The 72,089-nt window shown below is 44.2% G+C and overlaps 2 protein-coding genes and 2 non-coding genes across 6 annotated transcripts; 1 reads left to right on the forward strand and 3 right to left on the reverse strand.

The window, feature by feature from the left end:
• Window positions 1-12,056: 12,056 nt before the first annotated feature.
• On the reverse strand, window positions 12,057-13,374 carry rprma (reprimo, TP53 dependent G2 arrest mediator candidate a). The gene has a single exon (XM_064311227.1). The coding sequence runs from the start codon at window positions 13,034-13,036 to the stop codon at window positions 12,722-12,724; it is 315 nt and encodes a 104-aa protein (XP_064167297.1). The 5' UTR covers window positions 13,037-13,374; the 3' UTR covers window positions 12,057-12,721.
• Window positions 13,375-14,707: 1,333 nt separating this feature from the next.
• trnar-ucg (transfer RNA arginine (anticodon UCG)) lies at window positions 14,708-14,780 on the reverse strand. The gene has a single exon. It is a non-coding gene; the product is annotated as a tRNA-Arg (tRNA).
• A 912-nt stretch (window positions 14,781-15,692) lies between these two features.
• trnar-ucg (transfer RNA arginine (anticodon UCG)) lies at window positions 15,693-15,765 on the reverse strand. The gene has a single exon. It is a non-coding gene; the product is annotated as a tRNA-Arg (tRNA).
• A 1,679-nt stretch (window positions 15,766-17,444) lies between these two features.
• On the forward strand, window positions 17,445-57,323 carry galnt13 (UDP-N-acetyl-alpha-D-galactosamine:polypeptide N-acetylgalactosaminyltransferase 13). Of its 3 annotated transcripts, XM_064310066.1 has the most exons (13): window positions 17,445-17,875; window positions 23,707-23,967; window positions 33,649-33,817; window positions 36,182-36,348; window positions 36,649-36,856; window positions 38,196-38,366; window positions 40,006-40,123; window positions 40,672-40,852; window positions 46,095-46,234; window positions 47,392-47,490; window positions 48,080-48,214; window positions 48,672-48,701; window positions 50,270-51,170. In XM_064310066.1, exons 2-13 carry the CDS (start codon window positions 23,826-23,828, stop codon window positions 50,453-50,455), a joined length of 1,746 nt encoding a protein of 581 aa, XP_064166136.1. In that variant the 5' UTR covers window positions 17,445-17,875; window positions 23,707-23,825; the 3' UTR covers window positions 50,456-51,170. The 3 variants fall into 3 exon arrangements, with proteins under 3 accessions (XP_064166136.1, XP_064166134.1, XP_064166135.1); XM_064310064.1 differs by lacking the exons at window positions 48,672-48,701; window positions 50,270-51,170 and adding an exon at window positions 54,350-57,323; XM_064310065.1 differs by lacking the exons at window positions 17,445-17,875; window positions 48,672-48,701; window positions 50,270-51,170 and adding exons at window positions 19,666-20,114; window positions 54,350-57,323.
• The last annotated feature ends 14,766 nt before the right edge of the window (window positions 57,324-72,089 follow it).

Below are 72,089 nucleotides of genomic sequence, written 5' to 3' on the forward strand. Positions count from 1 at the left end.
GGCATGATTCAAGAATGAACAGAAATCGCTTAAAATATACAGTCCTATTATTTTTCCAGTCAATCAATATGTGCTGCAAGACATATATTTATTTTGTTCAACTTTCTCGTTATTAACATAAAAATGGCTTATGGACTGTTCTGAGTTTGAAGTGTATGTAAATATTGGTTTTCTGCACAATGTTCAAAGCATGCTGTTTGTCGTGACAAATGGCTGGAAAAGCACACATTGATTATGGAGTAAATGATTGTGAGAGAATGATTATTTCTCCCTCTGCTCTCTCAGTTGCTAGCCTCTGATGTTTCAGCCAATAGGGGCAATCTCCTTTCTCTTTGAGCTCTGATGTTTTTTTGTTGTTGTTTTTTTTGTTTTTGCAGTTGCAACATAAAAAGAAACTTTTTTTGCAATCACATTTTGTTCCTGTTGTCCAGGTTCACGGAGCCTCGTATGCCATTGTTCAAGAACTTAATGAGCCTGCAACTGTTCTGTGGCTGTTTTTTTCAGCTCTTTTCAGTTGCAAAATAGTAACTTGTTGCAAAATAGAATCTGAAATTTAGAAATGACCACCTATAAGCAATTGGCTGAAATGTACTCAATTGTGTTTAAGTAGGAAGCACTGCCAAATGAAATCAGAAGAAATCATCGCTATACTAACCAAGCAATAATATCTTATATATTTATAAAAGGACAAGTCACTGTTCTTAAATGTGTACATGAAACAAAATGTTAATTTGGCAAATAAGAGGTGGAGTTTCATGTGCACTAAACAAACAAACAGGTACATTTTAGATCCGATTAAGAAAAAGTCCATTACAAATCGTTATTTCAATCAGCATCTTTGATTTATGTGAATATTTCATGCAGTGTCACCTGATATGAAAAGTCTGGGGTACACGCAGTTCTCAGCCTCCTCTATTTATAGCTCTTTGAATGCTAATGCTCTGAAATGGCGATGTCTTGCATCTTCAAAGCTAGCCTGAGGACAATGCGGCGTCGCTGTCGGCGTGTTAAGACAGTCGCTGTAAGACAGTAAGCTACGTGTGATTTTAAAGTGGCGCTGGGCGAGCGTCATCGCCTCGGAGCAGAGCGTCTCTCTCTCTCTGCCGGCTGGTAACAGCTGGAGGGGGAGAGGACTGTAGTCATGCGGACAGTGGCAGCATATGGCACCGCTGACCACCGTGGAGCACAGAAGGGCAAACAGGACTCTGTGCTCTCTGGCTCTTCCGACTCGTTCCTTCGTCCTGTCGATCGCGGGCATCAGGAGGTGCCCCCGGGGATGCAAATGGCAGCCTTATGAAAATAACTCCTTTAATGAGCATCAAAGGCTGCAGGCAAAAAAATAACAGTAACAATAGAAGGACCAGTTGCTCCGATACGCACTGTGTGACACCTTGTAGTAGAGTGTGTATGTACCGGTTTTCTATTAAAAAAAAAAAAAAAAAATGCAAAACCACCTTTTTGGACTTGCTCAAAACTAGTTAAAGATCACGAATTGTGCGAGCAGCAGCTACTTTCCAGCTTATTTTAGTGTTGTTTTTTTCCCTCTGAATATTCCACAGTGAATATCTGCGAGACAATCTTGCTCCACTTCATTACTGCAGACATCACCCTAATCAGCTCATTGTCTAGTGAATGGAAAAGCATGCATATTTAATTTACTTAAAATTCCCTGATTCCTGCTGAGTTTGAGCATGCTAATAACGAGGAATGGGCTGGGCATTGGGGGGTGGGGGGGGGGGGCACAGTACATTGTGAGCTTTCAGAGGGGCTGGAGGGTCGAATGGGGAAAAAAAGGACAGCAGAATGTTTACAGATCTGTAAAAGCTGCTTCAGCCATGAGATTAATTAAAGCCATTTTTGGAGTTTAAGATCAATGGAGTCCTTTTTATTATAGATCCATATACGCAATTTTAGCATTTTTTTTCCTCCTTGTCTTTTGTGATTGGGTAAAACATGTTCTTATGTAAGGCACAGTCAAAGGACATATATCTGTGCCAGACATGCAATCTCTGTTTCTGTATGGTGATGCATCTTTTGTAACTGTCATTGTAAACTAGAAAACGTGAAATGTTGGATTAACTTTAAAATTATTCTGAAATTGATCACATCTAAAAAAATTTATTTGACTCAGCTAAGTTAAACTTATTTAAACAAACCTATTTATTTTAATTGAATTTTGAAGAATTAAGTCCCAATGTTTCACTTTTTTCATTGTAACACATACACACACACACCCCCACACACATGTGCACGCACACACATATGCACACGAGTGCACAGACACGTGCACACACATGGACACACACATACGCACACGCGCACACACACACACACGCTAACGCAGAGTTGCGCTGTCAGATCCTAGCGATAATGAAGGCTGAACCGCTCCTGGCCCGAAGATTCGCAGAAGCTCAATAAGTCGTGACCCATAGATGCTTCATCATGGGGCACTCAGACAAATTCTCATTTGCTGTGACAGAGCAGGGCAGCAGACCATTAAAACTAAATTCCCAAGGTAGAGCTAGCGCCCCTGGGGCTTTTAAATAAGAGACGCATTGGTCAACTGGCAAATCAGATTAGAGTGTCTAGGATTCTGTGCCTTCCTCCGCATGGGGCAATTGAAGTCAAGCAGTGCCTGTCATTTACAAAATGCAGACAAGTTATTTCCCTCGAGCAACGTCCTCCTTTAAATGGCACCTAGTCTTTTCCTGTAAATACATAACAAAGAGAGAAGGCTGTGGTACCAAGTATTCACAAATCACTTGTGTGAGGGACTCTGGCTTTGTGTGTATTTCTAGCAATCAGCTACCTCCTTTTCCTGTCATTTTAATTTCACATGGACTGATATCCAGTGTTTTTAAATGACACAAAAAATTCCTAAAACACATGATCATTGAATTATTATAGTAAGGCAAACCACTGATACTGATAGAATGGTCTCAGTTGGATGGTTGTGTTTTAAGATTTTTCATTATATGGGTCTTGTTGTATCACTGTTGTCACATTTTTTGTCCAGCTTCTTGTTAAATGCAGACAAAATATGCGTTTGTCTATTAAGATTACCACTGATCAAAAACATTGCCTCTTTTGAGTTAGATGAACAAACTATTTAAGAAACAGATGGAAAACTCTTAGGAGGAAAAGACTTAATGAAGTATTGTATGAATGTCTCATTAAACAATGCATTAAATATGATAAATCAACGTGAAATTAAACAAATCTATCAGGTTAAAAGCTTTAAAAGGCTACAGTCTCTGTTGCATACATAATTCAGCTTTATGTAAATCTTCTGTAGAGAAACTCATGACAGTATTTCTGAACTTGTATGAATCCTATCATTGGTGATAGACTTTGATTTTAGACCCTGTTAAAGCCTGATCTACTCCCTGTAGTGTTCCTTGTAAAAGTGTATATGAGGTTATTTTGCAGAATTCAGTTACTGTAGGTTCAGTTAGACCTCTGTGAAATTTTCGGGGAACAGGAGTAGAGAAAATCCACTTCTGTGGCTGATTTTTTAACAAATAAACAATTTCATCAGTTATCTGATAAGCTTCAACAAATCAGCCTTACAAGTAAATACAATGCTCATCAGCTGATTTTTAAGCTTATAAGCTCATAAGCTTTACATTTGCATATTTCCATTTCCATTATTATGCTTGCTTTAAAATGTATTCAACCTTTCCTTCAAAACTTGTGATTTTCTGCCTCACAGTTAAGCTGAAGAGACCTTCGGAAGTTTTCATTTCACTATTGGATTCATACCTGTGAACAAAATCTGAGACGTACCACATACCAGTCTTGTCTGAGTGCTGTGTTTGCTGTGAAATAAATGAGTAGCCTACCCTTGGGACAACTCTTGAGCTCCAAAATTCAGCAGTTTTGGTAACCCCTGGAAAATCCATGTTCAAATCATTCATATGATGATGTTAAACAAGATTTTTTAAAAAGAAATACGTTTATCAGTGTAGTTCTAAAAACAGAGAAAAATACATGTAGCCAAGCAATGTGTCTGTAAAGGTGTTGATAAATAGATGCTTGCATCACCTCTCTATTTAATTATTTCATGATAACATCTTGACTAGCATGCTGGCAGTCATGCTGCATCCTATCTGGGACAACAACACTAATGTTGGCATAATTGCACTGTCCCAGGGCTGTAGCTATGACACAGAGAGGTTAATTGTCATAAAGTGGCCATCAACAGAAAATAGCCCATGTCCCCCATGGCTTGTGGCCATGAAGTAAGACAACCTTCCAGTCAGCCCAAATGTCCACATCTGCAGGAGTCATCCCCTTTACAGAACTACTCATATTTTTTAAAGCTTCAGTCCTGTCAAAAATGAAGAATGTATGAACATTAGCTAGCGTGCTAACTAGCTACAGCCAGAAGAGGAAAGTCCCGGGGGTCAGTAAGTAAAAGTCCTGCCATGTGTTTCTTCCACCCATTAATTCAGCCATCCGATATCACTAATTAGTTCTACCTCCTAGCTGAAGAATTGTGCTAATTAGCAAATCCAGGGGATTGGAACAAAATACTGGACTTTTAATTTCTCAATCTGGATTCTCTACCTCTGGCTACAGCAAACTGCAAGGATACAACAGCAGTCTTACAATTGCAATTCAGTAAGCATGCTCTAGTTTCTTAGTCCCCGCATTGCAATATAAACTCCATTTTGTAGTTTAGCTTCAGGGGGAAAAAAAGTCCAAAACTTTTCTGTCCGATAAACTGAAACATGAAACAATGCCCGCCTGTATAACACCAGTTACTTCTGAATCCCTTTGATTTTGGAAAAATATATTTGCGGCTCTGCATATTCGGTTTTAAGAATGCCTTTAAAACATGAAAGGCATTAATGAATTAATCTGGACAGCCTTGTGTATGACTAATGTCGTCACATATTCTAATTGAATAATTTTTCGCATTTGTATTCAGCTTCAGAAATCGCAGCCCTGACGCAGCGTGTTTGATGTGTTTTGAGGATCGCAGAATCCGCTCATCTTCTTCACAGTCGGTTTCTGCCAACGGTCCTTCGTTAGTCGAGCTTCGCCTGAGCGTAGCTGACAGCTGGGCTGCTCTGGCAACCCAGCTGGGCGATCACTGGTCGTCAGCCAGGTCCCGGCTGTCAGGGGGGATTTTAGGGCCTACGTTTGAGTGGAAATGCAGTTACAAAAGTATTTATAGAGTAGTCCTGGTGACATAATCTTATCGGGTCTATCACAATGGGCATATGGCATTTTCAACTGTGTGTTTCTGTCAAAGTGTATATTATTTGTGAGACTATTGTGCACTTGAGAACACTCAAACGTGTGGTGAAGTTAAGCAGTGTTTTATGAAAACAAAGCAATCATAAGTACCATTTCAAGCTGACGGACCACTTACAGTGCGAATACAGGCTCTCATTCTGCTGCTTTTTGTCATTCAATTTTCCAGTCCATGTCAGCCTAATGTTTTTATCATTCCCATTCCAAATATTGGACTGAACATTGTGTAAGCATGAACGCATGGATGAATAAAAACAAAAAACAATCAAAGAGTTTCATGGTACCACCTACCTGAGACAAGCAGTAAATCCATGATTTTATTATTTTCTTAACTAAACAGATTCACAAAAATCTTGATTCCCACACAAATTTTTCCAGCTTACATCTTTCACTGGCAGGTTCACAAAATAAATTAGTTCTACCGCATCATTTTCCTGGTCCATAATTTGTCTTTTTTTATGAACAGTTCAACACTTTTCAAGCTTAATGTTGATTAATGTATAACTATTATAATCCACATTGTATGCATGATTAATAGTAGCCTTGGTCTTGGGAAAATGCACACGCACACACACACACACACACACTAATACAGACACACAGACAGGACATACAGTAACTGTCCCTTATCTAATGCTCATTAAGTCCTATCGGTAGATAGATGTAACCTTGTGTGATTCATCTGACAAATAACACAGAACAGATTTTACTTTGTCATTATTTATTCAACCTAAAATAAGCCAGCATGCAGAAGCCTTCTGTGAATAAGTAAGCACACCCTCACTGCTTCCATATCAATTAAGAGGGTAATTAGATCCAGGTGCTGCTAATCAAGTGCACATGATTGGCTGGTTATCATGAAGTTCTACCAGCTGCATGAAAGAGCAGAAACTCAGGTTTGCCATGAACAAAAGAGATTTGTGATGACCTCAGAGAATTGATTGTTGCTGCCCATCAATCTCCTTAACATTTACGTGTAAGCAAATATAGTTTGGATGTATCTCGTACATCAAAACAAAAACAGATTTTCCTAGCCCCAAATATTGTGAAACATTTTACTACATTGATTATTTTTATTTTTCTCAGGAATTATCTCCCATGTGAAAGAAAAAAAATTCTATTATGGGAGAAGCTGAGCATCTTTTTATAGTCTGCTGCAATCCAGTAGAGACAGGGGGGCAGATTTTTTGAATAATCTTTTTTTTTTTACACCTGTTGATGAGTGTGGCCCCACGGGCCCCGCAGGCAGGGCGTGTCTAGCCGGGGGCCATGGCAACGAGAGCGTCAGGCTGTCGGGCGCTGAGCTGAAAAGAGATGAACCAGACGGGCTGCCGCAACCGTCTCAAAAGGAGATCTTTCAAAGCGTCTGACGCAGAACGCAGGCGTGGCCGCACTTCAGTCGAGACGCCGGCGCTGGAGGACGAGGAGGACGAGGAGGACGAAGTGCCGAGAGGGGAGAACGGAAGTGTTCGGGCGTCTCTGCCGAACCTCAGCAGAGCGTTCCCTTTGTTCTCTGGAGCTGCCGCCGTGACTCGAGTGCTCAGCGTGCTCTCCCCGCATTACCAAACATTATTACCCGGCTTAGTTAGAGTACAATACACGGTTCTCATCAGACATTCTCACATTGCCGTCGCACGTGGTTTCTGATGGATTTCACATCCATACGTTCTTATTTTGTCTGCATTAGTATACATGTTAACACTTAAACAAAATATAATTTAAAAAATCCATGTCTGTATTCGTTGAATTAAGTTTAGTATTTTGGTTTGGCTTTTGCAGTTGATTATGCAAATGAAACCAATATAGCCATTACACTTGGGTACATTCTGTAGTTAGCACTGGGGATCGTACTGAAATCACTAAAACGTCCTGGATTTTCTTTTCTTTTTTTTTAAGTGGAAGCCCTTAAATGACATGACCTGCTCTGGCACAGTCTGTCTCTTTAATAGCACATTCCATAGGAGGGACTGTGTATACGCTTGGAGCAATCTTACGCACGCCTGTGCCTTAATGTGTAAACACAAGGATGGCTTCAAACTGCATTCTGGCTCTAACTTGGCCTTCGACGTCTTAAAAATTTATGACTACAGTGTTAATGTGAGGAACAGCAGGTGTTGCTGCTTTGAACAGACCTAAACAAAACGTGGCTCTCAAAAACCGCAGAGGTTTCATGATAAATATTTAAAATAGAAAGAAATGTTTCCCACTCAGCTCATTGAGGGTATCTATCCGAGAATTAAACAGTATACACCCAGTTAGGAAATAGTTGAATGCTCCTGGTGTCATAAGTTCACCAATGGGCTTTTAAACAGACTGAAGTTAATGACCAGCAGTGTATCTGTATCATAATTTTAAGTAGAGTATTTTGAGCACATATTGACCAAACTATTCGCACAGCATGCAACTCAGATATACACGAGCCGGGACATTTCTTTTTTATAGAAAAAATTATTTACGGGGTCTAGAGACCTTCAAAAATATACGGTGAAATGTGGGAGAAATATATGAATGCAATCAAATGTGATTTAGACCACAACATGCCTGAAGGAGGAAAGAAAATAAAAAATCAGTCTTCCTTTTTCAGGGTAGAAAAACGAATGTCTACAGGGTATTAGTGTTGTATAACAGTGAAGATGTATTGCTTTTCACAGAAAAGTATAATTTTGCTTACAATTCCCCTGTCACCAAAGTCAAGTTCTGAAGATTTAAGAACTGAACACTTGTAATTATGCTAGGCTGAAATATCACATGGCACCACGCTTTAGAATCTATCCAAAGTACATGAGTCCATTTTTTAACGTACCATATTTCAAATGTATTTTCAGTTACAGAAAGATTTGAAATGTAAATCTAATCCCTCATTCATTTGGACGTATCTTATCGCTGAAATGCAGGTGAACCTGGAGAGGATGTCCTCTCTATCTGACTGGTGTCTGAGAGATGTTTTTCATTACTCGCTTTGCGGAGGCATTAGGCTGCTGGATTACAGGGCCGCGGAGGTTGCGGTAGCGAGCGGCGGAGAGGGGACCGTGTCCGTCAGGCAGCTATTTGGAGCTGTCAGTCGCAATTCAGATCACTGACCACCTCCGCGGAGCAGCCAGGCGCACAGCCAATCGGCGCGCAGATAAGCGTGCCTTCGGGGGACAGTTTGGCCGTATTCAACACGCAAGGCCTGCCCTGTCCACCCAATGCGTGTCACAGTCAGTAAAACCTCTTCTCTGATCAAACCGCAGGTCCTTCCAAACCGCTCTGCTCGTCACTGCTTTTGTGGTCCGAAAGAGTGAAAGACGATATGATTATGAGTTGATTTTTTTTTTTAAAGAAAAAAAAGAAAATCTACATGTTTTGAATTGTTTATATCTTAGCCAGTCAATTAATAATAGAATTTTAAATATTAAAACAAAATTAATTATGCAACAGGATTGGGCTCAGAATATTTGTTTAACAAATTCTTTCTGCCCTTTAAAAGAGTTGTCATCTGTATAATGAAGGGATTAAATTCTTTTAATGTGCGCCTGAAACTCAGAGACAAGGGCAAAATAGCTTATTGCCCCATTAGATTCAATAACTGTGAAGGCAGAGACAAATCTGTACCCTTCCAACTCACACTGTACAGTGGAAATCTCAGAAGGGTACGATAACACGGTTATGGATCTGCGGTATATTTATTTAAGGTAACGATCCCTCCTTGAATAGACAATTGTTTCTGACAGCAAGGGAGATAACATAATTTCCCCTACTGCTGAACCTGCTAATGCAATATAAACACATGCCCATTTATGGCAGCCTCTAAAGTTGTTTGTTTGATTTGCAACCCTGTAGGTGAACCCATGAACCTTCACAAAAGGCACACAAATATCAACGGTCAAAAATGTGGTTTCATTGGACTGGTTTTAAGAGTACCTCCATGAAAAACATCAAAGAGGGAATAATGGGATGTAAGACAGAATGATTTGCCGGAGGTGTGAAATTCTAAGAATAGATTTTTTTGGTCATGTGAACATCTTGAATAATTCACAGCTGTTGCTCAAAAAGTGATGATATTTAAATTACAGTGATTCTGAAGCAGTGCAATTTCATATCTGAGATATTTTTGCATATCTGTCACATTGACATCCCTGCTGAATGTAAAATGAGTCCTCTCACAATAAGTGACCTGGATGCTTTTTGCTGCTCAATTTGACGAGATGTTTGATTTGATCCAAAGGGTTTCAGTCTGTTAAAATGCCATGGTCAATATTTGAGGTTTATGATGCATCAGTGGGACCACATTCATTGAACAATAAAGCAAGAGCGTTTACCATCCAGATTGTCCAAATGCAGCAAATCAACAAAAATTCATATAGAAAATAATATAAACTATATGCAATAAAGCTAGCTGCAAGTCATACAGATCACCCTTGTGCCTGTATAACATGTGAGGGCCTGCTTTTGTATTATATCCAGTCTCTTATGATTTATAACGCATCTGAAATAAGGACATTAAATATGTACACTGGCCAAATCAGCATTTTATGCAGCTAGCTTGTTTACTTAAATGCTAACAACTGGGAATGTTTAAAAGGTAGAATGAGTTGCGCGTCAACAAATTAAATTCCATGAGGAATGCAGATCCACCACACAACCCCATCCCCACCCCCACCCCCAAAAGGAAAAAGATTATCTTTGTTTAGAATGGCTTATAAGTGACATTCTGCTCACACAAAGCTTACACATAAGGCTGTGCCTTGAAGTACGGATGGCTAACAGGCTGCAAACAGTCTTTGCTGATTGTTTTCATTTCCAATCATGAGTGACCTAGTGCTTTGGAGAACAGACTGAAATAAGAGCCAAATCCATTTTTATTTCAAATCTATTTAAAACATGTTTTTTCACACGCCAGTCACTGTTCGGCAGCCAGTTCAATTTGTGCTCATTTGCTGATCTTTGTTCATTTAAAACTTGCTGCATGCCTCAATGTGACTCCTTACCAAATATTCAGCGTGATTACAACAAAAGCAACACATTTTTGGAACTGTTATAAATAGACCTCAGTTGCTGCCTCCCTGTCAAAGCCCAGTATTGCTGAGAATGCAGTCCATCCACAACGTGAGCTTAAATAATTAATTAATTAACTTTAGTTAATTCCCTGGCTGCATTAATCAACCATTATCGAGGGCAAAACGATTAATAAAGTCACTATATACCGTAACACGTGGGACAAACATGTTGCGCGCTCAAATGATGTGATGCAATTCCCCCCCACAAAATGCGGTTTGGAAACATGTGGTGGACCGTCTTTTTTTCTGTTGATGGACTTGGACGCCATACGTTGTGATAGCCCCAGCCGAACGTGGAGGACGGGAAATTTCCATTGGTTAACCACCAGGACCACGGGAGCCATTTTAGAACGATGGAAGTGCCAGGGGACCGTCCGACCCCTGACAGAGTGCACGGGTGAAATTGCTCAGGCGGACTGTGCAACAGTCTCGTTCTTCCACATGCAAACTACATCTGAGTTATAAAAAGGGTTCGGCTCCACAGGGGAATGGCCTCTCTCACACACGCAGGCTTGTTGTACTCTTAAAGGCTAATATGATATGTAGCAAATAGACAAATATTAGCTGTTTTTGTGAGGTGAAAAAGGGCCAACCTGACACCTGAATATGCAACAAGATCTCGTTAAATATTTCATGCAATTTAAATAACACTACACTGATTTTAATATATTCTACTGTGATTAGATACCCCTCTGTGTCATACCTACATACATACATACAGTACATACCTGCATACACACATACACACAGACAAATGTATTGTTTTGTGCAATGTACACCTGGATAAAATCCTTCATCATTTAGGCATCAGTGATGTATGTGGAGTCATACATGGATGCAACATCCCTGCCTGTCATCCATTTTAAATGCCTAGTGTTAAGATTTGATAAGCACTATAGAGGAGGAATTTTTAAAAGTTAAACAAGATAAAATCTCGGGATCAAAATGCCCATGAGACCTTTGGGCTGCACTAATCCATGATCTCCCTGCTGGAAAATATTGTGCCCAGCAATGATTTTATTGGATTACCTTATGATAAAAACCAATGAATTTGCAGCCAGATGTCTTGGGTTTCCATGATAAATTTTCCCACTAATCTATGCTGGGTTTTTCCATTGAAAAAATGTTATAAAGAATTAATTAAACTTTATACCTGTTGAACACTGACACGTAATAATACAGATTCACAAATGATTGAAATTGATGCTTGATATGCTGTCTTTTCTAAAGGACCAAATGTTAAAATACCCTGGACATGTGACAGTGTGTGACTGGTTATTAATTATAAAATATACATTTTTAAAAATTCTGTGTATCTGTATATGTGCCTCATTTGAGTACTTGATATAAAACTATCTGTTACTCAGCTTTTCAGATAAGTCTACTGTATTGAACTTTTAAAAATCAGAATTCATTTTGTTTGCACATATACATAGACATATATGTATGTGAAATAAAAATTAACATTTCTAGTGTATCCCGAAGGATAAATCCAGAAGTGTGTATTCTAATGTTGTTTTCTCCATTTTTGATACGTGCTAAGCCTATACATATGCATAAGGACCCAAGTGAAGTGGGTTTAGAACAATTAATGATGAGGTATTACTATTATACCAATAGGAATAGGAAAAGAGCAAGAACAACAACAACAACAATACTAATAATAATAATAAGAAGAAGAAGAAGAAGAAAAAGAAGGCGAAAAGCCAATAAAATTAAGAAAAAAGTAAACAAGACATGAATTAACAGCAGCAGTAATTCTGAATGCATTTATTAAACCTGACAACATACATGACTTTGTTCATTACATTTCAATAATTCTGGAAGTTACTAGCCTATATCATATTTGACAAAGGCTAAAAAACGGCAGTGTTCCCGCGTACATGAAACTAAATACGGTAGGCTTATAGCAAATTGTATGCCAGTACAAACAGTATAAATTGCTTTCACGAACATATGGTTGAGATGGAGGAACGTACTAAAATACTTTTTTTTGCATTTCAATAAACGCAAAATTCACTTCTGTTATGTTCACTGACGCCAACAGAAGGTTTCACCACCTGCTTTAGAAATTTGAATAATTTAAGTTACGTAGCCTATCGGAGTTATTTGTCCATATTTGAAAGTCGCTATATACATTCTTTACGGATAAGCTTTGGCGACATGGAAAAGTGGAAAACGAACTCCAGGGAAAAGTCATGTATCGTATCCAGTGGTCCCATCGACACATTGTCCAGTTCCGTAGGCTGTCCATACAGGAGAACAGAACAGATGATGCTCTCTTACTGTCATTTACCGACCATAATTTATCCTTGTCCGCAAACTTGTTTACATCGGGGCTAGAGTCGTGGAAAAGGCATTTCGTTGTATAAAACCCAAGTTTGCATTTAGCATGTGTCCCTCTTCCAAGGTAGCTGGTGTTAATACGCACCGACAATGACAGCCTCCACCTCTTTAGATGGTCTCCTGTCCGTAACCAGAAAGTTGATCATTCCCTCCGATTTGATGAGAAGATTGCACCCTAAAAAGAAAATCCCGAAGACCACGGTCAGCGAGAGCACGCACATGACCGCTATTTGCACAACTCTCATGATGAAGAGACTCCTCTCATCCGGTGCTGTAGCAACAAAACCGTTATCCGTCACTACAGACGAGAAGTTGCAGCATTTCAAAATCCCATCAGTTCTGTTGGAAAAGAGTCCGCTGTCTGATTGATTGAACGCTGTAGAATTCATTTCTTCTAACTTTCAGAGCACCGAAAAAAGCTTAAAACAAGTGGCCCTTACTTTTTCAATTTTGCAAAACGTTCAGCAGTTTTCACGGACTCCACATTCCAGTGCTGGGAAAAAAAACTTTATACTGTGTGACAAGTGGAGAAAGGTCAGATAAAATGTAAATAATGAGCAGCCTTTGTTTTTTCTTCCCTTTCTTTTGACAATTTAGATGCGAAGAGATCCCCAGTTCAAGCTCAGAGGCAACAGTCAATGCCGCGTCTCTGGAAACCAGTGGCTATTATACCTGGTTGGGTGAAACCATTTCTGGAAAGAGGAGACTGCATTTTGTTTTTAGGTGGCAAGAATCCATGTAAACAGCGCCCCTCTGCGCACAATCTCTTGTGAAACATTAAACAGCCCCAGAAGACATAAGGTCCGTTACTGTATTAGGCTACATTTCGTTCCAGTCGTTTTTCCGGTTCCCTTCAGACATACAGTACATGCGGTATCCGAGCGGTCATAAAACTTTAAATTGACAGTTTATTGTTGATGATAACAATACACGTTTCGATATTAGTATTATGAGGCTGTTCTCAACTGAGAGTCTCCAAATGGCCTTTTTGAAAACCTGTCTAGACATAGCTTAGAAAAAACAATGCAGAATGCTCAATTTTGATGGCATTGTGATCAAATTTGAACCAGGATCAGTCCAGCATTGTGACTGTGGCTGCATCGTGTCCAAGCCTACCTGGAACAGACTATATTATCTAAATGTTTTAGGTGAGGGGGGAAAAAACTTGCACTTCTGCTGTGTTTGCGCTTCTGTTACTTTGTTTCAGTAATATTTGGAAAACAAACACCCAAGGGTCACTTTTCAAAAGAGTCCAGGATTATGCATATTGTCAAAGGGGTTCAAGAATAGTAACCGCTTTCTTTTGGGCATATCATTTTCAGGCTTGTGTCAAAAAGGGGGAGTTACAAAAGAGATTCATTATTATTTCATTCATTACAGGCATTAAGCAGAGTGACTTACACTTTTACATAGAATTTACATTACGTCGATTTATACAGCTGGATATATACTGTGTATATACACTCACCGGCCACTTCATTAGGTACACCTGTTCAACTGCAAACCGCACCCGTTAACGCAAATATCTAATCAGTCAATCACGTGGCAGCAACTCAATGCATTTAGGCATGTAGACATGGTCAAGACGATCTGCTGAAGTTCAAGCGTTCAAAGTGACTTTGAACGTGGCATGATTGTTGGTGCCAGATGGGCTGGTTTGAGTATTTCAGAAACTGCTGATCTACTGGGATTTTCACGCACAACCATCTCTAGGGTTTATAGTGAATGGTCCGAAAAAGGGAAAATATCCAGTGAGCGGCAGTTCTCTGGGCGAAAATGCCTTGTTGATGGCAAGGCTGATAGAAAGGCAACAGTAACTCAAATAACCACTCGTTACAACCGAGGTATGCAGAAGAGCATCGCTGAATGCACACCACGTCGAATCTTGAAGCAGATGGGCTACAGCAGCAGAAGACCACACCGGGTGCCACTCCTGCCACCTAATGAAGTGTATATAGGTTAAGTTCCTTGCTCAAGGGAACAATGGCAGAGTCATCTGGGAATTTAACCTGTACAAGACCCAGTACACTACACAGTTGCCTAAAACAACAGAATCAGGACGACCACGAAGGGACTCGAACCCTCAATCTTCTGATCCGAAGTCAGACGCCTTATCCATTAGGCCACGCGGTCTGTTAGCGCAGCTCTTTCTGAAACAAAACCAGGTCAAAACCTAGTATACGGCTGGACTGGCCGACCAATGGTGTAACTTCATAACTCGGCTGACCAATGGTGTAACTTCATCACTCAGTGACTCACTCACTCAGTCAATCAGTCACAGACATCCGCGTTTGTAGGGCTGGCCCCGCTGTTGCTGTCCAGCCAAAAACGTGGCCTCAACAGAGCAAATCATTCCACAGTTGACGATCAATTTAAGAAAAATGAACAACTTGTTACAAGTAAGCATTTGCAATTAAGGCTGGAACATAAACAGTAAGCCCCAAAACAAAATCGGAGAACCCCAGAGGGAGTCAAACACTTGCCATCTTCTCGACCAGTTTATCAGGCCCAATAAAAAATGGAACATGCTTCCAGTGGCGGAAAGCTTGGAAGTTCAAATATTTTCTGGTGACAAAAGTACAAGATTTGCCCTTAGATTACTAGATTAAAAGTCCTGAGTGCAGTTACTCTGTCCATAAAATATTCTGTTAATAATAATAATAATAATGAAAGTTGAGTGTAACACGCTTACATCATGATGGTCGTTTTGTAACTGCATTATTATTCCCGTTTTTACCACATTCAATTCCTTTGAAGTACTAGGATTTAAGACCACATGACCTGAACGACTACTAAGGACCCCTCCTCCCAATATTTTCATCCAAAGCCAAATGCTTTCATTGTTAGGCCATGCAGTCTGGTCCCTGGGGGCCTGGGTTTCATTTTCTCTCAAAATGTTTCTTGTCAAAAATGAACATCTGCTGAAAACAGGCAACTTTGAATTTTTTCCAGGTATGCCAGTCCGAACACCTAGTGCCCAAGCCCAAGTTGCTATTTTGTGTAAAATATTTTTTGCGCTACAGATGTAAAACGAATGAACCCATATGACCACGAAGGGACTCGAACCCTCAATCTTCTGATCCGAAGTCAGACGCCTTATCCATTAGGCCACGCGGCCTGAGTGCCCGAAACTGGAGGCTATTGACCTCTCATTAAAAGCATTTTTTCATTATCAGAGTATTCTATCAGCATTTTGCTAATTTATTCCTAATTCTTCGGTGTCTGCCTCTTTTATTCTTATTTTTGCACTTTTATTTGAAAAGTGTGTTGAGACCTTGTTGTTAAATGTACTTTAAACTAAAACAAACTTTAACTTATAACGTAAAACGATTGCACCATAAAAGCCTATTATTTTTAAACTACGCTTTTGTAAAGAAAAATGTCCAGCGGTTACTCATTTTGAATACTGTGACTCATTTCTGCTTGTCACTCCCATGTTGTATCGGCACAATGCTCATTACATACTTGTTTAATCAAATTTAATTATATTATGCACAGCAGATGGCAGCATTGCTCCTCTTACAAAAATATGCTCTGTGGCACACAACAACACTTTGCATGCAAGAAAAATATTATTCTATTCTTAGTTTTTGCATGCATGGGCAAACATAACGGGCTATTCTATTTTAACTGAATATGACAAGGAGATTTCACTCTCACCATGCTTCTGGTATTTCATGCAATATTTCAGTGCATTAAAAAAAATAAAAATATCCTTCAATATATCTTGAACAATAAATGATGGTAATTCAAATCATGCATATATTGAACAGTTATTAAAGAGGAGGTCAGAGGATTGTGGTCATCCAATTAACTATTTAACTTAACTCAACTGAAAGTCCTAACACCAATTCCGATCTCTGCATCAAATCACGGGTTTACTGATGTCCCTTTAAAATTATGACTTTGTACCTCATTTTAAGACAAATTTGCATAGCTCTCTCATTATTGTTCACTGAACATGTTTTTTTCCCGTTAATGGGCTATATATTTAAACATAAATAGGCCTGTACCAATTGTGCAAAACTGTACCCATCAGTGGGAGTTTATATTAGCTGGTTGCCAATGTGCCTGACAGTTTTCAGATGTTGTATAACTGCGAATATTCTCATTAATACACACTGAATATTTTATATATTGTCTTGTAATGAGAGATTTGTCTCATCATGGAATATGTTCCATGATGTTCACAGGAGCATCAACATATACATCACATCCAATGACAACGGCTATCATCTAATATACATATTATTATTATTATTATTATTATTATTATTATTATTATTATTAATTTGAATACGATTTCAGTTAACCAATAAATATATTAGAACTCCCAGTGGATTGTTCTTACTGGATTATTCTACAGTGAAGAGTCCAGTTTAAAACACTTCCGTGGAACGCATTTTCGAATCGTGGAAGAGCCACATTCACTTTTAAGTTCTCATGACATAATTGTCTGACATGGCTAATATGTCTGGCGAAGGTGAGGCCATTGAACTCAAATAACGTCGATAGTCTGACATCACAATGTGAATTTCAACTTAGAGGGTGAAGTTACGTCAAGTTATAAACACTCTTTCAGTAAAAGGCATTACATTTGTAAATTAATTAAAAACATCATGGGTAATGGATTATTACGGTTACATGTCTCGTCATCTGAGAAATAGCCTACCTTTAATACGCCGGGAATGTTCAAAGAAATACATTTACCAGACGTCTTTGCTAAACTGTCACGCGAGGGCTTGGTGATTGCCATAGATTACAACCAATCACGCGCTCGTAAATGAACAACGAAGCGTTGCGGAATCAAGTTAGACTGCACCAGGATAGCTTGCTGTTCCCGTTATGTACTGTTAGAATCCAAGTGTTGGTGAAGTCAAGTCGTAATATTTTCTGCGTTTAGAAAAACGGTTGATTACAATGACATTATGATTTCACCGTAAACATATTTAACGTTGAATAGAGACTATGCGACAACGACGGCGCACCGAAATAACTATCATATCATCTCAGAGGGACGTGATTTTCTGCACCCCAAAGAGACGTCAAAATATCCCCGCAGCGTTATCATTACAATAACAACACGCGGAATTTAAACAAAATCTTTTACATTTCTTCCGCAAAGTTCTTGATGGAGATTTGTATGTTTATTTTAAACTCATGCAACACGTTGTTGACGAGAAATATTTCAACAAAGCATCGTTTCCTCAGTTAGCTACCATTTTCCAGTAAGTATTGAAGACTTCTTAGTTATGTCTTAGCCTACGTGAAGTCAGACTAAAAGGTGTATGATCAACTCATCGTCTGGCAGAAATGCTAAATCTCTGCAGTACCCGTCGCACATTCTTTGACTTTTGCAGTTGGCTAAATGCTGCTTGTTTTTCATTACGTACTATTGGCAAAGGAAAATCGAAGGCTATTGCAAGACCATTTAAGTTTCTGCACCATTTTATCATGCTTCGGTAACTTTGAATGAAGGCAGTGTAATATTTTGCCCCAACAACTGCTTCGGACGTGTCTTTTTATATTATATTTTTCTGTTTTCTCTTGTAGGCTATTATTTTTAAGATGGCTCTTGAAATGGTTTTGTTTTTTTTAAACGGTTGTACACATTTTTAAATGCTGGCATTAATAAAGCCATCACTGTAGTTGCCATTTGAGACCGACAAAGATGTAAATCTGTACTGATGTATAGAATGTAGGCTATCGATCTCTTGTCTTTACTGTCAGGTGACTGAAAATACGATGGAAATCATATATTCTTAAAACTGTTTGGTTACATAGAGGCCATTTCTTTCTAATTATAACTCTAAAGGTCTGGAGAATATTGTGTATCACATTTCTTGAAACTCAGAATTACATTGCACCACCTCATAGTGCATTGAGGGTGCATTTGCAAAAGCATGTCGTCTTGTCAGTCAGTGTATGAATTTCATATAATGTTTTGGAAATCCCTTTGTTTCCATGCTTTAACTTTTTATTTTTAATTTTTATTTTTTTACATGAATGGTCCACTAAAAATCGAGTAATGGGCTGCACATGTTCACCTCGCTCTAACTGTAATAGACGCTGACCTGCATTCAGTAAAGATTTGTCCGTAATTTTATTTACATATAATGTTATTTTGGTAAACTGACAAAACTGTGTTTATGAAGAAAACATTAAACACGTGCATCTAGTTATTAGTCAAAGTTCAGGACAAATGTTAATTGAATATTGGCCATAGTTGCTGTCGTTATATATTCAATTGTAGTGTCAATATTAACTTTTTTGTTTGTTTGTTTGTTTGTTTGAAAATCCAGAGTGGGTTAGTCAGTCTTCATAGCTGATTAGAGACCTCAGGGAAAAAAAGCTACTCCCACTCCCTGAGGAAAGTTGAGGACAGGAAGTGGTGGCACACAGGATCACACAGGAAGAGGTGCCTAACATGGACTAAGAAACTAAGAGCATTGTGTAGCCTGTGCTCTCACGCAAGTGCATCTACTGTACCTGCATGCACTGTGACCGATGCCTCGTCAGTGAGACTTTGACGGACAGATTGCTAATGAGACCCTGCCAGTAGCTACGCCCCAAATTGGATTTGACGCTTGTGACATACTCACCGAGGCTGTGCCTTGGCGTTCTCCTTGCTGTCGTCATTGTGATCTGTGGAAAGAGAGGGTTAACGAGGATCAGGCTTTTAAATCCTTCTCATCGCTTCTTCTGTGTTGAAGTCCCCCTCTTTCCCCTTTCCTGTTTCCCTAGTTGCAGTTATTTGATTCCAATTTCGCCGGAAGACTGCACAAGTGCTGTCAGTTAACATTATTGTTTTGCCATAAATAGCTATATATTACGCTGTAATACGTCTAGTAAATTCTGGATATTTTATTGCACTGCACAGACATTTCTGGCATCGATTGTTAACGTCGGATATGATTACAATTTGGCGCAGCATACCGGAGAATGTTTTATATGATAATTGACATTACCACTTTTTTTTCTCTCGGCTAGATGAGATTCAAACAAAATATAAAAGTTTATATAAATGCTTAATAAAAAAAAAACAAGATTATAAAAAGTCCTGAAGAACTCTGTAGCCGGGAAGGACGGACAAGCTGGAAAACATGTTTGTTCCACAACTCATTGGGTCTGATCAAGCGGGGCCTGCGTTTCATAGTATTTACACGAATAGAGACAAGCAAAAAATGCAGCGTGTTGTAATACTCTGTTTTGCCCGTCGAGCCTTGATGGCTGAGACACGTGTTTCCTTTCCATTCCTGGCGGTTGTGAGGGGAACCTTACTTGCACTGCGCTGCTCGACAGACAGGGAAACATTCACCCGCGCAGATGGTTGATTCCTTTTCTGTGGAGTCTGCGTGCACTGCATGCAGCGCTAATGGCGGTACTGAACCCTCAACAAAATATGCTGCGGAGTATGGGGCAGATTCACTGTGGTTCATTGGGCAGATGGCTCGGAAAGCTGAACTGGTGAGATCTGCGATGCTAAACCGGGAGTCTCCGCTGCTTTTCCTCCAAACCTAAGGATTCCAGCCCTGTCAATGAGCAACAGGCTCTCCAGCTGGGGGGTAGGCTAGCTGCAGATCAGAGAGATAGCAACGGAATGCGTTTCGCTTTCGAAGTACCGGGATGAGCTGACATGTGCATTCCTACTCAGTTGTTCAGTTTTAACAGCCAACCTACGTTTGGCCATGGCTTGAATTAGGGCTATTCCTGACTGCCATTTCAAATTCCTGACTGCTAGTTTAGCACTTTTGCTTGGTAACTGTGGTGCTCCAAACTGCAGGATGTTAGCTGCACCAGCAAAAATTTAGGAGCACCAGTGGACCTTTTAAGACCACAAAAAATTCAATTATTTAATTATACAAGTTTGATTGTTATCATAACATGATTGTTAACACTAAGATTAATCAAGTTAGCTAGATTAACTCTCATTTTATTGAAGTACTTGGGTTTGCTAAGTTAATGGAGCATGTCAATAGAGTGACTGTTAATCAACTCACATGCTCTTTTGTGAAGGTACTTACACTTCTTGTTTCTTTATACTGATTTTAAGAATCGCGTGCGGATGCCATGGCTGCACGGCTGTGTATCTGTCGTTCGTAGCTGCGCGGGAAGAGTGTTTGGAATGGTGAAAGAAATTCCAGAGTTTGGGGGCACTTCCTAAACCGTCTGTTGCCAGTAATAATGCCTGTGACGGACAGTCGTGAGGAAATCTGTAAAAATCACTTTGGGAAAAGGCACGATGGAGCCCTCCTGTTATGTACCATGTCCCCTAAGGCATGGCAGATTTATACCTAGTTTTAAAGGTGCAACAGGGGTACAGGCTCAGGTCTACGTCGGGTCTCGTATCTGTATTGCATTTTGATGTACAGCTGTTGCAGTCTGTCAGGGACGTCATATTCCCATAAGTATACATGCGGCTGTGCGTGTACGTGCGTCTGCGTGCCCGCGTGTTTGCACAAGCGTAGGAATTCATAGCCGTCGCGGCTGTGTGCTGAAAAGAAAAAAAGCTTCTTCAGAGCACTGTAGCCCATTGCGCGTAAACTCAGATCTCCGCTGTTCTCGGGATAGATAAGGGACGGCCCCCCCCGGGCAGGCGCGGTGGGGGCTCTGATGGACACGGGGTGGGGGGGGACAGGGCGGCGGGGGCGGCAGGGGGGAGCGTGGGACTGGGACGGTGGGCCTGAGCGCAGAGCAGAGGATGGGCAGCGTGCTGTGGGAGAACGATAAGGAGACGAGATTCTCAGATCTCCTCCTGGGAAGACCCGGAGGCTTTGGGGGCACACCAATTGGCAACAGCTTTAGAAAGATATTGGAAAAAAGACAGGCATATACTGTACATATAAAGCTGGTATCAGACATATATTGTATATACAAAGCTGGTATCAGACATATATTATAGGCTATATATAAAGCTGGTATCAGGCATATACTGTATATACAAAGCTGGTATCAGACATATATTGTATATAGAAAGCTGGTATCAGACATATATTGTATATATAAAGCTGGTATCAGACATATATTGTATATATAAAGCTGGTATCAGGCATATACTGTATATATAAAGCTGGTATCAGGCATACGTGTGTGTCAGCAAGCATGGTATAAGAAAAGTAGGTGGAGAATCAGTGCTTGCTCTCACTTGAACTCTACACAGTGATTCAGTATTTTTTGCATTGCATGGGTTACAGCACAATTGAAGGCACCTCTCAACTGAGCTGTTTGTTTATTAAGAAAATCAAATATGTCTCGGTTTGTTACAGTTTAATACAGCTAATCAAGCACAAAAAAGCAATCTGAATAGGTACACCACCAGTGGTACTCATGGTGGCCTAATGTAATGCTTTCATCCTCTCAAAAGTAAAAATAAAATAGAAGTAAAATTTAATTAACTGTTATTGTTAGCTAAACATAGTTAGCATATCAAAACTGTCAGGTTTTATGCAAAGCTTAAGTAGATTGACACAAATTATTTTTATATTTATTGTTTGTATAATCTGTATTGAAATGTTTCACCAATACTTCCACGCGTGGTTCTCTTCAGTGGAATCCAGCTTCAGTTCACTTACCAGCCAATGGTAAAGATAGATCTGATTGGTGTAGAGCCAGTCACCTTACGAATAAATAAGGTGTCGACTGTCTGTGCCAAGGCTGTAATTTATGAGATTCAGGTCAGAAATGTGATTCAGTCCTGCCCTTTTCTGACTTTAGCTTTTAAGCGCTGTCAATAAAAATGACATTAAGAGCTAATGGGCCTTATTACTCATGGACAAATTCTTTATTTCATTAAAATTATGTTGTCTGTCTGCACCGTATAGGCCTGTTCTGCGTGGACTGAAATCAGTCTTTGTAATGGATGATCAAGGTTATGCGATCACGGGAAATGTAGGCCTATTTCCAACTTTTCATCCCTTTTTAAGAAACACGCCTCTTCCTCGATCGAGACCTGGATTCATTATATATTTGCTCTCAATTTTTGACCTGTATTCATTTTTGCATATGGGCTAGTTAAAATGAGAGAAAATGGTACAGGTCATTCAGGTCTATACAAGTGTGAGTGTATACATAGATTTGATTAATTATTAGCTGCAATTGCGTAATGGTTCATTCTTTATGTAGGTTAAGTCTCTTGTTATTACTAGCTTGCTATCCACACAGTAAAATGTCCAGTGTTAGGCTAATTCTTCTTTTAATAGATAACCTTTGGTCCCACATTCCAGAGTGGAACCAATTGTTATCTGTTAAGAGCTGAATTAACACTGTTAAGAGTTTAAATAACACTGGACATTTTACTGTGTAGTGATATTGTGTGGAATAGTCAATGTTTTATTATCAGTGTATTGATTTTGAAGTTTTTCATGTTTATAAAACCTTTATTTATTTGTCAACTAGACAGTATAGCGTAGTTTAGCTAACCCTTTAGCGAACTGTTTTTTCCCCTTAACCCAACAACATACTGGTATTTAACCTGCACTGCTCAAATTATAATCGTTGTTGCAGTCAAACAGCAGCTGGGGTGTTCTATATTTCTGCTGCACATTACAGGCAATCACCCATTTGATATAGAGTGATATCTACCTGTATGAAGACTGACATTCAGTCAAAAAAAAATATTGCAGAACATTCAGTATAACAGTACATAGCAATAAGAAGGTACGCTTATCATTAAAGAAAAAAACTAGATTTGACTAGATTTGAGTGTCTCCTCTACCATTTCCCTGAGTTGAGGGCCGGAATTACAAGGACCGGTAAACTTTCGCCTTCAGACTGGCAAAGGCAGCCTGTCAGACGCAAGCTGATCCCGTTTCTCTTTGTGAAAGCCAATGTCGATGCGTGATGCACATTTTAAACGGCTCCAGGCCTGGGCACATTTGCCCTCCGATTTACAATAAATAAATGCAAGCTTTTCGGCTTTTTGTTTCATTTTGGTGTTTGCTCCGCTAAACAATTTGTGTTCATTTTGGAACTTGTTGCGCTAAACTATGAAGGAGAAACTGTTGATTGAATCCAACTCGTGCACGGTTTTGATCTCGTGCGTTTTTGCCGTTCTCTGCAGTGGGATGAATTCCGCTCCTTCCCCATGCTCCATCGCTCCGTCTCTGCCTCGCCTTTTCGCTGGAATTCCCCTCTGCCGGGGGAGAAACGGCTGACGCTTCGGCGGAACCGCGGGAAAGCATGCGGCGGTTTGTCTACTGCAAGGTGGTGCTGACCACTTCGCTGGTGTGGGTGCTCCTGGACGTCTTCCTGCTCCTCTACTTCAGCGAGTGCAACAAGTGCGACGACAGGAAGGACCGTTCCCTGCTTCCTGCTCTGAGAGGTAAGCCGACCCCGCTGTCTGCCGCAGGTCACAACCCAAATTATCCGCGGGGAAAAAATCTCTTGTGATGTCTGCTGACCGTGCTCTATTATGTCCAACCTTAATTGCTGCACTTCCTGAGCAGTTTACCGAGACAGAAACTTTTTGCTACGGCGGCGTTCGCGCCTTCAAGCCAAGATGCTGCGTCCAGCATTGTGATGCCACTGTTAGCGATGGGGATGATGATTTTGCGTAACTACGTAGGACTGGTATCAGGAGCGGTATGCAAAAAAATAACAATAAAAAACATGTCTTGCTATACCTTTCCAAAAGGCCTTTACAAGATTCCTAACGGTTCCAGAGATTTAAGGAACCCCACGTCTTTGACCTTAATTCAGAGGCTACTAGGGTCTTTACCCATTCACCCACTGCGCTGCTCTGCTTTAAATAGGTGTCCATGTGTTCGGATAAGCAGCTTGCAAGGTTAGAACTGGGGACAAACCTTATGGTAACTGCACCAGCGTGATTATATGAAATAACTTTTGCGGTGCTAATCCAGCAATTTTTGCGTACGTGCTTCAATATCTGAGCTGTGGACGAGACATTGCGCTTCCGGATAAGTAAATAAAGGAGGATGCTGTAAGTTTTAAGGTTATTACCTGCTTTGCCTCAGCCTATGTCTGTTTACGCTTTTGGGAATTAACTTGTAAATAACATCTAAGTAACAATTCCTCCTCGAAAAAGGAAAGATTAGGCACTGGCCATGTTTCTACCAATTCAATTTCTAGATTCACAGCTAGAGCACACTGAGAATAATTATTTGTCACACACTTCTATTTTTATCATCTCAAAATGAAAGTGCCCATTAATTTTTCATTTTGCACACGGAGCGCACAATGCAGTTATTATTGCCTGTCTATTGAGTCTGCATTTTATTATTGTGGGATTTTATGCTGATTTATTTCCTCTGGCAGTGATTTGTTACGCACATCATTGTGGGTGTCCAGATGTTGTTTTATTTTTTTTTTGCCTTGCTTCTTGTTTCTTTAGTCACTTTAGAAACACGGCAATACTGAACGTTATCTTTCATAAGCTAATGATCTGTCTCGTATGTTCATGGTGAAAGATGTTTTGTTTGTAGCATGTGTAGCTAGCTGACATTAAGCATTCAAACGTAAACCTCCAAGGTCGTATATGGGCCGTTAAGTACGAGCCCACAGTCAACTGAGCGTGAAGTGGCTACTCTTATTGAAAGTACATTAACACAAAGGTATACTCTGAGAAATCAGGTTTATGCTTCATTATGTTTTAAATGCAACGCTAAATCAAAAGTCCCACTAAAAGGTAACGTTCAAACGAGCTTGTATAAATTCCCTCCCACGCGTAGATTTATTATGTATGACTCATTATATGAAGGTGAACACATTTTCCAATGCCGGTTTTCCTAAAATAATGAAACACTAATTATGAAAGTGTAAAAGTAATTTCGTATTTCAGGATTCTACATTGCAAGATTAAGATAACACATAATTTTGGTAATTCAATCTAGAAAAGTCACGGAAATCTTTATTTATTCATTACACTTCCTGGCTCATTACTCAGTGTAAAGGTAGGCTAATTCTCGTGTTCTTGCTTGAAATTGTACCCAGTCTTCATCCTACCCTGGGATCTCGAGAATTCTTTGCCATTGAGTTTTCAACGTGATAGTCTGTTTGAAGACATATGCTCAGTGTTTTTACACGGTGTTTGGTATTCTTGATATATATATATATATATATATATATAGTCATGAATTGGACTAGGTATATATATATATATTGAATAGGTATTTCTTTGCAGCATGAAATCTGTCTGTGATGTTGAATCCGCCCCTAACTCTTCAGTGTATGAGATTAGGCCTACATCCCCATTGAGGCTTAAGATAGAAACGCATTACAGTAACATTTTTACTCCACATTACACCTTCAGGTGCCCATAGGGTTTGTCTCTCCTTTAACTGTCGGCAGCTTGTTGTGGTTTACATATTTATGTATTTTGAGTTCACCATTAATCTGAAGTCATTAATAAAAAAGAAATACCATAAGCTTGTTGAAATTAAAGTCAGAGACTGTTGTCGTATGTACAAAGCACCAGCCAAGCAAATTATTCTTAATAAGGATATTAGGCACATGCTTGTGCACAGCCTAGCACATAAGCAAGTTTAAATGAAGCATGAAGCAGTGAGGACACTAGCAGTTTTTCTGTTGCTTGTGTGCTGCATTGGTGCTCAGACGTCTCAGTCTCATTAATAGAGCAAGGATGTGTGTGTGGTGCTGATGACGACTGCACAAAGCAATTAGTCTGTGTGAGTAATAAGTTGGATAACAAATCTTATTTAAAAAAATGCACATATGTGAGGCTGAATCCTTGCCTGAAACACAGAGGCTATACACTCCAGAGAGCAAGTGGCTTTTAAATATTTGCGATGGCTATGAAGACACATATTTCTTCCACCTTAAAATGATGGATATTTTTGCCAGTTATTTTTGCTAAGAGAAGTACTGCAATTTATGTGTGACTTCTGTACCCCACAAACCACTTCACAAAGTACTGCACACTGCTTGAAAATAAAGGTTTTGTACTTGGTGGTATTCTTTGAGGTAATACCTTTACACTTTTGTTTTGCAGGGGTTTTGAACCAAAATATGTTTTTATCTTAAAATCGGTGCTATTTCTTTGCTAGTAGCATTTTTAGGGATTCGGGTGAGCAGTTACAGCCGTGCTGGAGGAAACAGATTTGTTATTCAAGCCAGTGCAGCACATTGGAGTATCTTACTCTATCAGCATAGTGGTTGTGCAAAGTGCAATGCAACTGATAAATGCGATGTTGATATTATCGGTTTGTTCAGAACCTTGACTGGAGTCATTGACCGTGCCACCATATGGAGGATCTGTTTTCTCTTATTGCAAGAGACATCGCAAAGCTCAAACGCGGTAACAGTACACTCCACGCACTCTCAGAACACAGTGTCTGGTGAAAATCGGTATGACAAAACACGTCTTGTGCTTCAGTTTATCACAGACGGGTGATAATCAGACCTCGTTTTCCCTTGTAGATGTGCTGTGATTCATGCTTTTAGTTTACGATTTAACACAACTGCTGGCGGGTAAAATTAATTGTCATAGATTAGGCTTTGACGGTGCTGACTTGCAACAAGCTACTGTAACAACCTCTACCTCCCTTGATACCTCACCTGTTCTATGCTAAAGCTGATTGGCTGAGAGCTTAGAGGAAATCCCTAGGCGTGATACGCCGTACCTATGTGGATTTTTGTTTGTATTTCATTTAACCTCTGTTTAGCCAAGAAATCCCATCGGATATGTAATCTCTGCCAATGAGATACATTGCACCCAAGACTGTAAGACTCACAATGGTCGTGAGCTGTCAGTCGAGTGTGCTCAATCAATCAATCAATCAAATTTTATTTATATAGCGTATTTCACAGCAATTGTCACAATACGCTTCACAGACAAGCCTGCCCTAGACCCCCACATGAGCAAGCCTAAAGCAACAGTGGCAAGGAAAAACTCTCTGCGGCAGATGGGAAGAAACCTCGGAAGCAACCAGGCTCAGGGGGGAAACCCATCCTCCTCTGGTCGGCTCAGGTGTTTTTGCGTGAATGTTTGAGGCGGCCAATGCACATTTCAGCGGTTTGGACGGGTTTGGTGGCGTGGTGCAATACAGACCCACAGAGAACAGCATGTGCCAGGAGAGAGAACAAGTGCTGTTCTCAGAAGGGCTACGGTGTGCGTAAACAGATTTTCCGAAATAAATTAGCATAGGCTGACCCAAAGGCTTTGAACCTTCAAAGCAGTCCTCCTTTCTAAATGGTAAACTGATAAAATGCTGGAGGATGAAAGGACTGAAACCGCACAGCGAGCTGTACCATCATGCCCTGGCAGAGGTTTTAGACCTTCAACTTAATACGTTTTAATAAATTAATAAGTTTTCTTGGCCAGCACTTATTTTATGCATTATCAGTATATACATTTTCATGTCTCTCATGCATTATTTTGTGAAATGTTTCAGATATGGTCTTGCCCAGTATGTTAACAGCATACTGAGGGTAAATAAAGTCATACAGAGACTGGCAGTTTCAGTGATCATCAAGTCTAATTTGCCAAACTGCATATGCGAGGAATAACTTTAACACTCGAAATTTCATTGACAGTCAAAGTGAAGGACAAACGTCTGTGACATCCAGGCCTGAGTGTGGGGCACAGAACAGGCGTTGCAGCAGCATAGATGGTGAACCAGCGCTCGCTGCGCAAGCTTACATTTAAAAAGAACGCAGAAAGAGCTTACTGGTTGACCAGTGCGGAGTTGTGCCTTTGTCACACTTTATAACTTATAACCGCAGTATTATGAGCCGGTTCTCGCACCTCGGGCATTAGCTCTGCTGAAACACCCGCAGTGACTCGGACGCGCTTATTCTGCACCGCGCCAGAGCTTGCGGCTGGGTTTGACAGCTGCTGCCCCGTTCTTCTGTTTTTTTGTGTGAAGTAGCAACGAGCTAGGCTGCAAACACCAAAAAGCCATCACTATCCATCACGACCGAGGCAGTCAGCGCGTCACTGTGTAAAGAATAGACTTCTGAGATTCGTGTTGAAAAATAGCACTCAGTTTACCAAAATGAATATTTCAGCAAGGAACATTTATACTTTTATAGTTACACGCTCCTCAGTCTTTTTATATAACGAATGTGCATATATAAGGTAAGATTTTGCAATATCGTAATGCATTATGTGAACTGTTGTAGCATCTTGAATAATGCATTAGTAATAGGCTACATTGTGCACCGCTGTTTAGAATGCATTATGAATACAGTTTCTCACAGAATACAAGGATTTCCGTGTGTGGGCCACTCTTATTTTATGATCCCGGAAAGGTCAGACTGTTCATGTCAAGGCAAAGTTGTTACGGCCAATACATCTCAAAGGGGACCAAAACGACCCTGCTCCCATTGTGTTCCCATGCATTATTCACCTGTTGTATTGGATTTCTGTAGCATGAAACATGGGAAAAAATACGCCCTGGACATTTACGACTCGGAACAAAATGGCGCAGTGTTAATAATGAACGAGTGTGGGGCTGTAAAGTTCTGATTGGAGTCGCCTGGGAGGGCGGTATCGCGGGTTTTCCGCAGGTTGCCGACGGCTTGTCGTGTCCTGTGTGGCTTAAGCTAATCACTGCCAGGGACTACCTCCATCCAGCACTTATTGTGCCTTGCATCGTTGTCTTGATGTTGTAGCTTGTCATGCCTCCTAGTTTGACTAAGCATTGGTTAGGTCAGGGTAATGTTCACTGTGCGAACTGAACTTCATGTGTTCATGGCTATGAATAACTACAAAATGAGTAATGTACCTTATCGGACCTGTGTTTTGTAGTTCCAATGACCATCAGTATGCACTTATTGTACGTTGCTTTGGATAAAAAGCGTCTACTAAATAAATGTAATGTAATGACTAGCACATGTATTTCTTTCTTCTGCATCATGTCTGTTGAACTCAATGTGAGTGTAAAGTTCACTGCCATTTTGCCATTGCCAGTTTCAAGGAGTCATTTTGTTACACTAAACCCTGTCGTTATATTATATTACACTCCTTTAAAATGGGTCCTCGAATCTGGCACACAAATCCTTTCGCGATCTAAAATATTTGATCACTATTATCAGTTCATTGAGACGTATATTTGCTTGTAAACCAGCAGAGCCTAATGCATGCCTCAGCATTTTTATAGGCCCTTAATGTATCTATTGTTCCCCATTTTCATGATTTAATTGCTGCTTTCCATCCTCGTCGTGGTATATCTGTAATAACTAATACGCTCTGTGGGTGACATTTTCATCATTTAGAGTGCTACGCAGTATCTGAAGTACAGATTGATTGATTGACTGAGGCTAAGACATTTCAGTCGAGAGAAAAAAAGCGTTTTGTTTCTTTCGATGACGGGAAGTTATCACTTGGAGTATCTGTTGTTTTCCTGCCCTGAATTTCCTCAGACATTTAGGCCAGTAACTTTACATCGCTCACAATTTATCACACATCACTGTGCCAGAGCCTTGTCATGTCTAATAATTTAAGACATTTATATACTCAAAATGAGCCATTCCTGCAGCGTGCGCGAACGCAAGCTGTCAGTTCCCCCGTTTGCTTCACTTTGTGATGCAAGACTGATGCGACAGAACACAGTTTTACCGTTTTGTCAAGATTTAATGCGCAGCACTGTCGTGAGAGCTTCATAACTGCGGCGAAGAAAGTATTTCAGTATGTAAACATCGCAGTGCGATCACAATCCTGAAACGGTACCTGTGTGAAGTAGGGTGCCTGTGGAAGTGGACTGTTTTAACCAGAGATGTTTAAGCTTTTTAAATGGATATGGTAACTAACAAGCTGTATGTGTCACTGTGGGTGAAGGTGTTAATCAGAAAGAATACAATAATACCGTTCATATGTATATGAATATGAATATTATTAATATGTATTAATATGAGTATTCATATATCTTTGTACGAACTGTGGCCGATGAGCCTCGATATTTTTTCAGTTCTAGATGCAGTTACTTTGGCAAAGGAGCCCCTTTCTTCACTGTAAATGAGTTCTGAGCGTGTGCAGGCCTCTTTCCGGTGAATGGCGTTGGGCACACTGTGACTGCTCTGTGAGGGACGGTGCTGAGACGAACCCAAACGGGTCCGTGGTCTGCTAGCACACCTCCAGCAGCCTAACCCTCCGCTCGCAAAGTGGCTGTTTCTCTCTGGTATTTCACGCATGTTTTTGAACTTTGCTGTTCAGTAAAATGCCTTTGCAAAAAAATGCGATTTTCGGTATCACAAAAAAAAATCTGAACTTAAGGTTAAATAATTTTAACTCTGCTGCTGAAACCTTTAAAAAAGTAACAGGAAATAATGATAACCGCTATGCACAGTGATGCTGAGACTTGAGGTTTGATGTGACTGAAAAAACCTTCTCAGTTTAATGTTCACGGCTTTAGATTTAACAGGTTCAACTGTGCACTACAGTCACGATGGCGCCTTTCCAGCCGTTCGACGATGTCAACCTGATAAACGCCCTCCCTACCGCATAAGCGACCTTCAGAGCACTGCGGAAATTGATTTCTCTGCGAGCGTGTCAGAGACCTCTGGAGACTGCAGGTGGGCGGGCCCAGTGGTCAGGGGTACCCTGCGGCTGTGGGGTGCAACAGCTGGAGCCAGCCTTTAACAGAGCCCCACTTCCGTTAAAGAATACTCCCCACAGACGCTAATCTATCTCTCATACACCGTGCACCTTTCTGAGCAGCTAGCATTACACACGGGCTCTTTCATTTCTTCAGTCTTCAAGTAACATTCCTTCCAGAAATCGGATATATTGTACATATGCAGACTTCAGTTTAATATATTGCAGTATCTTCAAGGGTAACCGTTTTGTATGTTTGCCATTCTATTGTGAGGTTTTGGCCATGTCCTGATAATGTTTATCGAAATATATTTTCAAAGGTAGGCTATTCAGTGTCCATAAGGGATTGACTCTTTGTTCTAAAAAAGAGTTTGTGAAAATGTAGTGTTTGGTATGTGTTTGGCTGACAGCGTTTGAACTCTCCCACATGAGAAAATAGTATGCTGAATTATACCTGAAGTATACTGTTTGATTACTTGAAGTATATTTAAAGTTCATATCACGTATGCTTAGCATACTATTTTTTTCCACACGGGCTGGTTTACAGTAGTCTTCTTCACCTCTTCTCCACACAACATCCCGCTCAAAGGTGCACGTCTTGTCTTCGGTCTCCATGGGCCTAGTCGCTATGGAGCAGGCTTTCACTGAGTAGTCCACTGTGAAGAATGTCCCCCAGGGGCTAGTCACTGTAGAGCAGGTCACTATGGAGAAAGTCCCTCTGAATTGCACACTGAATCCCTGTAAAAAACAAATAGCCTTGTTGTGCAGAGTTGCTTTCACCCCTTGAATAAAGCCTAGCCTGTCGTAGGGCAAAATACATTATTTACTTCTGCATTTGTATTCCAGTTGTGGCTGCTGTGAATGTGTTTCGGTATAGGCCATATAGGCCGACCGCCAGTCAATCCTGAGAGACACCAGGTAGACGTCGAGTGGGAATCTGTGTTTTGACACATGACCGGTTTATCTAATTGCGCAGAGAAAACAGAAGCTGCACACGCCATCAAACACGGCCCCCGCACACGCCATCTAACACGGCCCCCGCACACGCCAGCAAACACGGCCCCCGCACACGCCAGCAAACACGGCCCCCGCACACGGCCCCCGCACACGCCCACAAACACAGCCCGCACATGCCAGCAAACACGGCCCCCGCACACACATCAAACACGGCCCCGCACACACCATCAAACACGGCCCCCGCACACACCATCAAACACGGCCCCCGCACACGCCATTGAACACGCCCCCGCACACGCCAACAAACACAGCCCCCGCACACGCCAACAAACACGGCCCCGCACACGCCATCAAACAGGGCCCCCGCACACGCCCACAAACACGGCCCCCGACGTGAGGCGAATGACACCGCTCTGCTTTGATCTGACGCACCGCCGTGCGGTCGTGTGAAACTGACAGGAAAATATTTTGAATTGAAAAGTCAGGAATGCTGCCATCTCAACCGCAGCATAAGTGCCCCTGGATTAAAACTCTCGATAAGATGAGATGTGTTGACAGTGATTTAGTTCTGCGCGGCTGTGGCGTTGGGGGATCTTCCGAACCTCCTCGGCTGCAGTGCGTTTTTAGCGCGCGACTGTGTGGCCACTGTGACCGAAGAACGAGAACATTGTGCTCACTTGGTGCGCTGCAGCGCAGAAGTGTGCATTGGGGATTATTACCAGCTAATACCTCTTTCTAAAATAAGAAAAACACGGGTTTCTGATTGTTCAGGAGAATGTGCTGTTCTTTTGAGCTCTTACTGTACATTTGACCTGATGGCCAAATGAACAATGGTAATAACTTGGCCTGTGCTGTTGCCTGGCTGATTCTCCACTAAGTGTGACTTATTAACTATAAAAGAAATTTTATGTACTGTAATTTCTGATCTGTGGTACAACAGTATTGGAACTAGCATGGATGCCCGGGGGTGTATTGGCCCCCTACTGGCAACGACCAACTGTTTGGGGCCTGCAATTTTATCTCAAATAAAAGTTCATAATATTTATTAACTAACAAAACAATTCTGGAATCATTAGTGAATTTCACACCATTGCATAAGACCGTAATGATTAATGCTTCCTCTGTTTACCGTGCAGTTAGCACGTTGGTGCTTTACCTTACGTGTTTGGCTTCCCTTGTGTAGCTCTGTTGGCAGGGTAACCACTGTATGTCACGCACGGATTGCATCATGCGTGCTAATCGTGCCTTCTGGCTTACCAACACAGGGAAGCAGGGGGGGAGACTGGTCACGGAAAACCAGAAAAGGAGAAGCAAATGCGCACCTGGTTGTGTCACTTTGAGAGTTTAGGCTCCAGCCCCCCCGCCCAGCACGAGATGATTGATCCGCCCAAGATATTACTGTGTATCGTTATAAATGCCATGTTTTTATGTGAAAACACATACTTGCACACAAGCACTGAAGATATATATAGGTTGTGTATTGTGGCAGGGGCCGCGCTGTTCATGTGAAACCTGTGCCTGGTTGTGTTCCAGCGGTCATGTCGCGGGGCGTGGAAGGCCCGGGCGAGATGGGCAAGGCCGTGGTCATCCCCAAAGAGAGCCAGGAGAAGATGAAGGAGCTCTTCAAGATCAACCAGTTCAACCTCATGGCCAGCGACATGATCGCGCTCAACAGGAGCCTGCCCGACGTGCGGCTGGACGGGTGAGTAGGCCCGCACCCCGCGTGTCGCCCGAGGCGCCAATCACGCCACACCGCCAAACGGGATAGGCTAGTACCAGGGGGGAGGAGCTCGCCTTGCTAACTCCAGTCACAGGAGTCTCTCCTCTCTCTCTAGTGTTTGCCTTCCTCGGTTCTTGAGGTGTGGGAAGCGGCTCACTCAGCTCAACTGATGGAGGCAGTGCTCATGGTTCCCTGCCAGCTGCCATTAGTCAGTTACGCTCCCACTTTTAACTGATCCAGTTCTGAGGATAGCACTGAATTTGACGCGTCGGTATCTGACAGACGGTCGTGATTTCGTGGGAAGGATATGTCTTCTTTGGTCTTGAAAACCTTTACAGCTGTGGTGAGCGACTGCGGAAGTGTAAACTATCGCTCGTGAATTTATTCGGCGATTTACTAAACACCCTTTAAACCTGTTGTAGCAACAGCATTATTCTAACAGCGGATTTGTTTTATGATATATTTTTACAACAGTGATAATACTTATGCAGTGGTTGTTCGTACCCTCCAGAAGAACCCCATTCTTCTGAATTAGAAGACGTAACTGAATGTGGAAGTAAAGGCTATTGGGGCTGCATTTTTCACTGCCTCTAATCAGTTGATGAAGAGTAAATTAAACGTTAAAGCAACTTGTAACGAATGAAAAGCTCGCCAATAAAAGATTTATTGTTCGAGATACCGAATGATAGATCTTGTCGGGTTGATCTTCTCAAGCACGCTAAACGTGCTGTAAATTAGCTGTGAAAGCTCAATGGGGAAGGGTTTTTGTTTGCACATGTCGTGGAGCGAATTGAATCGCATAATGAAAAAAGAGAGAGTCGTTTCCCTGAAAGATTGCCGCGTTCGTGGTGCGTCGCTGATTTGGAGAAGCGCTTCCTCTCTCGTTTCTCGTTCTTAACTATGCGAATAAGCAGCACGGCTTTCAAGTTAAATGCGTGTTTTGTTTCTGCGCACGGATCTATAAACCTAATTGCCTCAAAAGCTTTTGTGTATCGAAAAGATACGCCGCCAGGCAAACGTTGAACAACGCGGTTGCAAAATAGCAAATCCTGCCGTGCCACTCCTTGAATAAATTCAGAGAGAAAAGGAGAAACCCCAGCTACTAATTAGATGAAGAGAAGGCAAAACAGTGGCATGTTTACAACCCGAAGGTAGCAGATTCCTTCAGATCATTTTAATAGGATGCAAAACAAAGGAAGTGCAAGCAGCAGTTGTGATGTCGCACAAGGAAAAAGTGGAAACCTATGCAGGCGTTCCTCAAAATGGTTGCGGAGCTCTGCTTGCAACCAGGAGGTTGTCGGATTTATTCCCAAACAGTTCACTGCCGCTGCAGCCCAGTGCGAAGCGACGTGAAATACGCGGTTCTGAACAGCGGCTCCTGCTGGGCGTGTAAGCGGCGCGGTGGGAGGGGAAGCTCGAGTGCGCGGCAGGCGGGAGTACCGCGAGGCTAAAGCGCGTCGCGCGACACAAACGCGACGCTCCGGCGCGTGCGTGGGCTCCGTCCTGCCCCCATTCTGTCACTCTCTCCTGTCAGGGACCCCGGGGGGGGGGGGAGGCGGGGACGGGGGGGCGGCGGAACTCCACCGTCACCTCCCGCGTCCCCCGGCGGACGCTCGGTCTTCGTAGCGAGCGCGCTCGCTCGTGGTTTATTTAACGGCGGGCCGCGCTCCCGCACGCTCGCCTTCTCCCGCCCGTCTCCGCCGGGGTGGTAAGAGAGTTCCGCCGAGACGTGAAAATGGCCTCGTTCCTCTCAGCCCGGGCGCGGCTCCTCTCCCGGTTCTTCCCGCCTCCTCCTCCCTGCCAGTCCGAGCCATAACGGACACGTGCCCTGTGTGACCGAATCACCAAGAGCGTAGTGTTTTTGGCTGTTCCACCGTTGGGGTTAAATCCTGAGGAATAACTGAAGTCATATATCATGTCAGAACCAGAATGTGGTCTTACAAGTTGAATAAAATGATTGAGGAAGCACAATGGGTTTTATTGACTCTTTGAGGTGTGAGATAACAAATATGTGATTAGAATGTTCTTAACTTGAACATTCTAATGCTGATGTAACAATCACTACTGGTAATTGAAAGCAATGCAGTTCTAGAACACTGATTTTAAAAAAAAACCAGCTTCCAAAGGTTCCAACGAGCTAAGGAAACTCACAGAGAAGGGAAGGGGAAGTCATCAGGCTGGCCAAGTCCATGGGACAGGATGTAAATCAGGTTCTTCCCCAGTCCCAAGACACGACAACAAGATTGCTCTCCTCAAGTCAAGGCTCTCTCTATTTGTCCCACACCCTAAAACATTTCAGCCACGAGAAAAGCCCCCTGGTTTGCTGTGGTTCTTGTCACTTGCCAGCTGCAAGACGAAGGTGTACCCGGACGACCTGCCCAACACCAGCATCGTCATCGTGTTTCACAACGAGGCCTGGAGCACCCTGCTGCGCACCGTCCACAGCGTCATCAACCGCTCGCCCCGCCACCTGCTGCTGGAGATCCTGCTGGTGGACGACGCCAGCGAGAGAGGTACCGACGCCCCGCCCCGACTCTCACTCTCTCCCGCGGGAAGTCCGCTTCGCAGTCTAGAAGCTTGCGTCTGAAGTTTTAACTGTGGTTGTCCTGCTGTGCTGACAGTTTATATGATATGATATTTTGGGAAGTTAAATTTGGGCAGCAGAATGTCAGGGCGATAAGTAATGATTGTGACTAATGCTGTGAATGCTGCCAACTTCGGCGCGGGGGTGGACGGTGTGGAAGAGAAACCTTGTCACAAAACGCTCACGTAGCGCACCGCGCGTCGCCTCTGACACTCCCTCTCGCGGGCAGACTTCCTGAAGGAGAAGCTGGAGAGCTACGCGCGGACGCTGGAGGTGCCCGTGAGGGTCCTGAGGATGGAGCAGCGGTCGGGGCTGATCCGGGCGCGACTCCGGGGGGCGGCGGCCACGCGGGGTCAGGTGATCACCTTCCTGGACGCCCACTGCGAGTGCACGGCGGGCTGGCTGGAGCCGCTGCTCGCCAGGATCAAAGAGGAAAGGTCAGAGTTCACCCGGCTCTTCGTTCTTTCTTAGTTTTTTTGTAGAGTATTACAAGAGCTTCAGCGTTTTGTATGCAATAGCAAAATGGCTGGCAGAGAGAAACCAATTTCTGGTTCACTTTGGAACTGAAGTTCTGTCTCTGGTAGATACAGTGTTGTGGTTCAGTTGGGAACTTGAGTTCTGTCTCTGGTAGATTCAGTGTTGTGGTTCAGTTGGGAACTTGAGTTCTGTCTCTGGTAGATACAGTGTTGTGGTTCAGTTGGGAACTTGAGTTCTGTCTCTGGTAGATTCAGTGTTGTGGTTCAGTTGGGAACTTGAGTTCTGTCTCTGGTAGATACAGTGTTGTGGTTCAGTTGGGAACTTGAGTTCTGTCTCTGGTAGATTCAGTGTTGTGGTTCAGTTGGGAACTTGAGTTCTGTCTCTGGTAGATACAGTGTTGTGGTTCAGTTGGGAACTTGAGTTCTGTCTCTGGTAGATGCAGTGAGAGTGAGCTCCACTGTTTCCTTTCTTTGATATGGGGAAGATAGAGCCCACGATTATGAGAGGTTAGAGCTGCAGAATCACTGAGCTTCTGTCTGCAGGAACCCAGCCTCTGATCAGGTCCCTTTCCTATCCGGCTGTGACGCGTGACAGCTCTGTCAGACGCAGCCTTCTATGGTTAACGCGAAGGAACCCCTGGTGGTTGTCGCTGGCTTGCCAGTGTCGGAGAAGAAAAAAATCTGTGTTGAGTTCAAGGAAAGTTTATGGTTAAATGTTGGTTAAAAATGATTCCGCAATTGGGCTTCTGTGTTGGACAGAGATGTAAATCAGAGACAGGGATGTATAAAGGCCATTTTAAACAGTGGTGTTCCAATATAATTGTATTTAATTAGCAAACGGTTGTGAACATGGCGTTCTGTCAGTGCACTCATCTTTTGTGTGGTTTGTATGAATAATATATGCTCTTCTTCCTCAGCTGATTAAGCTGTCTGTGCTACACTGGACTTGCTGTGTTGATGCGAATCTTATTTTACAGACCCCTGCGGTCAGTAATCCAAAATAAAATATTTTTGTATGAAGATGAGCTCCTAATGAAAGGAGGAATTATGTGAAATGTTCAAGTGTGTAGTCAGGACCCGAGCCATTTTCATTTCTGTTCTTGGAAGGAAAAAAGGTTTGGGGCTATTTCCTGTGCTAATGATTTATTCACCGTAACAAGGGAATAGCTGTTTGGTTCTGCTGGCCACAGTTTTATATTTAAGACATTATTTAAAGGAGACCTATTACCCTCGTGTTAAGAACCGCGTTGGTGCGCTAGTGTTTCTGCCACCCTTCAGTTATGGTTCCGACCTCTCGCAGGAACGCCGTGGTGTGCCCGATCATCGACGTCATCAGCGACGACACGTTCGAGTACATGGCGGGGTCCGACATGACCTACGGCGGCTTCAACTGGAAGCTGAACTTCCGCTGGTACCCCGTGCCGCAGAGGGAGATGGACAGACGGAAAGGGGACAGGACGCTCCCCGTCAGGCAAGTGACCGGATGCGGGCGGTCCAGGCTTGCGGTCTCAAAATGGCCGACGAGAACCAACGGATTGGCCAAAGAGTTTTCTTTTAGCAGTGAGTTTAATGAAATAATGAAGAGAACACTCTTGCGAACAGGTTTTGTGAGACTTTTAACGCTCTCCCGATATTAATGTTTGCTTGCGAGGGCCCCCGTTGCTTCTGGTCCACAGGAAAAGGAACGCGTTTCATTAAGAGTAAACTCCGAGCATATGCTGCTGCGTTCCTGTAATAGACTTGGACAGCTGCTCGCTAGCAGAGCGATAGTAGTGTTAGCAACATTGGAGTCATTTATTTGGTACGTAGCTGGGTTTTTTACAAGAAAAAATTCATAAGATGTATTGTTTTTCTGAAGCTGGCTATGTTTCAAATTTGTTGCAGTGCAAGACCAAGCGTAGATTATTTCCTTAAAACATACATGGGTGGTCGTGTGATGTGTTCATAAAATAGCTTTATATCCAGAGTGTAATGGGGTGGTATCCTTTGAGTCCCTTTTGAATGCAGGCATTCAATACCGCGCTTGCATTCAGTACCAGAATGAATTCTATTTAAAATGTGAGCTGTGCTGTTGCTATGGAAGAGTTTCAGCTGAACAAGTGAATAATATAAATTACATTACATTACAGCCATTTAGGAGACGCTCTTTTCCAGAGCGACTTACACAGCGTTCAGCATAGCATTTCACATTGCATCCATTTATACAGCTGGATATATACTGAAGCGATGCAGGTTGAGTACCTTGCTCGGGGGTTCTTACCCATTATACCACACTGCCACCCACAGTGATGGCAGATTACCTGATAAAAGCAATGTGCGAAAGAAGGAAACAGACGACAGAGGAGACGCGGATCCAGCAAATCAAAGAGAAGATTCGCGCTGCTGCTGCTGCTGCTGCTGCCGTTCGTGTGAGGCCTCAGCTGCGCTCAGCGTACGCTAAATAATGAACCGCGCGGACGCAAATAGCCTCCTTTCACGCCTCCGCCTCAGCCGCCGGCCCGCGCTCGCTCAACGGGGCAGCAGCGCCGCGTTTTGGCCGAACGGCTCCTCGGGGGGCGGCCGCGTTCGGCCTCGCGGTTTCCCCTCGCGGGACCGCCAGTATCCGTGGAGCGCCGCGGTCTGTAATTTGCGTATAGCTTCAGGAGGGGGGAGGACGGCGCGGGGAGCCTCAGGTTGTAGGCCCCGGGGGCGGGTGAGGGGCCGCTTCAGCGCTCCCCGCTCGGCGCTTGCGGGCGTGCCGGTGTGCGGCGCCCTGCCGTGACGTGAGCAATCAGTGGCGTTCACATTTTCATCGGGCTGGAAATGACTGCTCTGTGTTTCCCCGCTAGGCTAATAGTCATGTACATTGCGTATTGGAGCAGATATAGCATTTTTCTTTGCTTCCAGTCACCGTGGGTACGGTTAAGGGGGTAATGAATGTTTTTTGTTGGTTTTTTTTGAGCGACCAAAATGATCAGCTGAAACCTATTTGTGTCCTTCACAAGTTTTTTGTTTCCCCCACGAAGGCCACCTGGTTATGTGATTTTGAGATGAGCTTTTTTGAGTGAGCTCATTGGCAGGGTCTCACTGAGGTGATGCATCGCTCTGCTCCTCCATCTTCCTCCCTGCAGAACCCCGACCATGGCCGGAGGCCTGTTCTCCATCGACAGAGCCTACTTTGAAGAAATCGGAACGTACGATCCCGGAATGGATATCTGGGGTGGAGAGAACCTTGAAATGTCCTTCAGGGTAAGGCCCTCATTATTCATCTTCTCTCCTTACCACAGTTGTAGTGTTTATGAATGGCTTTGCTGTCTGATTTGTTTAGTTTCCTACTTGTCCCCCCCCCCCCCCCGCCCCAGCCAGTAGAGGGCGTGTTAGAATTCAGACGGAAGGAAACAGATTCTATTTCTGAGGTGGTAGCGGGTGTAGTGTAAGTCTGGTATTGTGGTCTATGGAGCGAGGAAGAAAGACAGCAATAGAGGTCATTTAAAACGCACACCATTGTGTTATAAAATACATAAAACCGGTTCAGCACACACGTGTTAGAGAAAAGAACATGCAGGTGTATCCCGTGCTTTAGATACAGATACCAGACACCTGCTGGACGTCCCAAACTGTGAGACCGAAGACAATGTGAAACTCCTCCCGTTGTGCTGAGGAACTGTCCTGTGCCATTTAAACCACCTCCTGCCTGGCGGTCATATTTTCGCCCGATCGTCGTCGTAAGGGTCTGACTGTGAGCGGGCGGGCGCTCCTCTGTCCCCCCCCCTCCCCCCCCCCCCCCCTCCACGCAGATCTGGCAGTGCGGCGGCTCGCTGGAGATCGTCACGTGCTCGCACGTGGGCCACGTGTTCCGCAAGGCCACGCCCTACAGTTTCCCCGGGGGCACGGGCCAGGTCATCAACAAGAACAACCGCCGCCTGGCCGAGGTCTGGATGGACGACTTCAAGGACTTCTTCTACATCATTTCCCCAGGTACCGCGCGACTCCCACCCCCCCCACCCCCCCCCCCCCCACGTTCCTCCGCCGAGCGCCGCCGTCCCCCGTCCGCCGAGAGCCCGCTCAGAACTCCGCTGTAAATATTTCATGGAACGAAAAGCGAGAGATGTCGAGTCGACTGGAATGCAAACTCGCTCTTCGTGGAGAATAACCGGGGGCGTGACCTCGGTGTAATCAGCACTGTTCTGCTAGCGATAGCTATCTAGCTGCGCCGGGAGGACTCCCCCTCCCTCCCGCGGGCCTCTGAGTGAGATGCGCTTTTGCTGTCTCTGGAGCCTATCTTTGGTTGCGCAGTGGAAGGCAGAGCTTTTCTGTAAGAGAGACAGCGAGTTAGCTAGTGTCTGTTAGCACAGTTTTTTAGGCGCGTGAATGCGTTGGTGTGAAAATGAATCCACGCTGGGTGCGTTTACATGCACACCATCTTCTCTGAATAACGGCAGTACTCTGACTACTGAGACGTTAATCTAAACGCCTCTGTCTGATTATATCTTTATTGGCGTGAGGTCATAATGGGCGTATTCAAAAACCGCTTAAGACACCAGGATTTGGCCAGTCTTTCGATTGTTTAGGTGCATGCAGACGTCTTACTCCTATTTCTATCAGCTTGTTGTAACTGTGTAACTCAGAAGTCGAAAATCCTGGATGAAAACAAGCATGTATACTGTATCTGTTGAGCATATGCCCGTTATGGAAAAATAATGTAAATGTGGCTATTGGAGCAATCACATTACTCATACCCATGTATACACAATAATCTAAATACTAGCATTTCAGCTAATTACTCCCAATAATAGGAGTATTAGGAGTAATAGGAGAATAGGAGTATTCATGTGAACTTAGGCATTGAAAGCTAGTGCATTCCTTTACAGTGATGTGTAAAACAAAGTACACCCTCTTTCAGTTCTCTGGTGCTACATATTAGGACATAATTAGGACCCTGATGTGGTCCTCACCAAGTCCTAACAGAAGAGAAGTCTAACGTTGTGCGAGTCATGTGATAAATAACACAGAACAGGTTTTACTTTGCCATTATTTATTAAACTGAAAGTAAGCCCACATACAGGAGCCTTCTGCGAAAAGGTGCACGCTCAGTGCCTCCATATCAATTAAGAAGGTAATTAGAACCGGGGTAATTAATCCAGTCCACGCGATCAGTTGAGGTTACATTTTTCTACTGATAGGACTTAGTGAGGTTGATGAGGACTCAGTGAAGGTTAATTATGTCCTAATATGTAAATCCATACAGTTAAAAGAGGGCGTGCCTTCTTATTCACATCATTGTATATTTGATATTTCCTTGATGTGTGATGACGTTCTTCTGTGCACTGCAGTTTCTTTTTAGCCCTGGGTGGCCGTGACCGTACTGTACGTGCGGCAGTTTGATTGGTTCCCTACTGGTCACATGACACAGAGGAGGGCTAGAGGAGAGAGTCTAATATAAAAAATACAATTTCACACTTTCTGTGTGAATAATTATTTGGAAACATGACCCTTTTTTAGAGGCACAGGTTATGCTCATTGAAGCATATGGCTTACGGTTGGCCACTATACTTGCTATATTGCCATATTTATATTCTTTTTTAATTGTTTGGAAGTCATTTCTGTTTATCGTCTGATGTACACTTGTACTTTGGTCCTTGTAAATTGTCCTCTGTGATTTATTTCATATTGGGCATCAAAGCCTGAATGGAGAGAACTAATATGTGAAGTCTATGATTGTGTAGAATGGTAAAAATGAGTTTCTGTTTAACATCTGGTAATGTGTAAAAAAAAAAAAAAAGAAAAAGATTTTCCCATGGCTGCAGGATTGCGTTATTGCAAAGACCTCACAAGTCGATTCTGCGGAGTGTGTCTGTGTGCAGTGTGGATACGATGTGTGTGTGAGCGATGTGTGTGCGAGCCATGTGTGTGTGAGCGATGTGTGTGCGAGCGATGTGTGTGTGAGCCATGTGTGTGTGAGCCATGTGTGTGTGAGCACGATGTGTGTGTGAGCCATGTGTGTGTGAGCCATGTGTGTGCGAGCCATGTGTGTGTGAGCGATGTGTGCGTGAGCGATGTGTGTGTGTGAGCGATGTGTGTGTGAGCGATGCGTGTGCGAGCGATGTGTGTGTGAGCGATGTGTGTGCGAGCCATGTGTGTGTGAGCGATGTGTGTGTGAGCTATGTGTGTGTGAGCGATGTGTGTGTGAGCTATGTGTGTGTGAGCGATGTGTGTGTGAGCCATGTGTGTGTGAGAGATGTGTGTGTGAGCGATGTGTGTGTGAGCGATGTGTGTGTGAGCTATGTGTGTGCGAGCGATGTGTGTGTGAGCCATGTGTGTGTGAGCCATGTGTGTGTGAGCGATGTGTGTGTGTGAGCCATGTGTGTGCGAGCGATGTGTGTGTGAGCCATGTGTGTGTGAGCGATGTGTGTGTGAGCGATGTGTGTGCGAGCGATGTGTGTGCGAGCGATGTGTGTGCGAGCGATGTGTGTGTGAGCGATGTGTGTGTGAGCGATGTGTGTGCGAGCGATATGTGTGCGAGCGATGTGTGTGTGAGCCATGTGTGTGCGAGCGATGTGTGTGCGAGCGATATGTGTGCGAGCGATGTGTGTGTGAGCCATGTGTGTGCGAGCACAATGCTGCTGCTGCTCAAAAAACAGCCCGGTTGCTCCGTTTGCCTTCCTCGCACACGCAAGGAATACAAACGACAGCGTTCAACGTCGTCTTACTGGTGTTGTCACTCGGCACCCACTGGTTGATATTCGGCCTCCAGTGGTGGTGCGTGGAGTCGTAATCACGAATATCAGGGTGCTCTGGTGTTAGGCTACGTGCTGCAGAATGGTGTGAACATGCGGCTCATATACTTGTTCGCCTGAGTGTAATTCACAGTTTAGGCGAAGTAGCCGCTAGTTCGCCGCCCCGCAGTCGTATTTATGTCTGCGTGCCGTTAGCGCAGAGACGCTACGCTCGCCGCGGTGGAAGCGGCGGCGGCCATGTTTTATTCATGATATCGCCCTTGCGAGGTTTCGGGATGTCGGAACAACGCGGCGTCGCGTTGCAGTCCAGGGTTTCATTCAGAATAACTTCATGACATGCGCTTTAGGTCTTGGAATTTTTTTTAAATGTCTCCAACACAGTTCACCAGCGCTGAAGATCTGTGAAGCTTTATCCGCCACCTACAGGCGGGCTGCTGTCACTGCACGCGCCAGCACGTCAGTTTAGCTCCGCGTTTAGCACGCGAGGCCTTGTTTCAGGACTTCTCTCTAACGCGCCCGCGCTGTAGAATTACTTCCACACGGTGTTCCTGGAAGAAATGCTGGGGTGTATTTTGGGTTCCCTGCAGTGTTTTGTGAAAAGGGGTCATGGGGTCGGCGGTGCGTGAAGCGGAACGTCTGTCTCTCGGTGCGGTGCGTGGGTTGGTGGGGGGGTTGAGTCACCGTGCGTTCGGCTCGTTTCAGCGGAACGCCGCGTTCAGGTGACAGTAATGCGCTAACGAGCTTTTTTTAAGCGGCCGGTTTTGCTCGAGCGCACGGGCGCGGTCGTGACTGAGCGGGGTTTCCAGCGGAAGCCGCCCCGCCCCCCTCCCCCCCTCCCCGGTCGAAACGCGACCTCGGGTTCCCCGAAGCGCCAAACCCGCCGCGAGCATGAGCTATTGCCCGTCACCGGGCCGCCGGGGGGCGGGAAAGAGTCTCCGCGGCGCCGCAGACCGCCGACCGCCGCGGCGCAGTTAGCGCTCGGTAATCACGGCGCGCGGGAGAGCTGCTCTCTCCCGCCGCGGGAGCCCGGCCTCACACCGCAGACCGGAGCCTCGGCAGGGAGGCTCATCCCGTATTCATAACTGACTCCGCACGCGCGCGTGTGTGGCCTCCTCGCCAAAGCGCCAGCCTCAGCCGTTCCTGCAAACGCATCGCTAACGAGTACGTTTTTTTTTTTTTTTCGCTCGGTTCGCGGCGTTTCGAAAGGTAGCTCTGAAGTTTTAAATATTGATGATGATTTCTGCGGTGAATAATTTTCGGAGAAGCGGCGGAGAGAGCTCTGAGAATTTAGCCCCTCGTGGCTGTCACTTGGGGGGCGAGTGCATTCGCAGAGCTTAGCAAGGATTTTCCCTGCCTCTAGGTGCCACGGTGTCAGCGTTCAGTATTGTCACTGAGAGGAACAAAGACAGCTGTAATCAAACTAATGGGCAAGCCTGCTCAGATACCCAGGATGCCGTCTTAGAGGAATTTCCCAATCAGATCGTAATTAGAGCGCAGATTTGACCTTCTGGAATTCATCACAGCTTCAGACGGCTTAAATATGAAACGAATCGGTCCCTTGAGCCACTTGTCATAAAGGTCGCTTAGCATGCTTTTCTTTAAGTGGCAGTGACTGATGATGTTAGAAATTTGAAATTGTCTCAAAGGAAAAAAAACGTCTCCAGAGAAGTAAATCTAATTGTTTTTTAAAGAAAATAAAAGGAAAATACATGCAGTTCTTGCAATGTTTTGCTTGATTTACCATTCAAAGGGTCGGTCAGTCTAACATATCACAGATATAAGACGCAGTCGTGTGACATAGAGGGTCCCCCTGGTGAGCAGTCGCGGTACTGCAGCCGGGTCTCACGGTATCCTGTAGTGGTATTGCTGCAAACTGAATACACATGAAGCCAGGTTTGGTGCTGCGTGTGCTGCAGAGCCGCTGCTTGTTAGAACCTCTGCAGTAAGAGGGCTAGCATCTGTATCAATTACAGGGGAAGAGCCCGGACGCTATTAAGGACATAAAGTCCGCCATGCAGTGTGGAAAACAGCCTGCATTGATTACTGCAGACTGCCTGTGCAAGCCAGTGGCTCGTGCATTATAGAGACTGATTGGGGAAGAGATACAATGGCGCCAATTCTGTTGTTCTATTTCGCGGTAGTGGCTGAGAACTGCTACAAGCACACGCATGTCTCTCACATGCACACGCATGTGCACTGCTCTGGCTGTGTTGTGATTTATAAACGCATTATCACTCACATCTTGACGCCTAACTGGGTCCATTGAGATGTCTGGCAAGGAGTGGCTTTCAGGAAAAGTGATGTGTTTTGGGATGGGGTGAATGACGTGTTTTGGGATGGGCAACTATTAATCTCTTTTGAGCAATGAACACATAAACATGAACTTACACTAAGATATGGAATAATGGTCAGAGACTTGTGAACCAGGTTTGTGGTTTAATGGGTTTTTCCTCGGTCTGAAAGCGGTCCTGTCCCTCCTGCAGGCGTGGTCAAGGTGGACTACGGGGACGTGTCGTCGCGGAAGGCCCTGCGCGAGGCTCTGCAGTGCAAGCCCTTCTCCTGGTACCTGGAGAACATCTACCCCGACTCCCAGATACCCAGGAGATACTACTCGCTTGGTGAAGTATGATGTCCTCCAGCTCCTGCCGTGCCGAGCGCGTCCCGTGCACACACTGACTTGACACAATGATGCGAAAACGGGAACCCTCCAGAACAAATCCCGTCGGCTGAGGACCGGAACCCAGCCGCGGCGTCGCGACCGCCGCCGCCGCGGTCGATTCGGGCGTCTCCCTCCTCGTAGAGATCGCGGTTTGGGTCTGAGCCCCGCCCGTTTTCTCAGGGGTTGGGTTGACGATTAGGTGGGAGGCGGGTGCGTTCTGACCGATTAGCGCACGGCGAGCACGCTGAGGCGTGCGATGGAGGGGACGGAGAACAAAGCGGGACGAATACGGGACGTGCGGCGGGAACTCGAAGCGGAGATCCGGGGTGCGAGCCCAGAGGGATTAGGCGGTGCTCCCTGGCTGGATTCGGCAGGGCGCCGGGTTTTACTCCCGTCCGGGACGCGCCGCGGTAAAAGCCGTGCGGGCCGCCACGCGGCGGCGCTGTCACTTCCTGCTCCCGCGCGAGCTGATCCACAGCGCACAGCAGCTCGTCCCTCTTACCGCCGGATCCCCCGGCCTTTTATATTCTAGAAGAACGAGCGCCGTCGCAACTTAATCAGCTGCGTACAGAACACGCGATGCCTCACCGGCCCCCCAGAAGTGTATTAGCTGGATATTAGATGACTCATTAATTTCCCAAAACAAAATCAATATGAATTAGGGAAACTTAGAGAAATCCTTTGCAGAGCCAGACTTCCTGATTTGTCAGGTCGTTTGCGTTACTAAATAATGTCCCTAATTAAGTGTGTTTCCTCGTAGAGTTGCGCCGGTTTGTGAACCGGTTTGTTCTTTTATAATCTGGCTTTATTCAATAGTAAGCGCCGTGGTGTTATGATTTTGCAGCTTTGTTTGTGTTGCTTATCAGCTCGTTTGAGAAACGTGAACTTACGGTGAGTCTGGAGGTGGGACTTGAAGTTGACGCGCCAAAGCACAGGGACAGAATTAGGCCTACCACCTGATTTACTTCCTGAAAAACACGGGCTAACATTAAAGAACAGAGCCGCCACTTACGAGAGGTGTTGCCGATTTGATATTAATGCTAATCCCTACAAAAACATTTTAAAATTGTCTCTGTTCAATTAGAATCTTCCGGTTTGTAACTATTCTCTGTTGACCACAGATCAGAAATGTGGAGACCAATCAGTGCGTGGATAACATGGGGAGAAAGGAGAACGAGAAGGTGGGCTTCTTCAACTGTCACGGAATGGGCGGGAATCAGGTAAGGGCTGGAGATGGAGTCTAAGTTATTTATACATTACACTCGCTTAGCACCTAGTGAAGTGTTAAGTCAAGTAGGCTGTAATTCAACATCTTAAGTATTAATTAAAGTGTTAATTCATTCAAACAGACTATATATTGAACATGTATTCTGTACTAGATCAGCACTGATTTTACACTGAGCGTTTTGCCATGCCAATACTTTTATCCAGAATTACTTGTAACACTGGTAAACATCGCTTAACAGTGTTACAGTCAGGAGTACAAAAGTGAAATATCATGAAGAAGGCATAGAAAACCCATTTATAATCAGTATATGTAAAGTTAGCCAAACAAACCTACAATTTGTATTGTAAACAAGAGAAGTAAATATTGTCAGATAAAAACTGGTGCTGTCTGAAGAGGTGTGTTTTCAGTCCGTGTCAGAAGGGTGGGCGGGGTTTCGGCTGTTCCGTGGGAAGCTCCTCCCACCACCGGGAGCCCAGAACAGACAGAAGACGTGGCTGCGAAGTGCTGTATCATTATCGGAACGCGTCTGTTCGCACCTTCGCCGGGGAGACGCCTCACGCCCGATCCGTGTGTGCGCGCAGGTGTTCTCATACACGGCCGATAAGGAGATCCGCACCGACGACCTGTGCCTGGACGTGTCGCGGCTGAACGGGCCCGTCGTCATGCTCAAGTGTCATCACCTGAAGGGGAACCAGATGTTCGAGTACGACGCGGAGGTACGAGGAACGCCGCCGGTTTCTGCCGTCTCAGTGCGCGTACGCCGTACAGCCGTACCGCGGGTTGCCTGAGCAGGTCTCGTCTCATCTTCATGAGGAAAATCCTGAACGCGAATTTCGGCCACCAGGGGGAGCCGTAGAACAGCCGTAGATTCATAATATGCATTACATCAGCGTTCGCGGTTGTGTAATGCGACTCAAAAATGTCTGCCTCAGAATTGAACTGAAATGCTTTCGGATAACTTGCTAAGAATTATTCTGTGAAATGTTTAGGGTGCCTGGATGTAACTGAAAATTGCAAATGTCAGCATTATGCTGAAGTCAGTACCAAGCGAGCACCCAAACAAGCACAATGTATATTTTTTATTATGCAAAGGCATATGTCTGATTGTGGATGATACATAGACGAAAATGCATTCTTGCTTATTCATTAAACCCTTGTTTTCTTCGTGTTCAGTATGTAGGAAAGTGGGAATATGATTTTCAGGTAAGATGCGTTCGGTGTTGTAGACGACTGCCAAGTGTAGCTTTCTTTGTCAAGTGAATAGTTAGTCCTGTGTCAGATCACCTGTTATCTGTCAGTAGTCAAAGTTCTTCGTCATTTGATTAGTTAGTAGTTTTCTGCCAGATTATCCATCTGTAAAAAACGATATTGCACGCGACTATTCTGACCTAGTTTCAGAGTTCCGCATTTGCCTTTTGTTTTTCATATAACACGAACGGTTTAATAATTGATAAAAAGCGGCTTTGACTCGCGTAAATGGGCTGTCATTGCTGTCAGTCAAATTCCTATTTTTAGAATGTAGCGTTCCCCGTGGGGCTGACATTACTGCTAAACCGATGGTATTATCCCCCTAATGTATTCTGAAGTCACCGTTTAACTCTAGAACAGCTGGGTCTCGCGCTCCTTTAAACAGCCAGAGACCGTTAAAATATGCTTGCATTTAAACTGCGATCGTATTTAAATTCAATATTTACGATCGCTCATAATGCTCTATCATTAGTAGTTTAATTCTCTGGGACTGCCATTTTGTGAGTTACTCTGCGGCCAGAAAAGGTGCTTTCCTCTTCCGTGTCCAAGGGTGGAACAAAGTAAATTTCTTTTTGCCACAATGTACTTCTCTCTCAGTGACCATAACACTTCACCCAGAGGCTCAAGGAAAAGTGACAGATTACATTTCTCAGAAATAATAGGTCTCAGTCTTGTGCAACTGGCTGTAGCGTCACCCGGGCAGGGTTTGAATTGCCGGCGACTCCTCCGGCCAATGAGGCGCCCGCGTTCTTCGTGCGGTAGCCGAGCAGGAAGTGCGGTGCTCCGGTGCAGTGGCTGCGCGGTTCGGTTAGCAGACCCAGATTTACAGGAGCGGCAGCCGGACACCTGTGCTAACACGCAACCTCCCGAGTTCATGGACGACGCCGCTGCGTCAGCATTCAAAGCATCTAATCACCAATTAGCATGGGAACGCGCGGACACTGGGAGTAATGCGAGACTCGAGCTCACCCACCGGTTCTTTTAAGTGTTCAGAACAAATCAATGGATGTCAGGCTGTTATGTGAAATAGGGCACATCTTAAACTCTGTTAAACTTTGGCAGTTTTGTATTATACGGAAACAACTATTTACAGCTGGGCAGAGAGCTAATAAACATATTTTTATGGGTGCTGTCTGACACAATACTTACTGTGCTCCTGTTGTAAAAGATGTGCTGTGCTGTTCTGTGCTAAATATTAAAGATTAACTATTTTAATATGACCAGTAAAAACAAAGTTTTTAAAAAATGTCGAATTGTTCAATATGGCGGTTTTGAAAACGGTCCTGTTTCTGGAGAGACTCTGCATGGGGGCGTTCACCCTGCACGTGTACGCAACGCTGTCCACACCGACGTTCGCCCCCCTGTGTTAGCGTAGCGGAGATGACGGCCCCCACCACTCCCTTCACCCCCCCCCCGCGGTGGGTGCGAGTCTGACATCTCTTTCCCCGCCCCACCCCCACACGACGGGTGTGCGTCTGACGCCTCTGTCCCCCGCTCCCACCCGCCCCGTGTCCGTCCCCCAGAAGCGCACCTTCCTCCACGTGGCCACGCGGTCCTGCCTGACCCTCGGCAGGCTGGAGGACGGCTCGTTCGGCCCCACCGTGGAGCCCTGCGACGCCGGGCGCCTCCAGAGCTGGAGCCTGAGCAACTACACCCGCCGCGCCGTCTTTAGGAAGGTCTTTCACAGCCCCACCGATTACTTCCTGTAGCCGCTCGCACGTGCGCACAGGTACGCTAACTTAGCGTTAGCACTGCTATCAGTAGCTGTGTCGTATGAAGAGCTAGTCCCTTTTGGTGGTAGCAGTTGTCTCTCAAATAAAAGAGTTGATTGTGTGTCCCTTAGCTGTGTTATCATGGAGTTATGGGATATTTCTGTTGGCTTTAGTATTAGATAGTTCTCAACTCATTAGTTTAGCTTATTATGTCCGCTCGCTGTGTTGTGGGCAAATCTAGTCAGTTTGGTGGTAGCAGTTGAGTCTCAATTGAAAGTGTGTATTGTGTGTTCCATAGCTGTATTGTTATGGAGGTGTGGAATGTTTCTCATGGCTGTAGTATTACACAGGTCTGGTCTGACTCATTTTGTGTATTACGTGTTGACGCACGTGGCGCAAAGTTGGAGAACGGCGCTCCCCGTCGCCGCGGCGAGGCCGCCGTCGTAGGCGTACGAGAACGCTCGGAGGCGGTGTGTTTCGGCGGCATTTACGACGACTTGCGAGCGACCTTTCGGAAACGGCTGCGGGAAGAAAAAAATAGAGCAAAGACACGCGAACCACGGCGGACATCCCCCCCCGACAGCCCTGAACGACGACGCGCGCGTGTCGCGTCTCACGGGACCTTTCACGTGGCTCCCGCTCCACATAATAAATCTCACTCCACATCTATTTTCCAAGTAAATATTTTATCTCGACGTGCGGACGGAGCAGCTCCACGCGCCCGCGTGCGGCGGCCTTCGAGAGGGGGGGGCCGAGCCGAGCGGTGGCGAGGCGAGGGGGGCCGTATTTTTTTAGCGGCTAGTTCGCGCGCGGCCCCGAGAACGTGCCCTCCCTTTGTTCACGGGCCCTTTTGAAGTGCGCCTCCATTGTGAGGGGGAGGCTTTCATGCCGGCGCGGCGGCGCGGAGCGAGAGAGGGGCTTTGGAGAGCGTCCCCCTGACCTTGGACAGCTGCGCTCCGCTCCGACGGCCCCGCTTCATTCTCCCCGGCCGCCGCACTTCAGTCGGCCCGCTCCCTTTGTGCTCGGCCCGGCCCGGCTGTCCGTCACCGCCCGCTCACTTGTCCTGCATATGTATGTGCGTCTCTCCGCTTGTCAGGCCCACTGTCAGTGTTTATCTGCTGCTCTCTGCTTCCCTGCCTGCCTGTCTGCCTGGCTCTCTCTCTCTCTCTCTCTCTCTCTCTCTCTCTCACTTTTTTCTTTCTCTTTCTCTCGCTTTCTCTCTGTCCCTGATTCTGTCTCTCGCTCTCCCTCTGTTTTGTTCACTCTGTCTCTCTCTTTCTCTCTTTCTCTGTCAGTTGCTTTCTCCCTCTCTCTCTCGCTCTCCCTGTCTCTCTCTCTCTCCCCTGCCCTCTTTCTCTCTGTCCCTGACTCTGTCTCTTGCTCTCCCTCTCTCTTGCTCACTCTCTTTCTCTAAGTATCTCTCTTTTCCTCTCTGTCTCTCTCACTCTCCTTCTCTCTCTCGCTCATCCTCACTCTCTCTCTCCCTATCTCTCTCTCCCCCCTCTCTCTCTAGCTCTCTCTCTCCCTCTCTCTCTCTCTCTCTCCCTCCCTCTCTCTCTCTGTTATATTCTCAGTTGCTGTGTTACTCAGGCTCATGTCCCTGCTGTGTGTGTGGTACTCTGGTACTCTGTGTGCTAGCTCGCTCTGCGCCGCGCGGCTCAGGCCGCGGTGTGCGTGCTGTAAGGTGAGTCACGCGCGGGGCTGGGGCGTGATGCGGGCTCCTGCTGGAGGTGAGGTGTGAGGCAGCACGGCCTGCTGGGCCCGCGGCCACGCCGAGCCAGACCAGGTCACATGACTCGCCACTCACCCGCCTGCTTACCTGTCAGATTAACACCCCCCCCCCCGTTACGTCTCCACCGACACAGAAATAAACCGGGGGTGTTATAATAACAAGCAGGTGTGGCGCTTCCGGAACCTTCTCTTCTTGTCTCCGGTACTGTACAGTTCGGCCCACTGAAAAGGCTTCCGGGTTCTCCGACGCCCGGCACCGGTCCGCTCCCTCAATCTCGGCGTTCGAACGCCATCCGCCGTCCGGCGAAAAAATCACGTAGTCATTAAACGGGAAAAGTCCCGGTCGGGCGGGCTCTCCCGCGTTTCCGTTCACGGATAAAAAAAAAAGAAAGAGACGGACGGATCCCCTCGCCGAGGGCCGAGCGTTAGGAGCCGCCGTCGTTTAATTAGCGGGGCTCAGCTGTGCACACACGCGGGGAGCGCCGCGCTAGCCTCCCGCCCGCCACGCCGCCGCCGGGCCGTGGCGGGAGCGCTCGCTGCCAGTCACTGGCGCTGAAATAATAATGAGCGGGAGACGTGGGCCCGCATTTTTTATCCCTCCATTAAACATGCATCCGCGGTGCGTTTTCGTGCCGCCCCTTCGAAAAGTGGGGCATTGCAGCACGCCGAACTCGTCCGAAAAGTTTCGCCGCTTTCTCGTACTTTGTCGCGCGTTCGGCGTCGGTTGGAAGGAGACGTAAGTTCGCCCCAAAGATATAGTTGGAACGTGGCTTCGGGTTCACCGTGAAAGACCGAGATGGATCATTTCGACGTCGTTAAAGGCACGGAAGGCTCCACCTGTCGATGTTTTCTAGGGGAAAAAAACGAGATTACGCCGTTAGCGTCTGTGGCGGTTAGCCTCCTCCGTTTGTTTACGACCTTCGCCTCTTAGCTTCTCGTTCAAACGAGTTTAAACGTTGAAGTGAATTTTGGCCACTGATGTAAAATAAATATATTCTGCTTCATCGAAGCTATTTAGAAATTCTATTCTCTATTGCTCTTTTCTCGAATACAGAATGTTTCGCATGCTTTTAATCGTTACAAAGGGCTACTCTGGTTAATAATGATCTTTCATTTGAGGGTAATTGCACTAATTATCTAGCGTTAGTGAAATGTGCATGCCATGGCAACAAATGGCATGAGCACCTAATCCTACGTTTTCCTTTTTTTCCTGGAGTACAATTTTCTTTCAAGCCAATCAAATTCAATCAGATATTTTGAGGTAAATCATTGCATTGCTTTTCTCACTGATATGCTAAGAGCGTTTGGGTCCTGGAACATTCCCTGTAAATATTCCCAGTATATACATTCATTCCGTTTCCTGGGTTTCTTTCTCATTTTCATAGGACTATAAATGTGTTCTCAAAATATATTTCAACAAGAAATATGTTCTCAAGCTCTTGTCATCGTAATGGTGTTTCTAACTAGAATGTTCCGCGATGTTCTTGAATCATTTCATGTAAACTGGGTGGGTTTGGTTGGTGTACCTTCCCCAGCTGTGTAAAGATGTAGTTTAATACACCCCTCCCCTGTTTTGAATTCTGTTTCATGAGGCGAATACAGAGTACCTCCGTCTTCACTGCTGTGACCGCTCTGAAAAATAAATTCCTACCTGCAGCCTCTGACAAAAATTCCCCTGTAGAAAAAAATAATCATTTCACTGAAATTCCTCTCAGATGTGGTGGCACTTTGACAACAGTTTTACCCCCACCCCCTCCAAACGATCAGTTAGATTCCCGTCGCTGACGGGCACATTGTGGCGGGCGCAGTCGCGCTGTACGCCGCAGAACGCGGCGCCACGCCGCGTGCTAAACTCCTCCCGAACCTCGTTATGATCCGACTGTCGCACCTGCCGGAGCTGAGAGTCGCTCGACGCTTCGCCCGCGCGCGTCCCCGAGGACGTGAGGCGCCTCGTCTGAGCGCGCTCGGGCCGGGGGACCGCCGCTTCCTGTTTCGCCCCTCGGAACACGTCCGCTCCTCCGCGTCCCTCCAAGGCTCCGCTAAAGCGGAACCGGGCGGTTGGCGTCCCGAGCGGCCCCCGCCATCGCGGCGGCTTGTTTTCGGGAGGTGCTCAGCCGCTTCTGCGTTTCCTGTCCCTTCCCTCACCCCCCCCCCCCGCAGAGGCTGACGCTCCTGCACGTCAACAGCAACCAGTGCCTGGACATGCCGTCGGAGGAGGACAAGATGGCCCCCACCCTGAGGGACTGCACGGGCGCCCGCTCCCAGCAGTGGCTCCTGAGGAACATGACGGTGAGCGCCTGAGAGGAGACCCCGCCCCCCCGCCCCCCCTCCCCGCCCCACCCCACCTCGGTCCTGACGGGGGACTGCCAGCCACAGACCGCCACGGCCACTTCCTGTCACGCGCATGGCCCCCACCCACACTTCCCAAACCCCCACTCCCCGCACCCTTTGTACCCGGCTTTGGGGACAGGTGGCCCGTTCCACCTCTCTTCGCGACCCCCGCCCCGGACGCTCCCCTCGTCCGGTACGACGCCTCGCGTGTCTGTTTTCGGGGTCTGTCCGGAGACGTGTCGTCGCGCGACGTAGCCGCCTTTGGGCCCGGCGGCTGTGCGGTCGCTGGCCTGCGTCGACCCGTTGTCCGCGGCGACTGCCGCTCGGCGGGGTGACGTCAGCACTGCCGCGTGACCCTGGCGCACGGCGGGATTTACCCCCGCCCCTGTGGAGAGGTCTGAATTAGCAACAGCGGGTCTGCAGAGACTTCACAGGCAGGAACGGACCCCGCGTTCCTTCTTTTGTACACGCCAGCAGTCTGACGTGGCAATCAAGCTTAATAAAAATGGATTCCTGTTTTGCCCTTAATTAATCTTTTTGTTTATCTGTCTTCATGACATTTCATGTTTTAAAAGTGCAACCACTGAATTTAACCACTGAACTGAGTCCTGATTCTGGAACGGCAATGTGGTGCGAGTGCTCGGAAAAAGTTTGAAAATTGTTTAGCTGTAGAACATGTTATCGATTGCAGAAGAGTGTATCATAAAACATTGAGCGCTATGACTGTTATTCAGTATGGGACGTAATTATGAGGATTTGTATATATCAACAGTATCTGAGGCGTTTCAGTTTATCAAAGAAGTCAATATGATTTGCCTCAGTTATAAACGTGAAAAATGAATACTGTGAACTGAATGCATCAATCAAAGAAAAGTCACATAAATATTGCGTATATCATATAGGAATTATATATATGTGCAGTGCATTTCTACCATGCACTGCAAATGGACTAAAATGAATTATCAAAAGGATTACGTCATGCAATGTTCAATTATTAGGGTCTCTAAGTGCTTTTTGCCCCTTTTCAGAGTGATACTGCATATACAGTAAATATTTATTACTGATGCCATTATGCTGTTTTCTTTCATTATTTTTATATGTTCATGTACATGTATAATTGAATGTCCGAATACATTTAAATACACAATTCGGTTATCAATGTGCATATCTCATGTTCACTGTATTGAAGAGCTTTTGTTTAAGGTTATCTTTCTCTTTTTTACAGTGGTTCAGAATACAAAAGGTAAAATAGAGAATAACGGACAGTATATGAACTGCTGTTTTTAGCTAAAGGAGGTTATCTTGGGATTGAAGCGATGCATTAGATATCATGTAATATTTGTCTCTGCTCTTTGCTGATATGTAAAAATTCCTTTCACTGTAGTATATTATGACAATCTTTGAAGAAAGCATGTAATCTGTGGTATATGACACTATAATTCACACTATATTTGCATTGCATCGAAGAGGTATGGTCAATGACAGCCATTGAAGTGCTATATATAACTGCAATATTGTTTGACATGATTTAACACAGTCTAATTGTGTTGAGTACAAATATCTGTTCAGTACATTACTGTTAAACTCACTGAACTCACTATTGTAAATGCACCAACATTTCTTGTTGAAGTATGTAGTTTTAGCCTTTGGCGGTAACGCTATACATTAAGTCGCAGCTATGCCTGTGCAGTTAAATTATTACTAATTTGGTAACAAGGGGTTATTATTGAGTAACTGTAGGGTAGGTACCATGGAACAGCAGTTAGCGATATTCTTACTAACATGTGAATATTTTTGCACTCATTTGTCACATCTTCATGAAACATAACAAATACACCTTGCCTGTTAATTTCACTGTGTGTCTTCTTGATATGGAAGGATTAGATTTTAGCAGGAGATATGTAACAGGGCCGGCCTTGTTTCGGGTGTGTATTTACTCTAACAATGCCACTACCTGTTGTTCCGTGTTACCTACGTTGGAGTTACTCAGTAATAGTCTCATTAGCCTTACGCGATTAGTTACATTTTAGCTAAACAGGTATAGCTGCAACTTTATGTGTAGTGTTAGCCCTTTGGCACTAATTCACACTGTTAACGTCTATTGGGATTTTCTTTTCTTGACATATCACTAAGCTTACATTTTCATTATGTTTACATATTGTAAATACTATTTACAGTAATGTTTGAACACCATTGTACATACAAAAATATTTTTGTAAGAAATAGCTATACGGAAGCCCCACGCCAGTGCGCAACATTGGTTTCCGCCCTAAATCGAATTGATCTGCAGCGTTCGTTGTATATCACCTTTCATCCGAGCCCCGCAAATACATGTAGCATTCAGCGGACGGTCAGTCTTCAGTCCACGGCCACAGAAGGGGGGGTGTCGAAGAAATTGCGGATTTCTCTCTCGTACCACAGCTTGTGAAATCCTTGACTCTGCCTGAAGAATGATTGCAATGATTGACTCACATATGTTGTTATTTCTGCAGCGGAACAAGGTCAACGTTTTAAATTCTGCCGTTTTATTGAATTCCCCCCGTCCAATCAGAAACTGCGTACGTGTACTGTCGACCTTGAGGTCAGATCACAAAGGGGCTTTTTCAGACCGCGGCTGCCGTCTGTGCATGAATAAGGAATAGCGATGTGGTTTTACGTTTGTTTCGGTCTTAAAGTGATGCTACCTGTTTGTACATTTTTGTGAAGACTAAAACGAAATCCTTTATTTGTGACAAATTGACAATGCTTTTATTGATAATGAATGAAACTGTGAATTTCAATAAATCGGCCTAGTGTGCAATAATATGTGCGTTTATTGCTTTTAAATTATTTTTACTCTCCACAGGTCAACTTCAGCATTGTGAAACCCCAAGCCCTTGTAATTTTGTGATTGACATCCACAGATGTGGAGTTAATATGAGATTCGAATATAGAATAAAACTGAAAATGAAGAACTGAAGAGATAGGATAAGATCAGGATTAGGCGTAGATGACGCTTATATGTCAGTCTCCTTCCTTAAGATCATTTTCTTGGGCTTAAACAGGACTTGAAGTGAAGGTTGAGGGTTAAAAGTCTAGTAATTATAGTTAAAAAATGCTGCCCTAGTTCCAAGATTAATATAGCGCTGATCACTTAAATGCTTCTTCATGAGCTGGAGATGTTTTTAGTGTTTATAGTAATTACATACCCTTGGATATGCAGCATGCACCCACTTCTTGCTTGTAGAAGTTACATCTAGGCATTGAAGCTATTGAGACATCATGACCCTCTTTATAAACATTGGGGTTCGGCCAAAAAAAACCACTCATCCATCATGGCTGTTCTCTCCATACACTGAACGCACATTCACTAACAGTAAAGATTTGTTTCAGTTTTTTAAACATTTCTCAGAGTTATAAGTGAAATCTGTTTATGTGTTATTGATAAAATGATAATGAAACGGGGCCTCAATATAAAAGACTGAGGAAGATCCACTGTGGGCAAATGCATTAATTACCCAAAAAAGTGAAAACAATCGACAAAAGATAACGAGACAAGTTCCACATTTGTGCCTTGCGTGCCTCAGTACACAGAAAGACGATCCACCTATCACGTCCTTCTAGTAGTAGTTGATCTCCATTTCGATGACGACCATTCTCAAACTCCAGTCCTACTAATCTGAGTGCCCCTCTAATATTGTTTAAATGTCTAGTGATCTGAGACCTATAGTTCTGATTACACATTTATGTTACCCAATTTGACGTTTTAATTCAAATTTCATTTATCTCAACATAGCACACACCAGACAGCATTTTAATGAATACATCAAATATTTTGTAGCACAAGTTATAATTTGTCTTACCAATATTTTTTTTTGCTCTTGTATGTGGGTGTGGGATGTGATTTCCTTTAATCATCACTTTACAGCAAAGGCGATGTAAGCAAGGGGAAATTACCATGTTGAATAGAGGCAATGAAATGAAGTGGGTGAAGATAACAATCAGCCTTAACTAGGGCTTTCTTAACCCTTTGGAGAGTAGGTTTTTTGGAATGTTTTTTTCTCTTCTGTAGTCTGTATTCTAGAACTCCACTGCTTTTAATTTTCCAGTGGTGATTGTGACATAAGCATTAGAATGTTCAGTTCAGAACGTTCTGATCACGTGCTGAAAGGGTTAATCATCAGTGCAGAGAGCATGTTTCTCGACAGGTAGTATTTCAGTCTCAAAATTTTTATGTTAATGTTCTCCAATCTTTCCCGAAACTTACCCTGTGATTAGCCTGCCCAGGGACTCTTACATTCTCTTCCTTGTCACAAATATGCAGGAAAGAGATTAGTACAACGAAAAAGATCTTTATAGAATTACATAAGCAGAGCGGGCCGCATTGATGTAGTACCTCTCAGGAAAGATCCCCGCCTCCCTGACTCGACCTCAGATGACAATCTCACGATCGATATTCCCCTGCCTTGAACTGGAGAGCGCCACTAGAGATAACCACAGCACTCCGGAGGCACTGCCTAGCTAGCTATACGTGGCAATCATACACTGTTTCTCTCCTCTTATGCTCATTTTACAGTTTGTTTTCCAGCTGAAATGGCTGTTTCTCACAACCCCGAACTGTTAATTCAGCTGTAATTTGTGAAGGACGCTATGTAATATGCGCGAGGACGCTCGATTGAATTATGATTGACTAACCGTCGAGCGGAATCGCACTCGAGCCGCACACGAAGATATCCGAATGGTGTGTGTGTGGCCTGCGATAGATTGGCAGCCCGTCCAGGGTGTATTCCTGCCTCTCGCCCCCTGCCTCTCGCTGGGATAGGCTCCAGCACCGCCCGCGACCATGTCCAGGATAAGTGGGTATAGATAATGGATGGATGGATGGACAAAGATATGCCTGAGACAGACTCAGCTCCTGGGCCTCTGCAGGACGACTGCTCTCTGTGAGGGATCACTGCCAGGGCTCAGAAGACGGAACTACAGGCCAGGAAAGCCCCAGGTATAAACTACAGACACGCGGAGAGACGGACCCATGGTGAGCTCATGCTGACTAGCTCATGTTGTTGCTCGGTTACCGGTGTGGCTCCTCCCGTGTTCCCTAAACAGACTCAGGTGGTTTCATTATTTCGGGCCACAAATGTCACCTTACCGCAAAACGCATCCCCCGTTTCCACTTCACCACACCGCTGCCGATTTGAACTGCTGCAGGTAAGTGCCGTGACCTCATAGGTCTACCAAACTGCTCCCAGTGATTGGCTAGTGTCCGCCCAAGTACTGTATATGCCATTTAAAACAGCCCTTGTATTCTGGAGGGCCAAGTTACCTTATACATTAAAATAGGGAAAAATTATGAAAAATACGAATGCATTACAGAAATAAATGCATGCTGCATTGTAAAACCCTGGTCTCCTCTAGCTGTGGGGAGTCCTGTATGATGTTCCCTCTTGCAGCCAGTGTGTCATTCCTCCAGAGGGTGTCTCATGTCCGCGGTCTCTCCTGCTGTCCACGGCAGGGCTTGTGCTGTCTTTCCCCAGCTGTGCTCCTCACGCGCGCTGGCACGGAGAGGTTTGGCTCGCCACACGCTCCCATCTGCTCCTCTCTCCTGTGCACCAGCCAACGGACTGCCCTTCACTCACGCATCACTGGAGAGAGGCAATCAGGCGCCCGCACATGCACTCACATACACACGCACACACACACATGCATGCACATGCACTCACATACACACACACACACATGCACGCACACATGCACATGCACTCACATACACACACACAGACACACACACGCACACACATGCATGCACATGCACTCACATACACACTCGAATGCACACACGCACACACACTCACATACACGTGCATGCACATACACACCTACACATGCACACATACATGCATACGTACATGCTTGCACGCGCGCACACACACACACACACACACATGCGCACACACATGCACACATGCAGGCACACCCACACGTGCATTATTCCCACTCTAACTAAAATAACTCAATGTTCTCTCTGCTTTCAGCAGGTCTGAGGGGATAATGACTGCTTGATGCAGCTGATTCATGTGCCTATTGTTTATTCCTCATAATCTCTGTTCTCTTGTGTGTACACATCTCCCTATCTCTTTCTGTGTGTGTGCGTGTGTGTGTGCATGTGTGTGTGTGTGTGTGTCTGTGTGTGTGTGTGTGTGTGTGTGTGTGTGTGTGTGTGTGTGTGTGTGTGTGCATGTGTGTGTGTGCATGTGTGTGTGTGTGTGTGTGTGTGTGTGTGTGTGTGTGAAGAAAGCTGTCCCTAGGTTGCTAGAAGTGCCAATGAGCCCGTAATATCCCATTAATGTCTGATAGGAATTGTTGCCCTTGCAGGCTTGTGTCCACAGGTTTTTTTCTATTTTAATTATGTTTCATTTACTAAAAAAAGGCTCTAAATTGAACTTGTTTTCTTAATAAGCCTTAAGGAAGGTTCATAGGGCAGCAAACTGATTAAAATACAAAAAAAACCTGAAAATTATTGAGTTGAGTTGATTTGCAGACTATATTTACATTTCCACAAGCTTCGTATTTTGTCCTTTTGGAAGGTTTAGCTAGTAAACTATAGTTACCGCTATTAGGAGCACCACATAGCTGTCAGCGTGCGTGCGTGCGCTTATTTTAACGGGATAAGATGAAACGTTGCCGAACTCATTCGTTTGGGCGTTTGCATTGGAGTTCACGTTCGCCGATAGGCTAATTACGCCGCGCCGCGCGCGGCTTCGCTACACGGGGCGGATGCGCCGCACTTTCAGTCAATATTTGCAAAGCTCTCCTAGGCAACCACTCCGGCGTAATTAATGAGCCCTCTCAGGGCGCGATCTCTCTGCGCAGCGGGAGCTCTGCCGTAAGAGACAGGCCGGCGTTACACCTGCGAGCGAGAGGCCTCGGGCGAACGTGGGCTACGCGGGCTACGCGCTAGGATAAGATAGCCGCGCAGCGAGCTGGAGAGTGGCTCCATTACGGAGGGAGAGGACTCAAAATAACATCCTAATGGCGTTTTTATCTGCGGCCGTTGGCCGCGATTGTCGGGGCTTCCGATAGTTTCCCCCCTCCTGATTGGACGCTAGCTCCGCATTACGATGAATCTGCTGCCACACTGCAGGGCGCTTGTAGCTGTAGTTTCTGATACCCTGTGAGTCGCTCCAGGTGAAGGCGTTGGGCAACGGCGGGTCAAATGAGTTTATGCCCTCGTGCCGTTTAGCCTACTTAACATTCACAGTAAATCAAAATGTGGATTTCTTCCTTGATTGTCTTCCTTGTGCTTTGTTGTAGATATTCCAAACTAGACCAATGCGAGTGTGCGCGCCACGCGTTGGAATTTCTAGCTTTCTTTTCCCGGTTAAGTAGCAAATGCAGCGCTCAGAGATGGAACATGCTGTACCGGCATATAGAGGTGTACAGATGAGTCTTCGGTCCAGGGAATCAGCCGCAGCACATAAGCCCCATTCGATAATTTTACAGCCTTCTGGCTGCTCCACGCTGCGCTGAGAGCTCGGGTGACGGAGCGCGGCGGGAGACAGTGGAACCAGGTAATTAAACGCAAAATGTACAATCTTGACGGTCCTGGCTTCGTTTTCATTTGATTAAAAAAATCAACGAACTGAGGAAGTCTGATTTTGGCCCGGGCGTTCGCCGCTACCTGCCAACCGCCTTTTCGTTTATTAGAGCTCCGATAATTATCGCGGCGCTGGAGAAAGCCGGTTCCACTTCGTCACGCTGGTTCTTGGATACATTCCAAATGGAGCTGTTTTGTTTTTCGCAGCGCATTTTCCGTGGTCATGAATACATTTACGTTTATTTCTGATCACCCTCCATCTTCTGCTTTTGAGCAATCCTCAGTTTCGCTTTAAACGAACTCACCGGGCAAGCACCGCTTTCATTTATTGTATTCTGTTATATATAGTAGAAAATTAGAATTTCGTAGATATTTTTTACTAAATACAGTAGAATCCAACGTGTGTATTTGTGTGTGTCGGCGAGAGGGGGTGGGGGGGGTATTAGCTCTGCTAAGAACAAATAACGTGATAATAGCTTGTCTTAATGTCTTCCTCTTTATGGCTAATGTGTTCTTGATTGTGAATAGGTGTGGGTCTCTGAACTGCCGAGCCGCGATAGCTCTGGCTGTATTTTTTTGTTGGACTGTAGGCCTACATATAGAGAAGAAGCAGAGTGTAAAGCCCTGAAAGAGCTTTTCTACAGCGTTTCACACAGGAGGACAGAAGGAATTTGAGGGCTTAACTGTGGAAGGAACCTGCAGCGGAATGAAGAGCAGGTTTAATTAGCTTTGATCAGACGGGAGCCGACTGGACACGGATGCAACACCACGGGAAACGTGGTTCAGAAACCCGGCCCCCCTGCCCCCCTGCCCCCCATAACCTCCCACAGCTCAAACGTGCACATACACACACACACTCACACACACACACACACACACGCACACACCACACACACACACACACACGTGCACACACTTGTATTTTTCGCATTAGCAGGACGCAGGTCCTACACATGCTTTGCGGGGACAGCCCTCACCTTCTCTCACTCACACACACACTCACACACACACACACACACATACAGTCACACACACCTACACATTCACACTCACACACAAACACACACACACATGCTCTCACTCACACACACATACACTCACACACGCTTTCACATTCACACACACACACACACACATGCACACACAGATACATGTGCACATACACACATACACATGAGTTTTATACATACATGCATGACCACACACACACACACATGCATATGCTCACGCACGTACACACATGCATTCACAGATGCATGTGCACATACACGCACACACACTTAAACTTACGTCAATGCATGCACACACGCATGCTCACAGACGCACAATCAATCTGTCTGAATCTGCTCATTTTGTGAAATTCTACCTACTGTACGATTCACGCTACATGCTACATACATGCATGTACTGTGTGCAGTAGATATACATAACTCTTACATGCTACTCTATTCTCAAAAGCATGAATTGCTTCAATGTTTTCATACCTGTGCAGTGTCAGCCACTGCTTGGAATAACATAAAAGCAAAAACAATTAATTTTGTTCTGCCAACTCGCAAGGCTTGATCAAACAAGACAAATCATTTGCAAATACTTTGAAATACATAATAGAAGATCAAATGCTACTGTGTGTGTGTGTGTGTGCATGTGCTTAAGCTCGTGCTTGTCTCCACGTTTACCTGCTTATATACACTGCAGCTAATTTGAATAAATTCATTGTAAATATTAAATGATGATGAAAATCCCATTTGGTTCAAGAGAAGAGGACAGGTTTAAAATCCAATTCCGCATTCATGCCAAAAGGGGCCACAATATTGAGTTTATAAATCCGAAAGGACTCGAGTTGAAGCCATTTTAAATCCTGGTGTTCTTCAACATTCTCCCTTTTCTATTCCCCAAAACGTCAGAAAAGTAAGAGATCAAACGTGTGTTCCGTGGTGTTCTGCTGTGGAGGAATCAAGGCCCTGTCTTCTAATAGCACTTTTGTAATCTGTTACGCTCACTTTCAATTGTCTTTTTTGTCTTCCCTGTATAAACTAAGCCGCAAGGGCACTTTGTCACGTACACGGCCTTGATAGCGCCACTTTCTCTGTGGCCTCTCAATTTACAGTCCATCCTGTGCGGGAGCATTTAAATTCCTCAGGACTAAAGGTGTTATTGCTGTAGGCATAAGAGAGAGAAAAATAATTTAATGATCTAGACATCACGGGGTTTGCATCTTAAATCAGAAGATGCAATTTCCTAATTTGGCCAGATGGGAGAAAAACTGGACGTAAGCACACAAAAATATTTCCTCTCAGATTTCCGAAGGCTCCTCTAAAGCTTCTCTACTTCTGTCGAGGCTCATAGAGTTAACTTTTTTAAAAGCACCGCCAATCGACTTCCTTTAATACCCTCATGTTTTAAAATTTTCAATAAACTCTACAGCTGTGTATTTAAAGTCATCATTCGACAAACATATTTGTAGTCTATAAAACTGACTGCGAGGAACACTGCTGGCTTGCACAAAATATGCTAATCAGTAGCCTTGGAATAGATATGGGTTACTGTAGCTCTGTTCTCACTGCCATTCCAATCAGATCAATCACCAAACTTCAATTCATCCGAAATGCAGCAGCAAGAATTCTGACCAGTGAAACGCCTGATATAATTCTGAACCCTCCTGCTAACCTACAACACGCTGCATAGTTTAGCTCCAGCTTACCATACATTACATTACAGGCATTTAGCAGACGCTCTTATCCAGAGCGACTTGCACAACATTCTACTTCCATTTATACAGCAGAATATGTACTGAAGCAATGCAGGTTAAGTACCTTGCTCAAGGGCACAACGGCAGTGGCCTACCCAGAAATCGAACCTGTGATCTTGAGGTTACAAGCCCAGTTCCTTACCCATTATACTACACTGCTGCCCATGCTGACCTTCTCCTGCACTACTCACCCATTCGCTCTCTCCGCTCCTCCTCAGCAAGTCTTTTGATTACCGCTGATCTTTTGGAACAAAAAATGAGAACTAATGACAAACTGAGAAGATCTTTGAGGGGAGCACAATGTTTTAAGCTGCAATTTAATATATTGTAATGGCAAGAGAAACTGAGAAACAGAAAATCAATAGGAGCGGTTGAATAGTCAATACTTCCTTTAGAATCCATTTGGCCTTGTGACTAATAATGCGATATAAATATTGAATTGAGCGCATATAAGGTATTGCTGCATTGTCTGTTGTACATGTTGTATGACGTTTGATTGCACAACATACAGTACAGCAAATGAATGGTGCATTAAAGAGTGAAGTGCAAGTTAGACCTATGCCTGCTAACCTTGGAGGCATTTATTAGCATGGCCATCCCCTTAAGAGCTATGAGGTTCTGGGTGTTCAACAACCCAAGGGGGAAAAAAAGCAGTCTGCTAAGTCTTTCTTCTGGCCAAAATCCCATTATTATAAATTTCATCACTGTTATTGCTGCCTTATATTCATTGCCTTAACTCTTTGGATTGTACAGTGTCATGTTAAATGAGCATTTCAAGGCTATGGCACTTTGGTTTTTACCATATACCCTTGGAGGCTTTCACATTTGAAAATGAATGTGGAATTAATGTGTTTTGGCCTGGTTCACACTTCCTAGTGCGAAAGCAAATTATTGCACAGTAAGTGCATCCTCAAAAGCTAGCTAGCAGGAAAGAGCTAGCTGTATCAGCTGCACAGTGAACAACAAGTAAGCCCCGTTCGTGTAAGCTGCAATATCCTTTGTGCTTTAAATAAACAGTAAGTCTTGGCTCTTTAATGACATAAGAAAACACCATACTTTTATTCAATACTTAGCATGAAATATGAGTTTGGGTGTTGAAATAATTGAAAATGTGTGGATTAAAATTTTGGCCTCTGAAATAAGAAAATAAAATGGTTGGGAAAAATACAAGTTTTGCCTGAATAATGTTGGACAGCTGTGCTTACATTAATGTAATATAATAATGTAGGAAATAAAGTACATTTTTAAAAATATAGCACATTTTCTTTCAGCATCATCCCAGTACTCGGTAGCAAAATAAATAAATAAATAATTAAATACTCCCCATAATATAGGCAGTGTTTTGTTGAAGTGGCACACCGTTAAATAAAGAAAATCACACCCATTTTCACAGGACATTGAACTTATTTTTATAGCTTGTGTTATGACACCTCTGTCTAATTTGGTTACTGTTAAATGAAGCATTTTTTTCCTAGACATGCCACAAAGCACAGCTGATGAAAACTCATTCTGGGGCCTATAATAAAATAGAGATAATTTTCTTACAAATGCTACCTCTTATGCTACATCTACAGTGAACTTACTGTGTGTCTTAGCAGGATCTCCTCCACTCTTCTTCAGGATACGGGCCTTATTTAATGCTGTCTCTTTTTTCATCCTATAAGAGTATCCCTCCTCTTTTCTTCACATACACTGAAGATTAAACCACACACAAAATTCCATGCTCTGTATTATCTAGCTATATGCTCCCAGTCATTTCCACAGCTTCGCTTATACACAGCTCTGACTGTCTGCTATGGCCCGGCACCAAAGCACTTCTGTCCTTAAATATACTGTAAGGATGTTTGTACGTTTTTCACCCAACCACTTTCTTACTCACAAGTGAAAATAACGCCAGAATCACTGCAAACAAAACGTGTTTGCTTTGGAAGCTAGTTAACGGCTCGTTTTGATTGGCTCCAGACCTGTTGAAGAGGAGACTTTCCACAACACAGTCTCTCCTTTCTCCAAGAGAGCTAAATGAGCTCGATCTATAATTAGCTCCTGACGAGCTGTAGTTCAGTACTGATTAGTGACCTCACCTTGCAGGAAAAACACTGCCTCACCTGGCTTGGGCCAGATTAATGTCCCCTGACAACCATCAAGTCTGAAGTGCATCCTGTGTTTATCAATAGCTCGGTTGCAGACAGTGACACAACATGCATTACCACAAGGCTGCTTCATCTAGATTGACTCACTCATTTTTATATACAATAATTACTATATATAATCCAGAAAAAATATATACATACGTACAATGCAGTGAAAAGAAATGATTATGAGGTTTATAATTACAGACAATACACCCATATCAGATCATTCTTGTAGGAATTTCAGCCCTTATAAATAGTTTCACAATTTTAGGGGACCAAAAGTAATTGAACAAATTAGCAATCTTACGTTGTCATATTTAGTACTTGGCTGCAAATCCTTTGCATGCAATGACTGCCTGAAGTATGTGACCCATAGACATCACCAGATGCTGGAAATCTTCCTTAGGGATGCTCTGCCAGGCTCTGTACTGCAGCCATCTTCAGTTCCTGTTTGTTTCTGGGATGTTTTGCCTTCAGTCTTGTCTTTAGCTTGTGCAAGGCATGCACAATTGGACTCGGTAGATACTTGGTAGATACTTGACTTTGTTAGGACCTAGCTTCTTCCTTTGGAGTCAAAGTCAGGACGATGCAGGAACTCACCAAGACAACAAACACTTTACTGAAGAAAGTAAAAGATTATTGTAATCACACTGGCCAGCGGGAAGGTCACTGAAATACAACACAAGTTTGCAGTACAGGAAACCAGGTCTTCTAGCCTGGTTTAAATACCCTCTGGGGCCTTGACTGGGTACACACATCCATCCTATCTGCAAGGGCCTATCTCTTTGTTCCCTAAACAACCTATGCCCTTAGTGTTGCCTGATAGCATATGGCGTCACTAATTCCAGAGGAGAAACATCAACTTGACAAGTCAAGAACATTCTATTTTTTGGCACTGAAAAATTGAGTTGCTTTAGCAGTGTGACTGGGGTCATTGTCCTGCTGCAAGGTGAACTGCTGTCTATTGAGTTTAGGAGCATTTGGTTGGATCTGAGATGCTTTTGTAAACTTCAGAATTTATCCTGCTGCTACCGCCAGCAGTCACATCATCAATAAAGAAAAGTGAGCCAGTTCCAGGGGCTGCCATACATGCCAAAGACATAGCTCTCTCTTTGCCATGTTTCACAACTATGGCTACATTCTGGAAAGTGTTCTTGGTTGGACTGAGAGTTGAAAAGAGTCTTTTCTTTGTAACTGAAAGTATTGTTTGGTATTCTTTGGTCATCCACTACAGTGGTCTTCCATGGTCTACCAGGTTGTTTGCTATTACTTAGCTCATTCTTGCTTCTTAACATAACATATATACCAAACGGTTGATTTTGGTACACCTAATGGTTTTGGCTAAGTCTCTGATCAACTTATCCAGGTTTTCTAGCCTCGTGATAGCCTGCTTTACTGGCATTGACTCTGTGGTCCTCATTTTGAGAGAGAACTGCAACAGACTCAAAATGCAAATGACAAACCTAGATTCGACTTTAAACCTTTTGTTTGCATTCTTGTGCATAAACTAATGATGCAGCAACACACAGTTGGCCAAAAAAAAAAAAACGCTGAGCAGTGAATTGTCCAATTAATTTTGGTCCCATAAAATGGGGGAACTGGGTGACTATGCATAAAACAGGCTGTAATTCCTTCACAATTCAACTGATATGGATGTAAATACCTTCAAATTAAAGCTGCCAGTCTGCATTCTAACCTCATATTCATCGTTCCATTTAAAATTCAATGTGCTGGAGTACAGAGCAACAATGCATTGACGAAGGCAAAAAGTACGGTAACGTAAAAGTTTCCATATTCTGAAATGTACCAGTCTGAAAAGTAATATGAGTGAGGGAAAGCTCGGGCAGAACAGGTCAGGTAAGAGCTCCACAGAAAATTTTTCTTTGATTTCCCTGCTTTTTTTTTGGTCACTCTTTTGGTCATCTACAACATATTTTGTTTGGAATACTTGAATATATGCATTCCAAAGTGCGAAGTAAACATTTGGGTGTGTGGTACAGTGTTTACTGGAATTTATGGGGTAATGTCCGGTAACCTCCATTAATGGCTTGTGAAATAGATAGTCGATGACACATATTGATTTGTATCATGCACTGAAATTCCCTGAAATATACAGTCTGTACCAGCATCCAATCAAGACTGAAACCCAGTATTGCTAAAATATATTTAAGAATGCATATTTCAGTATTAAGGATCATTGACAAACAGAAACAAATATATTTTTTTAGTTTAGTTTAGTTTAATTTAGTTTCCTTTTACAAAAACAAGCAGGTCAACAAGAAAAGTCTACTGACGAGCTAGGGTAAAAACAAACTCCCCGATGTGCTGGAATCCTCAGATTGAATCCTCAGACTTCATGCTGTATCTCGGGTCCGTGTGATTAGCGGGTAAAATGGAGTGTTAGAGCTTAGCGGGCTGAACCATCTGAAGGCGGACCAGGAGTACCATCTCTGCTGGCACGAGGAGCGCAAAGAATGCAATTCCCTCGGGGTCGTTCAATTAAATTCATAAGGCAATTCCAGTTCCCATATCTGATCTTCCCCGGTCTATTTTTACGAAATAGATCACACACAAGTCCATAAAAACCTTTCCATCAGCATCTAATGTGAAATAGGACAAGGGTACAATTTTACTGATATACTACAATGATTGAAATTTATTTCAGTGGTGTTTTTTTAGTTTTTTTTTTACAACGGCAATGTAATGTCGCTCTAACTGGTCTGAAAATCTTTGGAAGCAATTATTCTCACGACCTTTTTAAATTGGACGTGGCGGATAATGCATATGATTGCTGCTTCTGCCAGAGTCCACTGCGTCTCTGTTACATTATCATTTGATTTGTTAAGTGCGCGTGGAGCGATGGCGAGTGCGTGGTTGCATCAAGTTTAGCTCACAATAAAGCTCTTCTGATGGTTGCGCTAAGGGGAATTTCACTGAACACTGAAAACATATTTAAAAAATAAATAATAAAGGATTTATTTTTATCGATAGTTATTTTTATACAGTGTAGAGTCTACAAATGTGAAGCTGGGAACTATTTGTTCTGGCGCAAAGGATCAGACAATAAAATGGATCATTCTGAGGATATGTGACAAAACCCTTTTCACAAATCCTGCTACGGGCATTTCATAAATGCCATATGCTCCATAAAACCATGTGCTACCACTAGCAATATAATAGAGACCTACAGTCACACACTGTGGTGAACATATTCATGAAATCATGTGAGAAGGAGCCAAAACCCCTGTATTAAACACCCTAAATCCAATACAAGAGGACAAGAAGAAACATCTTTACGGTATTGTACTTCAGTTATGATTCCAAGCAAAATTCAGCATAGTTATTACTTATAGCCTACCTTTATTGCTTATCACTATTTATGTTACCGGTTATTATTATTATTATTATTATTATTATTAATAATAATAATAATAATAATATTATTAATATTATTTTCATTTTAATGCACTGGATTTGGGACTTCTCATTTCCGAAATACACACATTTTGAGCACTTGTAGGAAAAGGAAAGGGTCTGGTGTTAAATTAGCCACAGCCAATTCCCAGGTGTGACAATTAAAGAAAACACCCACTCAGAAAAGATGACATTTAACAATTCTAAAACAGCGCCCGGAGCAGTGCAATAGCCTCTCCTCATTAAAGGGGATGAGGACTCACACTACGTGACCTCTTTTGACCCCATAGTCATTATAAACCAATTTCTATACAAAATATATGATATGCCCTTTTCTGTTTTTTCTCTCTCCCCCACTCCCCTTGATAGACTGCCGCAATTAAAGCGCATCAGTATTTTCATCTTTCCCCTTGCAACCCGAAGGAGTGCAATAAGGAATGCATTCGACAATGCGGTAAAGCAGTACAGATAAATGCATATCTGGTGATCTAATAATGTATTGATTTGGAAACGGTCATGTTTGCCAAAAAATAAATAAAAAAACCTCTCGAGAATGGTCGGTGCTATTAACAAAATGCAGTCGGTTGAAGTTATATTACAGCAGGGAGGGAGGTGATGTTACAAAATTAAGTTGTCCAGTAACAAGACTCACAGGGCTTGTAATTGATGTTATATTATATTATCATATTGCCTTCTATGACAGGCACATCCTTTATGGAACCGGGTATATAAATAAAAAAATAAGCAGAAGATATACGGCATGACCACGGTTCATGACATCGCACGTCTAAGGCTTTGTACTGCATGTAGAAGATTTAACACTTCGCTCGTAATACTGCTCTCCCTGCTACCACATAAATCAAGGCATTAAAGCAGCATAAAAGCCAGTGATAATGTGCAATGCATGGATATCACATTTATGTGCGAGCTAACTTTGCCACCTTATTAAAGCAATTAACTTAAGGGCCGTACGTACCGTAAGCACAATATATAACTTCACCGTAAAAGAACGAGTTATGATTTTACATTACATTACAGGCATTTAGCAGACGCTCTTATCCAGAGCGACTTACACAACTTTTTACATAGCATTTTACATTGTATCCATTTATACAGCTGGATATATACTGAAGCAATGCAGGTTAAGTACCTTGCTCAAGGGTACAACGGCAGTGTCCTTACCCGGGAATCGAACCTGCGACCTTTCAGTTACAAGCGCAGTTCCTTACCCACTGTGCCACACTCCGTCCCTGATCTCTGTTCTGTCTTTTTTTCTCTCTCTCTTGTGACACACGGCTCAGATGTGTTCAGCTCCATGCCACCTCTGATAGCGCGAGCGGAGGGCTCAGCAGGACAGAACGAGCGATGCGACGCCTCCCTTCACACGAATACCAGAGAGGACGCGCCGTTTAAAAAGAGATCAGCTGCGCCGAAGGCCTCCCGGGGACAGGGGGGGCGGGCACCCACACGCAGCGGCGCGCAGTTCGGTGCGGCGCTGGGCCCCCGTGTCCGCCGGGGGGAACACCCCGACGCGCGAAAACTTGCCCATTTCCCGGCGATCAGAAGCGGAAATCTGCGTTCCGCACCGCGGGGTACGGCTGATTCCCCGAGCCGTACTTTCTCCGGCGAGAGGCGCGGCTCGCAACCCGCCGTCGGGAGAGAGAGGTGGCGGCGCTTCAGCTCGAGCCGCAGCGCTCTGAA

The sequence above is a fragment of the Anguilla rostrata genome, chromosome 15 (assembly GCF_018555375.3).
Source record: "Anguilla rostrata isolate EN2019 chromosome 15, ASM1855537v3, whole genome shotgun sequence".
In the NCBI taxonomy this organism is placed as follows: Eukaryota; Metazoa; Chordata; class Actinopteri; order Anguilliformes; family Anguillidae; genus Anguilla; species Anguilla rostrata.

Bases quoted from the DNA above. Each gene is read 5' to 3' on its own strand.
- rprma (XM_064311227.1), bottom strand. From the start codon at position 13,036: ATGAATTCTACAGCGTTCAATCAATCAGACAGCGGACTCTTTTCCAAC.
- galnt13 (XM_064310066.1), top strand. From the start codon at position 23,826: ATGCGGCGGTTTGTCTACTGCAAGGTGGTGCTGACCACTTCGCTGGTG. The intron at 36,857-38,195 runs GTCAGAGTTCAC...GACCTCTCGCAG, and splicing joins GCCAGGATCAAAGAGGAAAG to GAACGCCGTGGTGTGCCCGA. The intron at 40,124-40,671 runs GTAAGGCCCTCA...CCCTCCACGCAG, and splicing joins ACCTTGAAATGTCCTTCAGG to ATCTGGCAGTGCGGCGGCTC.